At 34.7% G+C, this 72,089-nt stretch overlaps 3 protein-coding genes across 3 annotated transcripts; 2 read left to right on the plus strand and 1 right to left on the minus strand.

The window, feature by feature from the left end:
• The first annotated feature begins 25,815 nt into the window (after positions 1–25,815).
• On the plus strand, positions 25,816–27,255 carry LOC114185807. Its single transcript, XM_028073729.1, has 2 exons — positions 25,816–26,085; positions 26,643–27,255. The coding sequence occupies exon 2, from the start codon at positions 26,647–26,649 to the stop codon at positions 27,103–27,105; it is 459 nt and encodes a 152-aa protein (XP_027929530.1). The 5' UTR covers positions 25,816–26,085; positions 26,643–26,646; the 3' UTR covers positions 27,106–27,255.
• Positions 27,256–51,664: 24,409 nt separating this feature from the next.
• Positions 51,665–56,695, plus strand: LOC114183720 (putative SOS response-associated peptidase YoqW). The gene is made up of 8 exons (XM_028070836.1): positions 51,665–51,874; positions 52,629–52,785; positions 54,291–54,376; positions 54,482–54,594; positions 54,689–54,754; positions 55,377–55,483; positions 55,624–55,689; positions 56,047–56,695. Exons 1-8 carry the CDS (start codon positions 51,780–51,782, stop codon positions 56,416–56,418), a joined length of 1,062 nt encoding a protein of 353 aa, XP_027926637.1. The 5' UTR covers positions 51,665–51,779; the 3' UTR covers positions 56,419–56,695.
• A 620-nt stretch (positions 56,696–57,315) lies between these two features.
• Positions 57,316–57,828, minus strand: LOC114186123. Its single transcript, XM_028074151.1, has one exon. The coding sequence runs from the start codon at positions 57,797–57,799 to the stop codon at positions 57,488–57,490; it is 312 nt and encodes a 103-aa protein (XP_027929952.1). The 5' UTR covers positions 57,800–57,828; the 3' UTR covers positions 57,316–57,487.
• Between the last annotated feature and the right edge of the window lie 14,261 nt (positions 57,829–72,089).

Below are 72,089 nucleotides of genomic sequence, written 5' to 3' on the forward strand. Positions count from 1 at the left end.
AAAAATAAATAAATAAAAAATTAAATAAGAAAATTAAAAACAAAAAGGTTTGGACTAAGATTTTAACAAGACAAGCATGAATGTATATTACCAAATACCATGGACCAAATAAAAGAAAACAAAAATAACAATTAAAATAAAGTGTAAAAGGAAAATATCATTAAATAATTTCATACTTTTAAATGATTAAACCATTTCTTTGTGTATTGTCTTGTCGTCTATTATCACATCAAGATCATCGTCATACAAGTACATAAGGCTCACGACACATACCTCTGTAAGTTCCCTTATGTTGCTACTCATTCACTTCTTTTTTTCCTTTCATTTTCCTTCTCTTGTATCTCTCCTTAATGTACATTTGGCGATCTCAATTTTTGTATCTATCCAAAATGTTGAGAACTTGTGCGATGAAATTGTTTGTTTCTCTTTTATTTTTTATAAGAGTTATAATGAATGTGAATGAAGATGGTGCACAATGGAGGATGGAAGGGCATCAAGGTTGTTATACGTGGGTGAGGGGGATAATGAAGTTGGTTCACGGTGGTGTTGATGGGTTAATGTTATATGGTGTTGAGATTATGAGGATGAAGGTGAATGAATGGTGAGCGTTGCTAGGAGGATGTTCTGTCTGGGTTCCCGTCTTGATTGAAGGGAACAAAGAAAAATAATTTCTTGAGGAGTTGGAAGATGAGGTCCTCTAGTTTTCGTTTTCTTTTTTCTATATTGTCCGCCACCCTGTGCAAAAACAAATTTTTGGTTATTAAATTAGCAGTGGCGTGTATGGAGTATGATGCCTCCCAAAAAATTGTTGTGGAGCCGAAGAAGAAAAAGAGAATTGGTTAGGTATGCATGCTTCATACTGTGTTGGTGCATGAGACAAAAACAACTTTTTTTGGATAGGCATTCCTTTAAATTTTGTTACACAAAAAAGGGTGGTTGCGTGGGATGTGGATAGTGATGTGAAGGAAAATATGGTAACCATGCAAGCATCAGTTATTCAGGGATTCAAAGATTGTGTAGACAGGGTTTGAAAAAGAAATATATGGGCTGTGAAAGTTAAAACTAAAACTGGGCCAAACATAAGAGAAAAATAAAAAATAAAAAATAAATAAGAAAATGTTAAAATAAAAGTTTCTACTAAGATTTTAAACAAGACAACAATGAACGTATATTACCAAATACCATGGACAAAATAAAAGAAAATAAAAATAAAGTGTAAAAGGAAAATGTGATTAAATAATTTCATACTTTCATATGATTAAACCTTTTCTTTCCGTTTTCTCTTATCGTGTATTATCAGATAAAAATCATCCTCATGCAAGTACTTACAACTCACGACACTTACCTCTTGGAGTTCCCTTTTGTTGCTACTCATTCACTTTTTTTTTCTTTTTTTTTCCTTGTCTTGTATCTCTCCTTGATGTATATTTGACGATCTCTAATTTTGTATCTATCTAGAGTGTTAAGAACTTGTGCGAGGAAGTTATGTGTTTCTCTTTTTTTTCTGTAAGAGTGGCAATGAATGTGAATGAAATTGTGCATAATGGAGGATGGAAGGGGATCGAGAGTGTTATGCGTGGTTGAGGGTGATAGTGAAGTTGGTTCACGGTGATGTTGATGGGTTAGTGTTATGTGGTGTTGAGATTGTGAGGATGCAGGTCAGTGAAGGGTGAGTGTTGCCAAGAGGTTGTTCTTTCTGGGTTCCCGTCTGGAGTGAAGGGTAGGAAGGATGTAGGTGTAGTAATGGCTATTAAACTTTAAAATTGAATTAATTTCGTTTTTATCATTTTTTTATTTATTTTGGGCTGAATTGGTGAGGGAAGAGAGTGAGTGAGAAAGCAAAGAGTTATAGAGTGTGGTAGCAAGGAGAATCATAGAGGGGACTGGAAAACGTGGCATAGAGGGAGAGAGTGAGGGTTGAAAGGGAGTTGGAGAGGATACAAAGAGTGAAGTCTTTGGAGAACAAGCGCGAATCATTATAATTTCATCTGGAGCAAGGAAATCAGGTAAGGGGAGCTCACTTTATCTTTATAATTATTTGTGGTACAGTTTGGCTGCTTGTTTAATTTTATTTTTGATGAAGTTTTCAAAACCAAATTGGCCATTATGGTGCAGCCATAGTTTTGAACAAATTGCATTGTTTTTCTTTAGAAGACAATGTTTATTTGTTTTACTGGTAAAGTGTTTTGTAGAACATGTATAATTTTGTGGATTGAATGCATACTGGGTGATTTTATCTTGTCTTAGATATTCTATGCGATTTGTTAGATGTGAATAGTACTTTACAAACCAAAATGTCGAGCAATTAACAGAAAGAAAAGATATTATCACAGTTTGGTATTACTAGATGCAAAGTGTTTGTTCTTTATTTAAACAATGATAGGTTGATTTATAAAGTGATGTAGAATTTTGGTAAAAAGAAATATGTGGTGTGATATTTTTTTTAGAATACTAATAATTGATTTATACGTGAAAGTTTTGAATATATTTTCTGGCGTAGATATTAGTATTATAATAATATATATCTGGCGGAAATGTATATATGCGTGTAGAGTATGAATTTAAATTGTTGGAAACAATTCTAATTAGATGGTAAGTGAATTTGGAGATATAGGTAGGACTAGTTTTCCAACAGTTTTGGTAATATATATATATATATATATATATATATATATATATATATATATATATAGTGTATATAAATATTATTAATTGGAGATATTTAAACTAATGAATCGGGGTAGATAAAAGAAAAGAAAATGTATATGATTTTTTTTATATAGAAACAAAATATGTTATTAAATTGATTACGTGGGAGTGTTTATATTCCATCTATCATGTATAATAATTTGGAAAGGTGCAGATTTGTTTTATAAATGAAACGTAATCATTGATTTTTTTTGGTAACTGTAAAAATTACATCTATTATAGTATTAATGTTATGTTATGACTGTGGTTGTTTTTTTTTTTTTATGCTAAAAGAATGATTGATAATTATTATTGGGGTGCTAAAATGATTTTTATAACTAGGGGTGCTAAAATGATTTTTATAACTTTTTGGCATGAAAAGGAAGTTTTGTGGTTTAAGGGTTGGCAACGTTAAAGAGTGACACTTTTACTAATTTTATTTATTTAAAATTATGTATAATTGTAAGCAGATGATTTCTGAGTTTTCAAGTTTTCTAGTTATGAAATTTTTAGGTTGTAATTAATTTTTAAAGGGGCCTTGCTGCAGGATAATTCTATTAGGTGTAGCATATTAGTTATACAAAAATATAATGTTTATATATATATATATATATATATATATATATATATATATATATATATATATATATATTGTACTATAAATCTAGTAAGTACGATATTGATTTATATTAAATTAATTATGTATATAAAAGGAGAGGTGTTATATAATTATCAGTTATTGCTTGTGGAAAGTATAAAATACTTCTATTTTATATGTTACGTATTATATAGCTTAAATTGTCTGAGTAACATTATAAATAGGGTGAAAATGATTATCATATTTGAAAAAAACAACACATATGGTATAGAGGTAATTATGTGTGATGCAATTTGGGAAATTCGTATATAATTAATTTATTATACATAACGTAGATTATAATATTTTATTAAATGGTTAGGATATTATATCTAATAGGGATTTGATAATTTATACCATGGGTGTTTGTAAGAATAATATATATTATATATTAATACGTACTTAAGATGTATAAAATTAAATTAAAGTTTTTGAATTATTTAATGAAGGTGTGATAAAAGATCAATATGTTTAGAAGATGTATATAATAATAATATACTTTTTATTAATTGGGATAGCAAAAATGGGTTCTATGATGATTTACTCAGTAAACTTACGTTAGTGGTGTGGCGCCTGGTGGTACGGATTGGGATGCCAGGCGATGGTTACTAATAGGGGGATTCTAAAGCATGTGGCGCCCGACGATGTATGAGAATCGTCAGACAGTCTGCGTTGTAACTTCGCCTAACGGCGTAGGGGCTGCACCAAGCAATAGTGCTATGATAGTTTGCTTTGTTGTGTGTTTTGCATGGCTCTTTATGAGGGTTTGGTCAGGGATATGTTAGACTAGTTACGAGCGGGTAGGTTCGTAACGGAGGTTGGAAATGCGTGATTGATGCGGGCGGGGAGGTCTGTATCTGTTGTACTCTTGTGTGGGGATACGAGCGGGGAGGTTCATATGTTTCGTGCTCACACTTGAGGCTGCTATGAGCGGGGAGGTTCATAGTAGGTGTTCACGCATGTTGGACTACGGGCGGGTAGGTTCGTAGAGTTGGACTACGGGCGGGGAGGTCCGTAGAGTTGGACCACGAGCGGGCAGGTTCGTGGAAGCATTGGAATCCCTAAGACCAGCTTGAGTATGTACCTCTTATATTGCAGTGTGCTTTTCTTAATTTTCGTCTTGATGTTGTGATGTGACCCTTGGACCAGGAGATGCTGATTGTGTCATGAACGGGTAGGTTCATGGCTAGTGGTGAACACGTGATGATATGAGCGGGGAGGTTCATATCCTGATGCTCTCGTGTGGGGATACGAGCGGGGAGGTTAGTATGTTCCGTGCTCACACTTGAGAGTTGCTGCGAGCGGGGAGGTTCGTAGTTGATGGATCACGTGTGTTGGACTATGGGCGGGGAGGTCCGTAGAGTTGGACTACGAGGGGGGAGGTTCGTAGAGGCAGGACCACGAGCGGGCAGGTTCGTGGAAGCATCATATATCCTGAGTCCATGATCAATTATTTGTGTGACTTGTAGGTTTAAAAACCTTGGGATAATAAGGTCTTGGTCAAGAATTAACTAGAATAAAATAGTTGGGTATATCTTGATTTTATTAATTGATATGTTAATTGTTTATAAGCTCACCCTTTCTGTGTGTGTGGCGATAATCGTGTGACTTGTCACACGGGAGCAGATGACATTCCAGGTGATGCTGGTGAGGCATAGAGCCGGAGAGCGGCTAACATGGGAAAGCTTTTTATAGGAGTTTACTATCATTTTAATTTCAGATTTTTTTGTAAATCGCATTTTTACTGGAATATGAACTAGTATGGATTATTGGAACACTGTGGTTTAATTGGATGAGTTTAATAAATGTTTTTAATTTCCTATGTTTTGGGAAAGACATTTAAATAAATGTGACTTTATTATTTATTTTATTTTATATTATTTAAAATTAGTAATATCCGACTGGGATCTTACATTATGCAAGGTGGAAAGGGGGTAGTGAAGTTGGTTCACGGTAGTGTTGATGGGTTAGTGTTATGTGTTATTGAGATTGTGAGGATGGGGGTGAGTGAAGGGTGAGTGTTATCAAGAGGATGTTCTGTCTGGGTTACCGTCTGGAGTGAAGGGAATAAAGAAAAATAATTTCTTGAGGAGTTGGAAGATGAGCTCCTCTAGTTGGAAGGGTGAGTTTTATAAAGTGTACCTTTGTAAAAATGAATTTTTTGTTATGAAATTTGGGATGGTGTGTATGGAGAATGATGCCTGCCAAAAAGTTGGCGTGGAACTGAAGAAGAAAAAGAGAATTGGTTAGGTATGCATGTTGCATATTGTGTTAGTGGATGAGACAAAAACAACTTTTTATGGATAAACTTTCCTTTAAATTTTGTTACACAAAAAAGGGTGGTTGCGTGTGAGGTGGATGGTGATGTGAAGGAAAATATGATAACCATGCAAGCGTCATTCATTCAGGGATTCAAATATGGTGTAGATAGGGTTTCAAAAATAAATATATGGGGTGTAAAGGTTAAAACTAAAATTGGGCCAAACATAAGAGAAAAAGATAAAACAAAATATAAATAAGAAACTATTAAAAAAAGTTTGGACTAAGATTTTAAACAAGACTACAATGAATGTATATTAACATATACCATGGACCAAATAAAAGAAAATAAAAATAAATTTTAAAAGGAAAATATGATTAAAAAATTGCATACTTTAAATTGATTAAACATTTTCTTTGTGTTTTGTCTTGTGGTGTATTATCACATCAATATCATACTGATGCAAGTACTTAATGCACATGACACTTACCTCTTGGAGTTCCCTTATGTTGCTACTCATTCACTTGTTTTTTCTTTGATTTTCCTTGTCTTGTATCTCTCCTTGATGTATATTTGGCAATCTGCAATTTTGTATCTATACAGAATGTTGAGAACGTGTGCGAGGAAGTTATGTGTTTCTCTTTTTTTTCTTTCTATAAGAGTGGCAGTGAATGTGAATGAAGATTGTGCATAATGGAGGATGGAAGTGGATCGAGAGTGTTATGCGTGGTTGAGGGTGATAGTGAAGTTGGTTCACGATGGTGTTGATGGGTTAGTGTTATATGGTGTTGAGATTGTGAGGATGAAGGTCAGTGAAGGGTGAATGCTGCCAAGAGGATGTTCTGTTTGGTTTCCCATCTAGATGAGCTCCTTTGGTTTTCGTTTTCTGTGAAGTGCCCCTGATAGAGGTCGTACCCCACCAAATTAAAACACACTAAATGCAGTATGTGATAGTTGAACCAAGTCGTCTCCCAACGACCAATATTTTCGTCCAAAGCTTAATTTCCAGAATGAAACACAACACTATAACATAAGGTGGGGGGTTTGGCAGATTCAGTTTCACAAAATTTAATTCACAAAATTGCAGAGAAATTTAACAGTTATATGAAAATACAATGATTCCTTGATTCAATTGAAAGTCCGCCAATCACAGATTACCAAATAAATTGTTCTTTTCAAATTTGCTCTCATGAACCCGAAGTAATCAACTAAGCGAAAATTACCATAGATTCATTATGTCATTAAGCACAACAAGTTTAGGCAGTTAACACCCACAGATTGAAGCAAGCTGTGACGGAACAATAAACATTAAGCATGAATACGAGCCATTAATGTGCACACACGAGTTTGAGATTAAGCATGCATCAAAAACGTGTTTATCATCAAAACACAACGTGAAACAAATGCAATTTCGAATACAACCCAAGAACGACCAAAAAATCTCATGATTTCATTTCAATTTCGTCAAGTAATCAATGCAAAAAAAACTTAGCTAGACATGGAAATGGAGCACACAAGCCCTTCAAAATGGAATTCACAAAAATAGGACATCAAACCTTAACCTACAAATTGTTAAAACACAAATCAAGAGCAAAAGAGATTTTAAAGCTTCAATGGAATGAAAAACGCTGCTATGATATATAAATCCAAAAACCCCATCAATGGGTGTTGTTCCAAGTCAATAAAATCCACAAAATGAGATGCCCAAGCTACCAAATGCATTGAAAACGTAAATCCCACATTGGGTGCTATCAAATGTGCATAAAAATGGCAAAATCTAGTTCAAAAACATAAAAAACGAGAAGAACACCTCCATGGACACCCACCAAAGCTTGAGAGCTTGAAAATGGAGGTTAGAGAAGATGATATGCAGCTGCTGCATGCCAAGAGACCTAATTCTCGTGGTCAAATCAACTCTACCTCTACTATTTACAAAAATGTCACTACTAGGTGCAAAATTTCAAAAATGCCACTACCAGGCCTCAAATTTGGCCCATTCACTTAGATGACGAGGAAATGATGTGGCAACTCTCTTCAACTGAATATTAATGTCCAAGCTCCAAAATTGCTTCACCAAAATACCTAAAAATAATTAAAAACGAAAATTAGGTCAAATACTGTGAAATTAACCCAAATTCGGAATAGTGACCCAATAAAGCCAACAGATGAAAACACGCTAAGATAAATAATTAAACACTGAACAACTATCAAATGGGTACACAAAGACTAGTGGAATGGAGGAAAATAATGACTCATTAGCCCCCCACCTTGGTAAAAACAAATTTTTGGTTATGAAATTGGTGGTGGCATGTATGGAGAATGATGCCTCCCAAAAATGATTAAAGCTTTTCTTTGTGTTTTGTCTTGTCATGTATTATCAGTGTTGACATGTGAAGCCTGATCTATAGCTGCAGTTAAATATATGCATGTTTCAAAATTACAAGCCTTATTACATTACACATGACATACTCTAATCATATTCTCCCCAATTCTGTCTAAAATACTTCACTTCAAAATATATATTTTCTTGACAATCTCGAATGGATTTTTTTTTTGTATCCAATTCAATTTGAATATGTAATATCATAATGATGATAGAAATGAAATGCATTTTTTTATATGATTAAATAATTGCATACTTTTAAATGATTAAACCTTTTCTTTGTGTTTTCTCTTATCATGTATTTTTATTTACAATGATCACATGGTTGGTGTGAGCAAATGTGGTAGTTGTAGCTAGACCCATCAAGGAAGAAGAAGATCCAACTGTATAGCTAGTGTTTGGAACTCTTATTTACATATGTCTTTTGTAAAACTCTAGTTCTCTAGCTTTGTCATGTGTAATATGGTAGTTATATGTTAGTACTCTATGCTTAATGATGACAAGTATGAGATGTTTTGTTTAAAAGTTATGCTATTAAATGGGATCTTATGGTTGAAATATAAACCACTTTGATCAAAGCCACAATTATCAATTACTTATGTAATCAAATAATACTTGTTGAAAACAATTTTTTTATAATAATAATAATAATAATGATAATGATAATGATAATGATAGACAAAAGAATCAATGTGTTGTCTTTCTTATTAAAAGTATATTCTTTACAATATATATATATATATATATATATATATATATATATATATATATATATATATGTTCCTACAGAGAACAAATAAGATGAGTTAGGCACAAGCGTCACCTTACCATGTAGTCTGCTATCTCCTCAGTTGGCCTCTTCCCAATCGATACATGTCGGATTGGACCCAGAAGGGGTTACCTGCAGAAGGGACTCCGAAGCTCAAGTGAGTCAAAAACTCTCAAAAAGGTCAAATATGTGATTAATGAATGTGTACCTTTAATTACTGGGGTCCACGCGTATTTATAGAGCATAAATGATGTCTGGTTATCTCGTGGGCCGGGCCTTGACTTGGGCCCTAGCTTGGGCTGTGAGTGGGCCTAGGCCCTAATCCAGGCCCTTAAGGCCTACTGAACGCGGGGGTTTCCATTTTACTAAGTCTTCAAGAGCGGTCTGATCCGTTTACTTCTTGACTTGTCGGATGTCGTCCCTGGCCGCACACTGTCCTAGGTTGGCCACTTTGTTGTTACTTTAGCCTTTATTCAGTTATGAGTTTGAATCCATGCCGGCCCAAGTCGTGTACTTGGGTTGTTTCCGGCATATATGTGAGGGTTGTCATTTATATGGTTAAGTTGACCAGGTCCGGTACACTAGTCCCCCAGCCTTTGTCGATACGATGTGTCGGTGAAGGATGATATGTATTAATATGCTAGTCGAGATTGGCTAGGTGTGATACACTAGTCCCCCTGCCTTTAAGTGTGATGAACAATGTTAAGGCTAGAAGACGTTTGTGGCAGGTGAAAAGGTTTGTGGCAGTTGAAAAGACGTCAGAAAGCTGACTTAGGGAAGTTTGGCACTGCCATTTTGGTACTTTGCGATGATTGACAAGAGTTATGTTTTTGGCGGGAAAGGGTTATGACGCTTGAAATTCGTGTGTATAAATGAAGATGCTGTTGCATTTCATTCATTCTGTTTCATTTGCAAAAATTTCATTCGCGTGCGTATAGAGCTGTCCGATATCTTCTCTTCCTCCTCCGTCATCTTTTCTAGAGAAATCAGGTATGTCTAGTAGTAGCGATAGGTTTTCGTTGTCAGACTCGGGTAGTGACCGGTCTAGGGATAGCGGGAGTAGTCGAGGTGATAATAGTGATAGGGAAGAAGTGGGTAGTGTAGGGAGAATTCCAGTGGAGAGGGTGGTTGAAATTAGGGAAGATCCGCCTGAGGAGCTGACTGAGAGAAATTGGCTGGCGAATACCGGATATCAATGGGTAGCGACAAATGTGCGGACTCAGCGGTCGTTGTTCCGATGGTCGCGCTTGCTAAAATCTTGGTTGAATTGTACGCCTATTTTCGAAAAGGGTGTGCGAAGGGACATAATTGCTCAAGAGCGGGTTACCGCCGTTGAATGCGCATGCCATGGCCGAGAAGGAGCAGCCGAAGAATTCTTTTATATGTACATGTGCCACTTCTTACAGCTGCATATCCGTCTACCTTTTGACAAATTCACTATGGGAGTACTGTGATTGTTGAATGTTGCCCCTACTCAGCTTCATCCGAACAGCTGGGCGTATTTGCAAGCTTTCAGATTACTATGCATGGCGCTGTATTTGGAACCATCTTCCCGAGCGTTCCTATACTTCTTTGTCACAAGGCCGAAGAGTCCGATAACATGGTTATCGTTAATCAGCCGGCCTGGTCTCAACAAATTGGAGGCCTTCACCCAATCGTTCAAGCATTTCAAAGATAGGTTCTTCAGAGTTGTAGTAAAGTCGGCTGGTCGGTCACATTTCTATACCGCTGATGGTAATACTAAGTTTCCATTCTTCTGGACCGGCAACCCTTGGAGATATAAGGTGATTTCGAGGGAAGATTTGTCGGTGGGTGAGAAGGAGGTGGTGGATACTTTGATGCAATTTAGCGATAAGATGCCCACTAAGGGCTTAGTTAGGGTGTATAATTCAGTTCACCCTATTATAGATATTGAAGGTATTTTTTTTGTAACTTTGAGCATTGTTATTGATTGGAGTATTTTGACGATTTGTGCGTTGTGTATTTCAGGGCATATGGCGCAACTTGGCAAGAAGAACTTGACACTTTTTCAAGCCCTTCGTAAAGAGAAGGCGGTGAAGGCTAAAGTTGCCGGGAACACTGTGGTTCCTAACTTGCAGGATTCGCTGGTAGACGTCCATGTGCATGGAGGTACAAAAAGGAAAGCGGAGTTGCCTGTAAGGGTGGGCAAGGGCAAGGATGTGAAGAAAGTGCGAGCTGCCGTGATGGGGGCAGGCTCGGCCAGTGGGGTGGAGGGGCCGGAAGTTGGGTTGATTGAGCTTCCGGAAACTACTGTGAGGAAAGACATTGAAATTAATGTGTCTTAATCGCTGATAAACTCAATTGACAATATGGAGCCGAGAGTTTTGGTGAAGACCATGGTTGAATTTAGCAGCAAGACCTTGCTGCTTAGTCGGTGTGTGGGTTCTTTGTATGAGCGAGAGGTGAAAGAAGGGAACCGAACTAAGGTGGAGGAGTTGTAGGAGAAAGTTGATAAGCATGACGAAGAGAAGGAAGCTTGGAGAAAGAAGGAGGAGGAGTGGGAACTGGAAAGGAAAAGGCTCGCTACGTGGAGGGTACGATGCCTTGATTCTGAGGAAAAGTTAAACGGTCGAATTGTCAGAGCTTGAGGCCAATTATGGAGGAGAAACATGATGGGCTGGAGGGTGAACTGGAAGACTTGAAGAGCTGCATAATACAAGAACATATAATTGGCTTTCAGAAGGGTGTTCGACAAGCGTCATTTTTTTATGAGAGTGTTGATGCTAATGATGTTAGGTTTGATGTGAATAAGGATGTTGTCGATGGTGTGCTTATAGATGAGGAGGAATCTGGTTCAGAAGGAAATGAGGAAAAGGAGGCGGTTGACGCTAATGTTGGTGGTGACGAGGTGGTGGTAGAAGACGTGGAGCAGAAGGCGGCTTAGGATTTAATTTGATACTTCCAATTTAGTTTAATGATTCTAAGTCTGTAATAAATCGTACATTGCTCTATTTTGCTGTTTGATATGAATGCCGGTTACTTGCGATTTAATTGCTCTTTATATGTATGTATGGAATGTTTGTGTATGCTATTGTATGTTAAGGGTGTTCGATCCAGGTCGTTTACTTGTGGTAAGGGTGGGGAACTTAAAACGAATAAACATCAAGTTACGGGTGTTCGACCCAGGCCGCTTACTTGTGGTAAGGGTGGGAAACTTAAACGAATTAACATCAAGTTAAGGGTGTTCGACCCAGGCCACTTACTTGTGGTAAGGGTGGGGAACTTAAACGAATTAACATCAAGTTAACGGTGTTCGACCCAGGCCGCTTACTTGTGGTAAGGGTGGGGAACTTAAACGAATTAGAGTGAAAACATAGGAAAGTTGTATAGTTGAGAACCCTTCGTTTTATTTATTGAATATGCGGTGCCTCGTTAAAACCTCGCTGGCCAAAACCCTCCTTAGGGAAAAAGACCAAGTGAGGAAAAAGAGTACACCCAGGGTTACAAGTATTGGTCCAACCACAGTATACATTCAGCTAAAGTAGAATTTGAGGTGCGATACGTTCCAAGTGTTGGGAATCTCCTCCCCGGATAAGTGCTCCAAGCGATAAGCTCCTCCTCTTGCGTCTTCGCGTATACGATATGGGTCGTCCCAATTGGTGGAGAACTTGCCATCCTTCTTTCTAGCACTACTGGTCATTCTCCATACTAAGTCCCCGATGGCGAATGATCGTGGACATAGGTTTGCATTATACTTTTTGGCAGCCCTTCGTTTGGCAGCTAAGTTTCGTGTTTGGGCTTTCTCTCTGAGTTCTGGTAGGAGGTCGAGGTGAGTAGCCATGTTCTGATGGTTGTGGGTTGGGTCGTATAGTTCTCGACGCAGGGATGGTTCGCCAATTTCAACTGGTATCATGGCGTCTGCGTTGTAAACTAGGCTGAAAGGAGATTCGTTTGTTGCTGATTGAAGGGTGCACCTGTAAGCCCATAACACTTCTACTAACTCTTCGGGCCATCGGCCTTTGGCGCTGTCTAACCGTTTGCGTAGTTCCATTAGGATAACCTTGTTAGCCGCCTCTGCTTGTCCATTAGTTTGTGGGTGTTCCACAGAACTTGTGATGTGTTTTATGTCCAGGCCAGTGTAGAATTTGGCTAACTCCTTATCTATAAATTGCCTATCATTGTAGGTAATGATGGTGTGTGGGACGCCATATCTGCATATGATGTCCTTCCAAACGAACTGTTGAACTTGCTAGGCTGTGATAGTGGTTAATGGTTTGGCTTCTATCCATTTGGTGAAGTAGTCGACAACGACAATCAGAAACTTCACTTGCCCCTTGCCAGGTGAGAAGGGACGAAGGATATGCATTCCCCATTTTGCGAAGGGCTATGGGGATATTATGTGGTGGAGTTGTTCCTGCTTTTGGTGTATGAGGTTGCCATGTTTTTGGCATGGTTTGCACTTTCTGACATAGCCCTGGCAGTCTGCTTCTATGGTCGGCCAGAAGTACCCGGCTCTAAGTACCCTAGTGGCCATTGTACGTGCGCCGGAATGCTAGCCGCAAACGCCTTCGTGTAGTTCTTTAATGATATACTGTGCTTGCTCCGCCGTGACACATTTGAGTAGGGGTTGGCTGTACCCGCATTTGTAAAGGTCATTGCCTATCATGGTATATCTGGCGGCCTTAGCCAGCCAAGTTTTGTCCGCATCTTGTGGGGGGTTGCCGGTTTTTAGGTATTGGATATAGGGGGTGGTCCAGTTATGGTTTTGGGGAAGGGCGGTGTTGTCCGTTAGGTTGTGGGTTAGGTTTTGACAAGTATGTGTTATGGAAGGTGTAGATAGTGTTTGTTGCAATAGGGATCGGTGGCGGCCTTTTAGTTTGGTGCTGGCTAATTTAGAGAGGATGTCGGCTCTGATGTTGTCGGTTCTTGGGATGTGTTCGATGCGGACTCGTTCAAAAGCGGATTTAATGAATGTTCGGACCAGATGGTAATATTGTAAGAGGATGGGGTCTTTGATCTGGAATTCGTCATTCAAGTGCCCTACAGTGAGTTTGGAGTCGGTTTTGCATGTTAGCGTCTTGACACCTACTTCGCGGGCAAGGGAAAGGCCGGTAAGGATAGCTTCTGAAGGCAAAGTGAATGGATTTTTCGATGAGGATGTCGTTGAGTCCTTCTAACACAATGCCAGCACCGACACCTTTTGGGTTTGAGGAACCATCTACATGAAGTGTCCATTGGTCCTCTGTGGGGATGTGCTAGAGGTCGTTGATAAAATCTAAAAGACATTGAGCTTTGATGGGGCCATGGGGTTCGTAGCGAATATTGAATTCTGACAGCTCGACGGCCCAGGATGACATCCGTCCGGCTAGATCTGGTTTTTGCAAAATTTTTTGGATTGGGTAGTCGGTTTTGACGGTGATGCTATGGTTTTGGAAGTATGGGCGTAAGCGACGAGCTGTGTGGACTAAAGATAAAGCCAATTTCTCTACCGTTTGGTATCTGGTTTCGGGATCCTGTAGTGTCCTGCTAACGAAGTAGACAGGATGTTGCGTGCCCTCTATCTCTTGGACGAGCGCGGTGCTGACGATGTAGTCAGTGGCCATGATGTATACTAGTAGGGGTTGGTGAGTGTCCAGCTTGTGGAGGATAGGTGGTGAGGTGAGGGTGGTTTTCAGTTTTTGAAAGATTTGTTCACAATCATCAGTTCACGTGAACTTGGTGGATTTCTATAAGAGTTGGACTATGGGTTGGGTTTGTTCGACCAGTTTGGGTAGGAAACGGGAAATGACTGTGAGGTGGCCTATGAGCCGTTGGACCTCCTTGATGGTAGCGGGGCTGCGCATCTCGATGATGGCCTTGCATTTTTCGGGATTGGCTTCTATGCTGCGCTGGGTTAGCATAAAACTAAGGAATTTACCCTGGTCGACGCCGAATACACACTTGTCTGGGTTGAGGCGAATGTTGTATTGGCGTAGCGCAGAGAAGACTACTGATAGGTCCTCAGCATGTTGGTGGTGACTTGGTGACTTGACAACCATGTCGTCAACATACACTTCGACACATTGTCTCATCAGGTGACTGAAAACCTTGTCCATCAGTCATTGATAGGTTGCTCCAGCATTTTTGAGGCCAAAAGGCATTACCCTATAGAAGTAGTTGGCATCGTCCGTAATGAAGGCAGTTTTGTGCATGTCAGATCCTCAACTGGTTCAAGACAAACATCCCGGCCTACTCTAGGTCTAGATCCTCGCCTGACAGGGCGATGCCGGAGCTAGGAGGTCGCTCAATGTGGTTGGTTTGTTGAATTGGGAGCTGTGGTCGTAAGCTGGCCATGTAGCATTCGCGTGCCAAGCGTTGGTCGTAGTGGATGGTGAGGATATCACCGAAAGGGGAAGGGAACTTCATGGCTAAGTGGGGGTGGAGACGACGACGCCAAGGGTGTTCAGGCAAGGGCGGCCTAGGAGGATGTTGTAGGATGTTGGCACGTCGATGATGAGGAAGCGGATTGCGATGGTTTTGGTTTGGGTCCCTTCACAAAAGACGGTGTGGAGGTCGTTGTAGCCACGGGTGGATACTTGTTCGCCAGAGAAGCCATAGATCGGCTCGTCATACGGGATCATGGCGGTGTCCGGAAGTTGAAGTTTTTGGTAGGTGGCCCAGTACAGGATGTCGACGGAGCTGCCCTGATCAATAAGGACCTTCTTAACGGCGTAGTTTTCGATTTCCACAATGATGACCATAGGGTCATCCTGTTGATGGTCTAGGCCATGGAAGTCGTCATCTGTGAAGATGATAGGAGGCATGCGGCGTCTGTGGTAGGAGTGGGTGATATGATTGATGGATTGGATATGGCGGAGGTGTCTTTTTCTGGCAGAAGAGGTGGATCCTCCACTAGCGAAGCCACCAGAGATGGTGTTAATGGTGCCATGTAGGGGAGGGTCAACGCGGGTGATGTCGGTGCAGGCCAGTTCGGGTTCTTGGTTGGTGGGTTGGGCGGGACGTCTATCGTGACGGGAATCATGTGGAGGGCGTCTGTGGTCACATCGAGGGTGTGGCGGGATCGAGAGGAAGAGGAATGGCCATCTCTACGGATGAAATGGCGGAAGTGGCCAGCACAGAGTAATTCTTCTATTTTATCCTAGAGTGTTTTGCATTCTTCTGTAGTGTGGCCATGGTTGTGGTGGTAGCGGCAATATTTGGTCATGTTCGCGTTAGGAGGGGTGGTTGTCTTGCGTAGTAGAGGGATTAGGTCAGCTTGTAGGGCCTCATCGACGATGCTGGAGCGAGCTACGATAAGGGGGCATATCTGGTGAAGCGAGGTTGGCAGGGCTCGCGTGGACGGGCATCAGAGCGGGGAGGTTGCGGGGTAGGGTTAGCGGTGGTGGCTACATAGTCATTACAGAATTTGGTGTGAAGGGTTTGCATTTCCTCCATGCAGACGTAATCGGCTGCACGTAGTTTGAGTTTGTGCATAGAGGCAGGTGGGTGGAGGTAGACGTTGTTGGCGAAGGGGTCGGGTTGCAGGGTAAGTGCCATGCACTGGAGTATCATCTCCTGGTTGAGGTGTGGGATGCGAAGAGCTGCTTTACTGAAGCGATCTATGAACGCTCTGAGTGGTTCGCCTTGCTCCTGTCTAATGCCTAGGAGGGAGATTGTGGTAGTTTGGTGTGGACGGCTGCCAGCGAAATGGGTGGAGAACATGTGGGAAAGAACATCGAAACTGTCGATGGAGTAGGGCGGAAGGGTTGTGAACAGTTCTAGGGCAGGACCCTTGAGGGTGGTGGGGAAGGCTTTGCAGAAGACTACGTCTTGGGACGTGTACAGGGCGACATGGGTGATGTAGACTTTGAGGTATTTGTCAGGGTCGATTTCGCAGTATAGCGGTCTAGGGTGAAAGGTTCCCATTGGGCAGGAAGAGGGGTGTTGGCAATAAAGTCGGTGAAGGGGTGACGGCGTCTGGGTTGGTGGGGAGGGAGCAGGTAGGGTGGGATGGGTTGAGTGATCATAGCGGGGAAGGTGGAGGTAAGGTTCTGAGGGGGAATGTGGCTTGTTGGGAGGTATTGCGGGTTGTACGGTGGAACCTGTGTGGTGTGTAGGGTGGTGGGTATGTTGTAGGGGATTTGGGTGGTAGGGAGGGTAGCGGCAGGGGTTGGGGCGGTGGTATGCCCTTGTTGATTGGATGGGAGGTGAATGGGGTGGGTAGAAGGGATGGGTGTTTATTGGGTGGTGGTGAAGGTGTGAGGGGTGGGGTTGTATTCGCTTTCCTCCTCTGTAGGCTGGAAGGCCGGGGACGTTGCGGCTTCAGAGGCTTCCTTGGCCTTTCCCTTCAGGGTGGGATCAGCCTCGATCTTTTGCCTAAGGCGAGAGTTCTCTTATCGCAGCACCTTCATCTCATCCGCGCTGCGTTTCTTCAGATCTGCCAACTCTTGTTGCATCTTCGCTTGGCCGTCCAGGATGGCGACGAGGTCAGGGGTGATGCCAGCAGGTCCAGAGGGACCAGCATCCGCCTGCTTGTTCGCTCCAGTTTTGTTGATGGTGGAAACCATCTTTGGAGAAAAACGGGTACTAAAGGTGTTCGTCTCGTGCCCTACGGTGGGCGCCAATTGTTTCTGCAGAGAACAAATAAGATGAGTTAGGCACAAGCGTCACCTTACCATGTAGTCCGCTATCTCCTCAATTGGCCTCTTCCCAGTCGATACATGTCGGATTGGACCCAGAAGGGGTTACCTGCATAAGGGACTCCGAAGCTCAAGTGAGTCAAAAACTCTCAAAAAGGTCAAATCTGTGATTAAAGAATGCGTACCTTTAATTACTGGGGTCCACGCGTATTTATAGAACATTAATGATGTCTGGTTATCTCGTGGGCTGGGCCTTGACTTGGGCCCTAGCTTGGGCTGTGAGTGGGCCTGGGCCCTAATCTAGGCCCTTAAGGCCTATTGAATGCGGGGGTTTCCATTTTACTAAGTCTTCTAGAGCGGTCTGATCCGTTTACTTCTTGACTTGTCGGATGTCATCCCTGGCCGCACACTGTCCTAGGTTGGCCGCTTTGTTGTTACTTTAGCCTTTATTCAGTTATGAGTTTGAATCCATGCCGGCCCAAGTTGTGTACTTGGGTTGTTTCCGGCATATATGTGAGGGTTGTCATTTATATGGTTAAGTTGACCAAGTCCAGTAATATATATATATATATATATATATATATATATATATATATTATACACTATATAATAAAAAATATTTTCATAAAATTTAATAGATATGTTATCATTTTATATAAAAACAATATTTACTTAAGATTTAAAAATTTGCATTCTCGAAGACTCCTCTCCCCACTTAATCTATAATTATTTGACCTTTATTTAATTATTATTTTATATTTATGTAATTATATTTGAAGAAAAGAAGAAGAGTGTATGCATATCCATGAGTAGACAAATATCAGATAAAGATTTTATAATCATGATGATTTTTTCTTTCCAAAATATAAATAAAGTACTCAAATTCGCACTCGTTATCTTCAATGATCTCACATAACAACTACGTCCCATAGAGAGAATATGAATACGGACACGTTTAATGTTATATCATAGTTCAAGATAAAATTTCCAATTATTAACTCTGTGAGACTGATTTCAACACATAGACATGCAAATTTCTCTATATTCATGTTTACCATGTTTAGATCTTTGAATGACAAACACTTTTGTTGACCTTCTTTTGAAAACATAGGAGAAATAAAAGAATTTTAAGATGAAAAGCTATCAGAACTTATGATAGTTTGATTAAAAACTTGAATTCCTAAAGAGGAATCTTAAAATGTTCTTAAAATACGAATCTTAAATATTGTTTTGAAAACGGTTAAAACTATTAATGATTTAGTGAACCATATTACTTTATTCCAAATCGAAATTATAGATAAAATCACTTCGTGTTAAAAAAAAAAAAATTAAAATAAAGGCTCAAAAATTTGTTGATTCTATTTTTGTAATGTTTGTTCAATTTTTTTTTTCACATTTAATTATGTCTAATTTTTGTCAATTTTTTCAATTTAATTATTTTTCTAACCGTATTTAAATAGTTAAATTAGAACAGTGTATGTCACGTGTTTGTTTCTGTTTTTTTTTAATTTATAATTTTTTTTAATTTTAAAAAAATTATCCATTTATCATCGGTAATTTGTAATACAATTAAGAATAAAAATCGAATAAAAAGAATTTGATAAAAGTTTAATATGGTAAACGATGTCAAATATTTGAGTATGAAACAAATAATGATGACAAAAAATATTTATATTAATTATGTCTTAGTTCTTCCTATTTTGATTCCCGTTTCTAACCAATCTAACCCTGTTGTGAAGCATCTATTTCGTTCAATTGTCTGGCCATAAAAGTAATTTTCACTTTCCCGCCTGTTTGAGTGTTGGATGGAGAGAGTACTGCATGATTTGATTGATGTTCATGCATTAATTACTAAGGTCAGTTTCTTTAGAATAAAACTTGAATCTATATTTTAAACATGGTTTCAATGCACAAAATCAATTATCATTCTTCGTGCACAAAACCCTTCACCTTCCATATCTTTTTCTCCCCTAAACCAGTCTTTCTCATTCTCTTCTCCAATCACACCTTCATCTTCTTCACTTTACAACTAACACTAGAGAAAACCTCCTCTCGATCTTTTCATCCATCGTTTCACTCAAATGCCAGTGGGAGTCCGACGAGCCTCCACGGTCAACCTAGACGACGACTTTACCACGCGACCACCATGTTCACTCATCCTCTACCACGGTCGACTCTATCCCTAAATCATCCACTACTAGATCTTTGTCGAACTAGGACTCCTTCAGTTTCACCTCCACTGTCCTTTAGTGTTAACATCAGATCTTTCTCCACCCATTACACAGGTTAGAAGGTGAAATATAGGATTGCCTAAATGAGTTCATGATATTTTTGTTTTGGTCTTATTTATCTGGATGATCTTTGATGTTATTCTCAAGCGATTGATGTGTTTCTTCATCATGCGAGAAGTGGTTTCTTGGACCGGTGCAGAAGATTTCCGTATATTTGGAGGGAAAAAATTCAAAAAAAAAATGTGTAGAAAATATTCCATTCCTTTTTACATTTTTATCTACAAATTAATATTTATAATAAAATTTGTACAAAATTAACAAGTTCTAATACTTGTTGCTGTGAAATTTTATGTGCAAAACAAATTAGATAACTGATATATATTTTATCTCTTTTTGGTGTTTGAATCTTCAGATTCACTTTTCTCTGTTTCAGGTAGGTAGCGCATGTATTTCAATGCATGATGTTTTGCTTTCAAATTTTCAACGTGCGGAAGCGCGCGTAACATATATAGTTAGATTATTTCCAGTGTGAGCAAATGGGGGCACAAGAAGGACCCACCATGAAGCCGATGGGTCAGTGGTCATTGACGTATATTCTGCATGCATTTAATGATTCAAGATAGCTTTTATTTCTTGAGAACTATTAATAGATAGCTTGATACTACCATTAATTTGCTTAAATGTCATCATATAAGTTTGAAGGTAACAATTTAAGGTTTGTAGTTTATTTTCTTATAAAAGTTTGATCCTGCTTATTTCAAATTTAAATCATCACTTCTATATTTTATAACAGGTAGACAAGAAGACAGATGGAATCAATATCAACCACTGATTTTTGTAAGTTTCAGTCTTAGGAATTTATTTTATCGAACATTTAAATGTGAATGTTGGTTGTGGTGTATTCTTCGTTCTTCCCAATTTGGATTTGTATTTGGATTTGCAACTTTCATTCGAGTGCTAATGTGATAGCATCCTTATTATACAATTTTTTTTTCTAAAACTTCTACCAAAGGTTTATTTTGATAATATCTCAATAATATATTTACATTATTGTTTTTACTATGACTTTTCTTTTTTGTAGTATTTATACCAACCTTCTTCTGTAACTTTGAGTTTTAAGAAGACCGAAGCAAAAGGTAGGAGCTAAAAAACTAACTATCTTTGAATGTAAATTATGTTTCTTGCATCCTTTTTGAATTATATAGTTACAAAATATTTTAATATAGTTTTTTTTAACAATGTCTTTGTAACGTATTTACATTTTTTCCTTTACCTGGACTTTATAGTTTTATATTCATATAGGAGCTAATGTGCTAACTTCTTAATAATACAATTTGTACTTATGAAGCTTCTACAATAAATTATTTTGTTTTACTAGGATTTTTATGGTGGTATGACATTGTTAGTTTAGTTGAAACGATGAATGTTTTAGGTCACAATTTGTTTGGAGCAAACATCTTTTGGAAGAGCTTATTGAGTGTAAGGTTAGTTTCTTTGGAAGTTCTTCATGTTTGACAAAGTAAAAGTACTTTAAGTTTTAGTAAAAGGAAATACTTTGTTTATGAAGAAATAGGAATTGAAGTTTTAATGAACCTCCTTCTTTACTTTTATCTGATAAACTTTTTCTACCTTTCATGAATAACACAGTTCATGTGGTAACGTGTTGTGTTTGTTTCAAGTGGTTGGCGACAACTATGCAATGACAAAATTGGAGGTGAGGGCTATTCTGATGGGGATTTTGGTTGAAAGTTTGTTACAATTTGTGTTTTTTAATTTTAGTTATTGTCATGAAAACCAATGCTTTTATCATTTTTCTGTGTTTTCCCCATTTGAATAAATTTTTTGTTCTACAGGCACCTTTCAAAGAATTTTATCAATTGAATCCTTCAAATTAATTGGCAACATTTCCTTTAATATAATTTTTCTATATAAATTATGTTGAATGCTTTATATATTATAACTTTATGTCGTGGCTTCTAAAGATATTGATTCTAACATTTTTCCTTTAACTGTTAAACTTTCTGGTGGTAACTGGTATGCATTTAATTGTAGAGAATTTAATATTTGATTATGTATCTTTATTTTATTCTATTATTTTACTAATAGTAATTTAAGAATGTATAATACTATAAGGCTCATTTTGATAAACTGTTTAAGATGATTGGCAGCTTGGACAAAAGTTTTGAAGGTGAATTAATGTTATATATATGCAGTTATTTGTTAAAAACAAGTACTTTTTTTGTTCTAACAATGTACACTCTTTTGATATCATGTTCTCCTTTCATCTAACTGTTATATTCATGCTTGAAGGTATTCCAAGAATTGCTAGAGTTGAAAGATCTGCTGAATATGTAATAGCTACAAATGGTTATGTTGCCCCTTAATATGTAATGACTGGTATAACCTTTGTTTTTCAAATATGTTCAAATTGTAAAAAGAATGGAAACTACGACTTTCAACAAAACATGAATGTGAATAAAACATTTTTGTAGTCATATTTTGTAACACACATTAGCTAGGGTGAAAATTGTTGGATGGACCAAGAAAGATGATTTATGAAATAGCTTCTTTGGAATCAAGTTATTGCTATCACATTGGGGTTAATCCCAATTGTTTTTAGTCCTTTGATTTTGCAACATGGCTACAAAATTTCTTAAAATGATTTATAACTTTCTCTTAAATATAATTTTGATATCATTTTCTCATTAACTACTTGATTTTCTCTTAAATATAGAACGACTAAAAATATTTTCTATGGGTCAATAAAAGCTTTATTTACTTGATTTAATTCTGATATTTTGTTTCAATTTCATAATTGCATGCATGAAGCTTGAGGAGTATCATACTGCCAAGGTTGCTCTGGAGATTGCTTCATTGTCTCTAGCCAACTCAAGATTTGTTAATTTAATCAAAGAGTGTGACAAGCTCATTGCAGGTGATTTTTTGTTCTTTTTAATGGTAAAATCCTCTTTATTCAATTAAACTTACCATGTTAACAATGCTATTAAGTTGTATTTAGTCAAACATAATAAAGAAAAATAAAGTAGTTCTATCTGTGTTGTCATAATTTTTTTCAAGTCCACAATTTTTATTATCATGTGCCTTCCATATAGTTTGGTACTTATTTATTTGTTAAATGAAAAAAGTCTGTCAGGCCAATATGGCTTGGTTGGACTCGAAAAACTTGATAAAAAGTGTTTTCCTATGTTATGCTCCTTACTGTTAATAATCATGGCTTTCAAGTTCAAATATATGCTATCATAAGCTTGATATTTCATTGTATGGTTTGTCATATGTCATAGGTGGCACTTCTCACTGCATGCGTAACCAGAGGTTTAAAGGTTCTCTTTAACGCTAGGATTGGTGCCAGAGCTGATCCAAAAGTGCACTAATATGGACCTGTTTTTATTTTACTTTCTTATTAGACAACAATTTTTTTCAAATGATATTATTGATTGATCAACATATAAAGCTAAATAAGGTAACTAGAGGGTATATGTTCTGTTTACTAGAAGGTAACTGGAGTTGTTTAATGCAAATGCATATTAAGATAGTTTAACATGACACTTTATTTTACTTTAGCATAATATTGATGTGGATTTCAGATTTTTTGTTTTTGTTTTAGGGTTTTTTTGTTATGAGTAACTTAACAATGATTTAAAGCTGTAATTTTTTTTTTGGATAAATAACGTACATTTTAGGATCATATCACATTCCCTTTTTTTATGGGAGATTTTAGCAAGCATCCTCTTAATGTTTTCTGAATTTAAATAATAATATGTTTATGTTATTGGATTTCCTTACAACCCCTGATTTAGCATTGCTCATGCACTTTGCTTAGGTCTTGCATCCTTGCTTGGAGCTAAGGTTCCCATTCTTGTGGATTCTGATATGATTAAGCACAAAGATGATGCAACCACATCAATTGAATCTTAGTTACTCACATGTCTAACTGAAACTGTAAAAGTATAACTTAGATTTATGGAAAAATTATGACAAAAATTATGGGCCAAGAGTAGATATCTGGAGTGTTGGAGTAATTCTATACATCTTACATTGCATTGTAAATTACAAAAGGTTCTTGTGCATTGCATTGCATTCTAAGAGCCCATCTTTTAAATATACTTTTGCTGGATGGAATTACTTCGGGAATGTATTTGTTTGGATTGTGTTTAGAAGATTAACTTTATGGTGACTTAAATTGTTGCCAGTATAGTTATAATGATGATACTTTTGGTATTTGTACTCACGATGTAGTTATTTTGTTTTAAAAGGGCACTAGACAAGACTTTATAAAAAACACATTTTTAAAAGGGGCACTGTTGGTTATGCTGATATCTTGGATACAAAAACTTTTGTATAAAAAAGGATTAACATTGTATGGTATAAATTAGGAATTTAAATAATTTATGCGTTATATTAGGTTTTAAGCTGAAAAATAAAATCTTAATAGGACTCTAAGGAATACTAACAGTTGGTTGAGTGTTATATTATGGTTTATGAGTCAACACTATTCTCTAAATCAAAAGTTAACAATGCAACATAATTGTATTTTTTATTGGTCATTTTTTCTTCTTATTATTAGTATTGTTATTATAATTATTATCAGTATTAATAGTCTTATTAACAAATTTAGTATTTTTATTTTATATGGGACCAAAGTTCATAATAGTAAATTTTAATTGTATAATACTATTATTTTTTTTATTAATTATTATATAATTTTATAATATGACACAAACAAATTCATATGTGAATATATAATTAAGAAAACATATAGACTCGTGCGTAGGCTCCTAAAGATAAAGACTCCCAAAGATAATACTTATCCAGAAACAATTTACTTTTTACATTTTCCATGTTTATTTGGTTCTTAATTTTTTGTTTATTTTTATTGATTTATATTTAGAGAATGAAACCCTGCACAACTTTTAATGAAAATCTAAATTTATCACTGCATTGAAAATCTAAATTTATCATTACTCAAGAAACTATGCACAAATTCCAATGAAAAGATTTTTAAATGTATTTGCATAATGTCTAAATAATGAATACGAAATCTAAATAAACATTTGTATAATTTTTTGTAATTATTATTTTCACTGCTTCTGATAATCATTATTGCACCACTGGTCTAGATAATTGAACCGCTCCATTAATTTGAACTGCTTGAAATAAACGTTTTGATGATTTAATTGATTGGGATTCAAATATTGATATAATCCATGTATGGACAATACTTTTGGCACGGGACAAAAGTTCACAATATGCACGTGATAAAGTTCACAAGACACCTAATTACTATACCTTACCTTCAAAATGACATTCTTCAAATTTATTCTCAAATGTAATCATTTCAATATTTCAATATAAATTAAGTATAACTATAAACTATGTATTGTGTAAACTATGAATTATATCAATATATAATGAACCAAATCAATGGTCTTGAATAATTATATAGTGAAACATATTGTCGCAATTAACTAAAATCTAAATGATATATTTACAAATTCACATAAATTATACCAATAATAACAATACTTTTATTTAATTTTTTACTAATATAATATATAATATTTAAACAAAATACTCACACTAACAAGAACACAAAAACAAAAAGGGACGTACGCACTGATTTCATACTAGTATATATATATATATATATATATATATATATATATATATATATATATATATATATATATAACATAATTTTTCTTGTGACATTCGTTTATACTAAAATTTTAATCACTATATTGATATGAATTATAAATTATTCATTATCTAAAAATAACTAGAAATGATAATATTATCATGGTGGAAATATAAACCACATTGATCAAAGCCACAATTATCAATTACTTATGTGATCAAATAATGTTTGTTAAGAAAATAAGTTTTTTAATATATAATAATAGACATAATCAACATACACGTCGTGTCTTTCATTATTAAAATTTGTTCTCTACTATAAATAAATTAATTAATTAATTAATTCTCAATTCATATAAAAGTAATAATATTTATTTAAGAATTAATAATGTAATCATAGATTTTAATTAAATATATGTGAGTAAAATTAAAGGTTAAACCATCTTTCATCTTCTTATCTATCTCTTTTATACATAGAGAGAGAACGGTAAAAAACAAATTTGAGACGCGATACGCCATATCTTTATCTAATTATTTTATGTTTATGAAAGTTAGACTTTATAAATAAGTGTGCAGTATCATGGAGAAAAAAACCCAAAATTTGTTTCGTGAAGTCCAAGTGTCGAGTTTATACATTCTGTGAAAGTACGTGTAATCCTCTCCACAGCTTTCAAAGATTCCTTCTGCTCATCTACATCTTTTCTTTTTTCAACCCCCAACACCCTTCACTCACTAAACCTTTTTCTGTTTCTTCTGCACAAAACTATATCCTTCAATCTGAAATTGCTGCACACGACTTCGATTCTGTTCAACTTTTTTCATTCCGACGTCCAAATCAAGTGCTGTCATTAACAATTTTCACTCCAAGAACGACCCCTCTAAGGTATGTTGCACTTCTTGAATCCCTCTTTGTAACTTCTTCCAATTCATGCGTGTTGCTTTTCTTTTCTGTTTGTTGAAAAATAGAGTCCTTGAAAGTTGATATTTTCTTTTTACTTCTGTGACTATACCAAATTTTCATACTTGCTTCGACTGTGTTGACTGATCAAAACCGAAAATTTAGTTTCAACCCTCAAATGTTCACCTTTAATTATTTTCTTGATTTTTTTGTGAAGGGTTCTTAAATGTTAAGTGGTGGGGTTGGTCGATTAAATTCAAAATCACATTGATAAAATCTGGGGTTTGGCAAATTTTCACAAGAACTGCATAATCTGGGTTGTTTTCTGCAGAAGCAGTGCTGGTTCCTAAAATGTGTTTCTTTTTACATCATCTATTGAGAATCTCATTTGTTCTCATTTGGGTATCATCTTCCGAAGTGAATAATTTCCAATCTCATAACAATCTATGATCACACATTATGATAAATTTGTTCGATAATGTAACAATTTATGATCATGTTATTGAGAAATCTGCCACTTACTCTGTAATGACCATAACCAGGAAAATGAAGAACATGGCAAGAGCAAGAGTAGAAGAGTTGGTGCTGTTCAGAAAGAGGACGAATGAGAAGGAGAATGTGACAGAAAGCAAACAAGAAAACATGTCAAAGAAAAAGTCCAATATTTGTGGTCACAATAAGAAGAATGAAGGAGGAAAGGAGTTGCTGAAGGTGATAAGGGAAGAGACAGAGAAGTTGAGCATAAAAGAAAACAAAGAGAAATCAGGAACACATTCTAAGGTGTGTTATTGTGCACCAACCACTCATGAAGGTTCATTCAGGTGCCGTCTCCACCGCAAGAAACCAGCGACAGATGCTAAGAGCAATCCGAGGATGAATTCTCAGTGCACAACAAAAGTGATGGTGGAGTTTCAGCCTCATTTTTCAATGCTTGGTAGGGTTCCCTCTGTTCAAGTTGGAACACATGGTAGCCTACTCAAACTATCGAGGATGGATTCTGTTTAAGGATTTTGGCTTAGTTTCTTGTTCAACTTATAGGCTAGAGAGGAGTGTTTGTTTCGTGTCATTCTTTCTCCATTCTCATGAATGTGATGTTGAAAATAAATGTTCATACTTTTGTTAAGTAGTTATGAAGATATTCTTGGTGTTGATAAATGATTTTGACAGAAGTCATAGTATTAGTTTGAAAATGTCTTGCTTGAAAATACTTTATTTACGTTATTCTAACCAATATCACATTGAGCTAAATTACTATTTAACTTGGCAGAATAGTATTTAATTTATGCCGATAATGAAGTGGATAAATTATAACACTTTTACTACTAAGATTGTGAAATAAATAATTATTCTTCTTGATGGATGATTATACGAAGGTAATGTTGTGAACAGTGGCGGATCTTGATCAAGTCAAGAATGTTAGAGGGGCCAAAGTAAAGGCCAAAGTAATATGATTATTTGATTTTGATTAAATCATTAGTATAATGTTTTTAAAAAATAACTTATGTAACTGAACAATTTAATCATTAGTATAATCTGTCAGAACATGTGAAGAAGTAGAATCTATGTTGTCTTTCATCTTCACGTAGTTTTTCTTGTATCACTTTTAAAAAAAACATTTATTATTTTATTCTTCATCAATATACTTTTTTTAAATATATTAAAAAATAATTTCTTATAATCTAATAAAAAATTAAGAGACATAATTATTAAAAGAGAAATATATGGTAGTCAAGTCACATAATACATTATTTTTTACTTTTATAATAATAAAAAATGAATATACAAAATACTTATGAGATAAAAAAATAATTTTAATAACAATTAAATTAATATTTCATTATAAATACGACAAGAGAGTTACATCTTGTTATTCGAGAAAGAAACAAATAAGAAATAAAAGTAAAAATAATGAATATATATATATATATATATATATATATAACTTTATTTTTTTCTTCAAAAACAAAAAAATACAAGAGTGAAAAACTAAAAAGACAATGAGATAGAAAATAAAAAATATCTTATTAAATATTTTGTTTAATTATTACTATTTCCAAAAATATCAAGATCTTCTCTTACTTTAGTCTCAATTTAATCTCAATTGTTTAGTCACAATTTGATATTTTTAGATAAAAATATAGATAAAAAAATAATTAAACATAAATATTTGTATTCTTTGTTATATTTAATTTTATGTTTTATTATTTATTAGTATTAAATATTTTATATTATAAAAGAAATAAAAAAATATAATTTAATTTTCTTTATTTTTTAAAATACACTATCTATAATTTTAAAAATTTTCAAAATTCTTAAAAATTTCAAAAACATATATTTAATTTAAAAATTTTCAAAAATATCTGGGAGGTCAAGGCCCCTCCCAGCTTCATAGAAGCTCCGCCCCTGATTGGGAATAGTGGATTGTTTTGGGTATTACAAAAGCTAAAGAGGTTCTACATGGTTTAAATTACACATTCTTAAAGATTTAAAGATTTATATATAATGGCTCTTCATATACTTTTTTAAAGTGGATAAAAAAATACTTCTAAAGTGGTTTTTAATAAAGGAGGTGGGTTTTATGTGTACGAAAGGTTTTATATGCATGGTTCACTTTAAATCATGTTAATTTTCTCCTGAGTGTGCAATAGGAAGATTTAGGTTCTTTTTACTATTGGTTTAAATTTTTATTTTTATTCTTTTGTCTTTCGTTAAATATAAACGGAAGTTTATATGGATTTCTCTACTTCTTAGCCTTGTGGATCCTTGGTCTCCACCTTACTTCAACATTGTCTTCCTTTTTCATGACATTCCTCCTTTATTTTGTAGGTTAAAACTTCACTCTATAAATAGAAGTATTTTTTTTTCCTAAATAACATTTTAATTTGTTTTATTCTCTTTTATTTTAAGTTATTTTTCTCTTGAGTGTTTCTTAGTTCTTTGACTTCAGTGTCACTTAATAAATTTTTATTGTACCTTGGGAAGCTTGAACAATACAAAATGAATAAGTTACTGAATTATTAAGGTTAGTTCTTATCTATTTAAAAGGAAACTATTTTTTTTCATATTAAGTCATATTTTACTACATTCTTAAGGACTATAAATAGAAGTATTTTTTTTCCTAAATAACATTTTAATTCGTTCTATTCTCTTTTATTTTAGGTTATTTCTCTCTTGAGTGTTTGTTAGTTCTTTGACTTCAGTATCACTTAATAAATTTTTATTGTACCTTGGAAAGCTTGAACAATACAAAATGAATAAGTTACTAAATTATTAAGGTTGGTTCTTATCTATTTAAAAAGAAACTATTTTTTTTTCATATTAAGTCATATTTTACTACATTTTTAAGGACTTAAGGACATTAACAACTTTACACTAGACAAGCCAAACACTGTTGTTGTAACACTACCATCTTTGCAAAACTTTTCTTAAACATTTCAAAGGTTGAAGTTTTGATTGGTTAAAACTTCTAACACTAGTAGAAATGTGAGTCTACTCTATTATACATGTATAGAGTTATTTTTGCTCTTATAACTTTCAAACCTAACTTTAGTACATAAACACATCAAAGATTGGAATCATGTGAAAAAGATATGTTGTCACATTTTGCTTAGCATATTATTTAATCAATTTTGAATGTGTATTGCTTTGACTAGAAAGCTAAAGGAATTTTGGATTCTTTATTTTCAAAAGCATTGTTGAAGATGTGGTTAAACAAAAGTTTGTTATTGAAAAACTTCTACAATTTTTTACTAACTATAAGTAACAACCGAATAGCAGAAGATGTGGTTAGACAAATGTTTGTTATCAAAATAAAATATTGTAGTGTACTAAGTTAAAATATTATATTAATCCTTATGACGTAACAAGACTTTCTCATGACAATATATTGATGCTCATGTTATAAAAGTATATTATGCATAATAAAGTTGGCAAATGGTCATTAGATTTAATTGATTATTTTCTTTTTTTTCACCTTTAAAACCAATAAAGAGATAACTTATTGCAATTATTTTAGTTGATCATAGTTTTCAAAAATAAGAGGATGTAACTCCATCGTAACAAGTCCATGAACGCTATATTTTGGTGGTTCAAATAATTCTCACATTGTGTTTGGATGAGAGATTTCAACAATTTCAAGAAATTGAAATACTTAGTAATTGAATTACTTACAATTGAATTCTCTTCATCTATTAAACAATTAGTTTGGATGAAGTAATTGAAATAGTTTACATTTCAATTTTCTTGTTTGGATAAAACAATTTGATTTATATTGTACGACGAACTCAACTCTACCCCTAAGTCTAACTTAACTTAGCTCAACCTTCAATTCGGTACGACTAGTCTTAACTTTTGGTTCAAGTCAACCTTCAGCCCAACCCAACTCAACCTTTGGCCTGTCTCGGGCTGGTCCAGTTCGACCTTCGAACCAACTCAACCTTTGGCCCAACCCATGCTGGCCCGACTCAACTTTTGACTTGACCCACTTTGGCTTGATCTTTGGCCCGACTCGACCTAGCTCGACCTTCAACTTGCGTCGACCCCACTAGACTTTCAATTTGGATCAGCCCAGCTTGACCTTCGGCCCAGCTCGATTTTGCTCGACCTTTAGTTCAGGTTAGGTCGACCAGCTCAACCTTCGGCCTAACCTGGGTTGGCCCGGCTTGTCCTTTGGCTCGGCTTTGCTCAACCTTCGAGCCAACTCGTTTCGACTTTCTGTCTAACCCGACTCAAATTTTTGGACTTGTGAACTTTTTTTTTCCTAACTAATGAGCAATTCCATAACTTGAGAAATTTCAATTTCCTTCTTTTTTGAGTGAATTTCAAATTCTACTATTTTAAATATTTGAAATACCTTCTTAAAAATTCTCAATTTTAATTTTTTTTAATTTCTTCATCCAAACATGTCATTTTCCTTGAAAGGATTTCAAATTCTTCAAATAAATGAATCACTCTCTTAAATTGCCCATCTAAACACAATTTATTTACAATTTATTTAGAAACTTTCCTACTAAGTTATAAGACTAGATTGTCCTTAATTGGATCGACAAGAACATTTAAATTAGATAGATCAAATCAATTGAGTCTGACAATTTTCTTTCTACTGTAACAAATAATATTAGTTTTATGTTCTAATGAAGCATGTTTATCATGATTTACCTAGTCACTCATAATTTAATTTTATCTACGTGTTGGTATCATAACTTAAGAAAGCTTAAACGGTATAGCTATTTGACAATTTTTGTTTCAATTTTAAATTTTTTTATGGTTGAATATTTTATTCTAGTCAATATCAAAATTATATTACTTGTTCTTACCAAAAAGAGCTTGAACCTTCTAAGGTAACGTGAAAGGATAGAACTGTCATTCACGAACAGGTAAAGGGGAGATCCATTCATAGAAGATTCTCCAACGCTTAAGTCAATTAGAACATATGTGTGTTTATAATATATGAATAGACGAGGGAATAGTCTAATATTTCCTGTGAGAATGTTCTTCTTTTATAAACATTGGTGGATCTTGAAATTTAAATAGAGATTGATATTCTAATAATGTTGATTGGCATAGTCATCATATTTTTTTATTTCCAAATACTCATGTTAATCGTCATAATTGTGGCATTTGTGCCATGATATGCTGACAGTTATATTCGTGGGAATATAATATATAATATCATGCAATCACAATTATGGTTGTATTTATTATGAGAATAATAATAACAATATATTGTAGAAATATTCTTTTAGGATATTTGTCATGTTATGCTTGATTAGGGGGTACATAAGCCACGCGAACTCAGAGCTCCATATAAGTGAATGAGATTAAAGAGCAAGTGTGTGTTAGATAACCTAGTTGGAGTAGTATTTGTCCATTGTCAAAATGGAACTCAGGTTTTGAGTTGATAATTAGTCTTCATTTGTACATGTTTTTAATAAATAAAATTATCTTTTAAGTATTGTTTAGTTTCTATTTTCTATAATTAGATAAATTTATGGTTTTTGGTATAAAAATAAGTGTTTTGTGAAAACTGTTAAAATTTTGTTTTAAAATAATAATTTTGTTTAGATATAAAATTATGCTTTTCTTTAGGAAACTGAAAAATAACATAAAAATAAGAAGTGGACTATAATTTTATTTTGTTTAAATAGTTTTTTTCTTTATGAAATTTGTACTTTAACCCTTACTTTATTTTCTGGTAATTAGAGATGTATCCCTTAAACAACGGTTTACTTTTTCTAAACTCAAGCATTTGACCTAGTCAAATGGTCCCAAGTTTCTGACCTAGGCTGAAACGAGTGAGCGAGAGCTGAAGTAAGAGACTTGAACTAGGATACACGAACTAGGAACTTAAAGTTGAACCAATATTGTGCAAGGGTGAATGTTTGTTTTAGTTCTTGCTCTTCCTTCGGTGTGTCCATGAACTAGGTTGTGTCTGGCCTGAAGAAATGTTTTAGACACTGCATCGTGCACGCATCCGTTGTGTGTTTGTAGTGTGTCCGAAGTGAGGAAGCAAGTGCCAAATTCGTGTCGAAGTTTCATAGGATAAAGAAAAATAAAAAAAGCATGATTTGTGGTTAAAGTATGTACATATCAAAGCAACAAGATGTAAATAACTTATTATATATAAGACCAAAAGTTGCAAGATGTACATATCTCTGGCCATTTTGGATTGCACGTAAAAGTTACAAAAAGATCTAGGAATCCTACATGACCACATATTGCCATCCCATCAAAATATAATTGATCCATAAATCTCCTACCACCAACAAAGCTAGATGGAAGCACAAAACGTTTTCTTTTTTGTGAAGCTTCTGTGTAGCTATCATTGCTTGGTTGACAGAGATTACTGTATTTGTCAACCCCCTGAGCTTGGACTGATTGTTTTTGATGAATGATAGCCTTTCAGACTCAATCATTGTATATCCATCTACAACAAATTGTTGGAATAATCTTCTTGATTTAAGAATGGTCATTGGCTCACATTGTCGGGTTTGAATTCTGAAACAAAACCATTCCCTAATTGTTAAGCGGTTACGTTTCAGTGCCAAAGAATCACAATGACTAATATCATGCCTATATCCATCTTCACCATAGGGAAACAGCAGAGGATACTGATATCCCAAGTAGCTTGTGTGCAACTCGTTTATTCTTTGTAATTTTCCTGTTCTGCTTTCCATAATAATATCCCTAGGAGATGCAGTGTCAACATCTCCTACGTTTCCCAACCTCAATTGCTTGCATTACTCAATATACATTAAAACATACAATACATCAAAACGGGTATTAATAAAAGCAACCAATTTAATAAGTACTCACTATGGACTTGTCCTTATGAAGCTCTAATTCATCAGAACAATTTTCCTTAGCTTCAACAATCTCCATTACCTGCAAAATTTGATTTGTTTAGTTCCATCTCAAAATACATGACATAATCAATACACAACAATTAAAATTACAACCTGAATTTGTCCAAGAATACTACTAATGTAACCTATAATTTCACGATCAGTTGAAACTCTCATTACTGAAGCAGGTCGGTTATTTCCTTGTGGCTTGACCTTGAAAGCCAAAGTACAACCCAAAAGAACGTCTAGATCCTCCGGAAAACACTTAGGATCCTCCTCACCATCCTAATATATTTTGAAAAACAAAGATGAAATGAAATGAGTATTATTATGCCACTATTATATTACTAATGGAAAAGTAAAGATGTACAACCTTGATCATTTTCTTTCGCAAATCACCAGCAGAAAGACCAATTAAATTGATGTAGTCTTGGTCCCAAAGCATGAAGTTAGCAACCTTTTTTCCATCGGTCACTTGAATTTCAAGTTTGTACCTGAAAACATATATTGAATCATAAATAAGATTATAACATACGTAATCTACTAAGCATTAATTAGTAATTAGCAAAATAATTTTACTACACAGCTATTACTAACCTCATTTTGGATACTCATTATAACCATCACAATTCAAACACTTAAAAGAACCAACTTCATATGTTCTTTTTGCGCATAAGTTACAAACCAAGTAACTCCATCCATCATTTCCTAAGTTAAATTTAAGTGTATGTGCAACAGTAACACATGAAATCTCCTAGAACAATAAAAGAAAGATTAATAATAACAAAAATCAATTATAAAAGTATACAAAATCAAAAGTACCTCTATCATAGTCAGGATCTCTGAAACACTCTTAACAATAGTTTTATACATAAACCTATCAACATGACTAATCTGGGAAGATCCACTATATTGGCTTCCCTCCTCGAAAATTTCATAAGCAGTAGTTCTACACAATAAACATTAGTTAGTACTTATCAAATACAAAGAGTTATAGAATAACATAGTCGTAATACAAAACTATTACTTTGAAAATTCCTTCCTAAATTCAGTCAGTTCAGATATATCATCTCCCAAAATCAACTTCGATCCATTCCAACAATTAGACAATGACACCGGCCATGGACCTATATACAAAATAATTGAAATAAATTTCCAATAATGTAGACTAATAAATGTAACAAACATTTCGAAATACAATGAAACCTGAGGTAGCCTTTATCTTTGCCTGAGTAAGAATAATAGCCGGATAAGGTGTTTCACGACTTTCCCTCCAATAACTAACCAACCGCATACAATATGAATCCCAAAGAGTGCAACAAATTGACGCACCACTACAATATAGAAAAAAAAAACAAATTCAAAACAACATTAAAATGAAATAATAAACTTAATCTATGACAAATAATAACATTACAATCAATTGTACCTCAAGTCCTTTAGGTCAAAGACAACATTTTTGGAACTTGGTTTCTCCTCCACATTATCCACCACACCAATGACATCTAAAATGGAAAAACAAAACAGTAAGTAAACACAACAAAAAAATAGCAAACAGATATGAATCAAGGACAAAAAACTTACCAACCAATCTGCAGAATAGTTTCCATCAATGATATCCTTTATACTCTTGAACTTCCAAACTTTTGCAGGAATACTGGCAATTGGTTGTCGTCATACAGACGTTTCTCCAATAAACAATAGCTTAAAAGGGTGGTCACAAACTCTATATTGAGCTCTGTTGTTATGAATTTTGAAGTTATGCATTATATAACTTTTTCCCTCCTTTAGCTTGTCTTCCCACGTAGCAATGTCTTCCTTCTTAATCATAGCAGGGATAACATCACCCTGACCAGCATAATCATGCATAAACATCAAATATATACACATAGACAATACAATGATACAATGACAATACAATCATACATTACCTTTTGATCTGTCAGAATCATCTCCATATTTCGTTTGGAATCCCATGACTCAACAAACCACAGATCCACAATTCGGACAGCAAGTTTCAAAGTCTCCCTTTTTCCATCAATATCCTTGATCATATCAAATTTCCTTGCCATCTAATACATAAAAATAAAATAGGTCAACTGCTTTACAGGAAAAAAAACTATACAACTTCAAAATAACAAAACACATGAACAAATTATATTCAACAATTTCTAAATAAAAATTAGGTATAATTAGTCGCAACGTACCCAGTTTCGTCCCAATGTGTCTAAATGATACCCGCTTTTAACTTTGCATCTACTTAGTACCCAAATTAGTTAATTTGCATCAATGTGGTCCATCCCGTTAAGTTTTCAGAAACGCCGTTAACACACTAGTGCAGGAAAGAGTTTCTGCCGCGATTATTTTAGTCTTTTGGCCCCAGTTTAAGACCCGAGGTATATATTGTCGAGGTAAAAAATGTTACCTTTCTGCCTCGATTTACACCTGAGGCATATTCAATCATTACTGCCTCGGTTCTAGAATAACCGAGGCCTAATATAGACATTAAAAAAAAATTAAAACAACCCAGCCTTTCTGCCTGAGTTCCATTATCAGATTCAATGTCTATTACACATAAACACTCACGCACCCAAAGCACAAAAACAGTGGCCATTTTAGAACCCTTTTTTCATCATTATCTCATCTTCATCTTCCCGACCACCATTGTCGGGAAGATCCCCATACGGCTGAAACTGGTTCGGCAACCCAATCGGCTCCGCGGTCACGCCACCCAAGTTCGCCGTGAACAACAGCCACTCTCCGTCCCCATTGAAGCACACGTGATTCAACCTCTCCCTCTTACCCTCCACCCCTTTAGCCACTTCCACCCTCTGCAACCCACTCCCATCTGGTCTCACCAAATAAATCCCAAACACCTCACTGTTCTGCGCCTCATGCCTGTTCGACAAAAACGCTATCCTTCGAACGAAGGATGATGGCGTCGGAACTTTGAACGAAGACGACAATGAAGGCGAACCAAAGGCGACGAGCAGCACCAGCGAACCAGAGTCCCTCACTACGTGTGGTGGCATGCGTTTGTCGTCTGTGGTGCAGCGACGAGCAGCACCGGCGAACCAAAGTCCCTCTGCTTCTGCCATGTCTCCACGACGTCAGTGTGCGCAATGGTGGTGGCGCGTCAGATGGCCAGCGACGCTACCGCAACGTCCCTCATTGAAAGATCTTACCTTTGAGATTGGATGTTGAATTTGAGATGTTGGAGAGAAAGAAAGTTTGAAACTTTGGAAATGATTGGGTTTGATTTTGGAGATGGAGAGAAAGAAAGTTTGAAGTGTTAGAGAAAATGAGGAAGAATGCGGTGCAGAGAGGAAGACGAGGATTGTGGTTGATTTTGGTTTATTTAACCTAAACTTTCCACCTTCCTGCAGTGCAAATAAAATCAAAGCAGTGTGAAGTTTATGCCTCGGGTCTTAAACAACCGAGACAAAACCCTTTTCGTTTAATTGAAAAATTAAAAATGACGGGAGAATTAAAAATATTGACAGACATTAGGCCTCGAGTTTGAGTGAACCGAGGCATAATGTAAGTTTTTGCCTCGGGTATTGAAATAACTGAGGCATTAAAGGTTGAAAAATTTCAAAATTGCCACCGCGTGTTTATACGCCTCGTTTGCTGTACAACCGAGGCATAAAGAGCGAGTTAAAAAGTCAAAACTGTAGTAGTGACAGATCAGTGATGTGGCATTGCAGAACGGATACGTGTCAATGAAAATAATTGTATAGTGGCAATTTGTGGATAATATGTCATGCCCTATTTGAATTGATTGTCCCCATTCAAAAACCCTAATTTCCCATTCCTATCTTCATCTTCTTCTTCATTTTTTCGTCGGAAAGCTGATTTGTTGCAGGGGTAAGGTGGCGAGTGAAGTGGGAAATGTCGCATGATTTTAGTCATTCGTGGTCGTCTTGTTCGTGTGGGTCACATAACCACAACGTTTCTTCTCTGGTTCTATATCTGGGTCGTGGGTGGAATACCACATCTCCTTCACATTGGCATAACTCATCTCCTTCAGAATACCCAAAACACCATTAAATTAAACCACGCACAACATTCAACCACTAACCTTAAACCCCACCATCCCAACAACAAATAATGCAATCAACGACAAAATCAAATGGTTTGTGCACCTGCAATCCCAAATAGCTGCCAATTTGATGTCAATTACACCTTCAATTTTGTCCACAATGCATGAAATGGCCCAAATTTCGTAAACCCTAACTCCAGAAAACCCCTATTCTATTTTGTTCCCAATTCGTGCCTTTTTTTTCTTTTCAATTTCCTCTTACGCTGCACTGTTCCACATCACACACTACTCTCGTGCCACGTCATAACATTTTTTCTCACTTAACAGGTCAAACGTTATCTTATTTAATGGAGTTAACGAAAAGGGACCATATTGATGCAAATTAACTAATTTGAGTACTAAGTAGATGCAAAGTAAAAAGCGGGTACCATTTAGACACATTGGGACGAAACTGGGTACATTGCGACTAATTATACCTAAAAATTATCAACCTTTTCTACCACAACATAAACACAACAAAAATTATATCTTCGAGCTTTATAAGAAAATAAAAGTTGTGCACCGAGTAAGAAGAAGAACAAAAAAAAAGAAGAGCAACAACAACAACAAAAAATTATAAAAAAATGATAAAAAAATAACTATAACGAAAACGGCTTCTGCAAACCTTCAAAAACAAAAATCACAAAAAAATAAAAAACACGAACAAAAATTTTTTAAACTTAAACAAATGTTGGTACGAAGAAGAAGAAAGATAAAGAAGAACAAAGAACATGCAATGAACTCAAAGAAGAAGAAAAAAGAAAGCAAATATCTGTTCGAACAAAGCTAACGTAAGAACAAAAAAATAAAAAAAAAAGGAAGAAGGAGGCTTATGTTGGTATGAAGAAGTAAACAGCTTCTGCAAACCTTCAACAACAAAAAATAAAAAAAAATAAAAAATAAACAACAGAAGAAGAAGAAAGCAGAAGAAAGCATAAGAAGAAGAAGAAGAAGAAACAACCATCAACCAACAAAAATAAACAGCCAAAATAAAAATTAAAACTTACATTGGTATGAAGAAGAAAACAGCTTCTGCAAACCTTCAACAACAATAATCACAAAAAAATAAAAAATAAACAGTATAAGAAGAAGAAAGAAGAAGAAAAAGAAGAAGAAGAAGAAACAACCATCAACCAACAAAAATAAACAACCAAAAAAAAATTAAACTTACGTTGCTATGAAGAAGAAGAAAGAAGATGCAATGAAGTGTCGAAGAAGAAGAAAAAAGAAACGCAATATGTTTTTGAACAAAGCTAACGGAAGAAGAAAAATTGAAATGCCTCTGCCAAATGCAATGCCTTGAAGAAGAAGCTTCCGTCTGTCAGCAACCATCAATCAACAATTAATGCTTTCAACGGGAAAAAAAACCCAGAAGACGAAAATACCCTCTATCTGAGACACGTGTCAGTAAGTTAAGATGTCCAATTCAGTAATTTACCTATATTAAGAATTTCTTAGATATATAGTAGATTGGTAGAAAGAAGTGCTGCAACGTAAAAATGACAAGAAAGAAACCAAGGTGTGAGAAAATCAATGTATGTGGTCTTCATTCAAACATACAAGGTGAGAGAAAATACATGTGGGCCTCCACCAATCAAACAAAGTAACCATGTGATAAGAGAGAATTAAGAAACCAATCTACTTCTAAGAGAACCTACTGCACCTATTTTTCCGTAAAAGAGAAAAGCAAAGGAAACAAATGCATATCCCATGCATTACGTGAAAATAATAAACTATACACTTAGTGTGGCAGCAAAGTGAGATAGAATAGAAAGGGAGAAGAAAGAGAACAACAAAGTTGAACCAAATACAACATGAAAAGAGAGTTGCTAAAGAACCCGTACGATCTGCACCAAAACATGAAGAAAATTAGATAGGCTTTGTGACCCAAGATTATCTAACCTTCAAATAAAAAAACTTGCACTGCACCAATCCCTACTTCACGGTTTTACTAACCATAACACACATGTTACCAAACTAAAAGGAATAAAGAGAAAACATAGTAACCTGCACCAGAGGTATGACGCTATGGCAACAAATGAGAATGGAAAAATGCAAGCCCCAACATACACCAAAAGACGAAAACAGAACCCTAAAAGCTGCGCCCCTTTTTCAACCACCATGCTATGAAAAACAAGGGTTTACTACATAACCCATACTCATGTGACGCTACCACCCCATGGAACGCTGCACTCAACTGAAGGAAAACTTGAAATGAGATAACAGAGAAAGGTACGTGCACAACACTAACCATATCACTACACCACTCCTTACACTCTCTAAAGCTTTCGTTTTACCCATGCACTTACACCCCATTCATTCAAGGCATAATATAAAAGAAAAATATTCAACAACATGATAGATTCACGGTTTCAGAACACCACACAAGGCAATATCCATCACCATTCCATCAACTAGCAAGCACATGAAAACAAACGAGAACAACACGAGACTCTTCATCATTCTATGCACTTAGATATGCCTTCAATCCACATCTATCAATCCTCACAAAATACCCGTTTTTCCAACTCTCTAAAGAACCCTAACATTTAACCTAAAATCCTTATTTTATTCTCAAATGGTTGGTTAAGATTTTATAAAATTAAAACCTCACTCTTTTATTATCTTCATCTAACATCAACAAATTTTTGAAAATAAAAACAGAATGTTGCATGGAGTTTTGTGGGCCCCAAAGCATTAAGGAGTGGGAAAAATAAACATAGTATTACATATTATGGGCCAGCAGGGTTCGAACTCACGTACAATGCCACACTACAGATATACATCAACCACTATATCAGATGCTTACTCATTATATAATATGCACGAATAAATTATAAACGTATATTGTACATCCGCCATAATTGAAAAATAAAATAATTAAAACCTCTAAATGAACACAGCCAAGATCGAACCCAAGTACCACACCCATACATTCTCCAATCAAGAAGCCAATTACTTTTCCATTTTATAATGCGCAAACTTAATTATATACATATATTCTCAACATTACATATAATATTAAAATTTAAAATATTACATCACTTAAATAATTATTATTTCATAATTTAATAACCTAATTAAATTAAATAAATCAACAATATTAATCAAATCATTAATTTTTTTTCATCTGTCTCCCTTTACTCTAATTTTTCCCAGGTCTTACAATATCTACAAAAAAAAATATATTTCATCATTTTTGAAAACTTAAGATAAATTTAAAAATATCAACTAAAAAGTATATAAAGTTTTCATATAAACTCACCTTGCTCAAATTCATCAAGCTCTTTAGGATCCTCATAAAAAAGTATAGAGAAAGGTGTTCCTCTTAACCAATCTTGTGTGCAAACAAGTACTTCCACTATTTTAGGCGTTAAGCAACTACGATAAGGACTAACCACCCTTCCTCCTATACTGAATGCACACTTTGATGCTACGGTAGAGATAGGAATGGCTAACACTTCTCAAGCCATGTTTGCAAGAATAGGAAATCTAGTTGAGTTAACCTTCCACCAATGTAAAACATCAAGCTCAACTGACTTTGTATAAGGTTCAGGATCCTCTCTCAAATATTTATCAAGCTCTGATATATAATCAAATCTACGTCTTGTAGCTCTTAGGTAGAAACTCATGCCATGAGGATCATCATCTTCATCATCTAGTTGGGATTCTTGTTGGCTACTTTGAGAACCCTCCTCAACCCCTTGATATTGATCATAAAGTGTTTTTAAAGATGACAATAATTTTGATTTCAATCCACTGGCCATGCTAGATTCAAATATATAGTCAATGAAGTAATTAACAAAATCCAACTTACTCTTAGGGTCAAGCACAATAGTAATCAATAATAAGATATTAATTCCATTGGGATTTCCCCAATATTTGTCATACTTAGCCTTCATCCTCATTGCCATCGATCTTATGCTCACATCACTACTCTCAGAATATTGTCGAATCTTTTTACCAATTCCAAACACCTCCTTCATATACATATGACTAGTGACATAAGAAGAACCAGAAATGCGCATGGTAAAGTCATAAAACATCTTTAAGAATGGTAGAACAAACCTTGCATATTCCCAATCCTCTTCTAATGGAACACCACTACTTTTGGCCATTTCAGCACAAAATTTCTTATCTTGCATATCTAGCAAGACAAAGGCATCTTTGTACTTCAAGCTTGCCTCTAACATTAGATAAGTTGAATTCCATCTGGTTTCAACATCAAGGCAAACAAGACCTTTATAAGAAATTCCCTCTTGTTCAACACAAGCCTTGAATCTAGCAAATCTAGCTGGAGAAGATTTCACATATTTAACTACACTTCAAATTTTTGAAATTGAACCTTTTATCTCTTTTAACCCATCCTTCACAATCAAACTTAATATATGTGCGCAACAACGCATATGAACATATTCTCCCTTTAAGATAAGACAATTCCATGATAACATCCTTCTTTTGAGGTATTAGACCCCAACATCATTTGCTGTAGCATTATCCACAATGATACTAAGGAATTGCTTTAACTCTAGTTATTCAAACAAGCCTCAACATGTTTAGCAATGAGCTCCCCTGAATGACGTGTTATTTGAGAAAAATTCAAATTTTTTTATGAAGCTTCCAATCATCATCAATAAAGTGAGTTGTTAAACTCATGTAGTTTAGGTTTTGGATTGAAGTCCATATGTGTAGTTAAGCAAACCCTCCCACACTACTTTGATAAAAAAAAATCAACTTTGCTTTTTCCTCTTCATAGAGTTCCCACATTTCACGCCTCAATGTAGTGCGGGATGAGACCTCAAACCGTGGCTGCAAGGACCGTACAAAGTCACGAAAATCTTCATCTTCCATAAATCGAAAAGGAAGCTCGGACTTCACAAACACCTTCACCAACTTCATTCGAGATGCATTTTGCTCAAACTTAGAAATAGTTGGTGAAGGGCCAACACTAGCCTCTTTTTTAGTTGATGATGATAGTTTTTGCCTTTTGAATGCTTCTCTATTAGGATTTTCCTTGCATCTTATGAAATGATTCCCCATCCCATTTGTTCCAGCCAAATATTTAATCAAATCAGCACAATAATTGCATTTAGCCTTCTTCTCAGAATAAGGTTTTTGTTTGGTAAAATGCCCCCACACATTTGACCGACCTTTACTATGCTCAGTTGATGATGTAGCCATACAAGGAGGTAAAGGATCAATCCCAAAAGTAGCTGGTGTGAGAGTTTCGACGGTTTCTAGCAATGTAAAATCCATCTGATTCGTGTGATAATTACTGAGGGTTTGGGAACCACTAAAGCTAGAAGATGATAGTCTTACCTTGCTACAAATAAAAAAACAATGCTTTCTTGTTTTTGAGAAGTTATGTCTTATACAAATAAACTTTTGGGTGCCTTACAACGAGATATGTGAGCTTCTGTAAAGCTATGATTAATACCTGAAAGCCTATAGTGAATTGAATTAGTTCAATGCATCATGTACTCTGATTAAAAGAATTAACTTAAAGACTTTGATTCTAGTAGAAGTTGTATGTTGTAAATTCTGGGGTTTAAAAGCTTGGGGAAGACGGATGTATCGCCTGCAATGGAGAAAGTATGGAATCCTTCTTTACAAAATAATAAAACAGAGAACAAGGGAGAGAGAATCAACGGAACAAGCTACATGATCCAACATGTCCACTAGGGAAAAAAACACAATCATAAAGCAAGGAATCTGGTTCACCTGAATTCTCCATTTTCACTTTTTTCTCTATAGTTTTTGTTGCCTCCAATACTACACTTAAGACAATAGCAGTTCCATCATCATGTTGAGTTCTTATATTCTCAATCAATGCCTACAATATGCATAGAATATTTAATTGTAAGCTTATGACAACAATATGCAGACAAAATATTAAAAAAATCATCTTAATCAATTCAACACAATAGCTTATAAATATGATATCCATGAAAGCTTTTCAATTGTCTCTTTAAGTTCACATATTCAAGTAGTTAGATTCTACATACAAGAGCAAAAGTAAAAAGTTTTACGGTTTTGGATGATTTTTAGATGTGGTGTTAGAAATTTAATGAGTTAAAAGTTTTATATTGAATAAAAATGAATATGATTAATATGTAAGTGAAAATAATTGTTTTAAGGTTTTGGATAGAGATTGTTTTAAATTTTAAGGTTTTACTAAAAAGTGATCTTATGATTTATTATAAGAACTTGTTTATTGTTAGAATTTCTCATATCCGAATGAAGGACTAATATATAACTAGAAAAATTATAAACCTATTATAAACTGAATGAAAGAATTTCTCATATGTATATGTATTCTATATCTCACACGTACACTTCGTTTGCTAAGTAATGCAATGATTGCTTCCACTATCTTTCAACTCTTTAACCACCTTCAGTTTCACCTCCCTAAATCTTTTACATGGTTATTTAGATAAACATAAAATGGGTCAAATTTTTATAAGTTAAAATGAATTTATGTAAAAAATGTTTTTACAAATTAATTTTAGATGTGATGGGTACTTAGATTTTTCCAGAATAACATCATGTTATCATAGCATTTTAGATTGCACCAGTTTTACTGAATCTATTTTTACAAACATTATGTGTGCACAAGTTTTTATGTTAATTTAAAATCATTCCTCTAAAACCACAAGAAAGAAAAACCATGATACTATTGAGGGAAAGTATGCAAGTCAAAAATTTTGGACTTGGGTACAAGACTACTCAATGGAATGTCCACTAAGCTAAAAACATAATTTATTTTTCAAAAATGAAATTGAATTTGATAAGCAACATCATCAAACAACAAAGGTTCAGAAATGAAATTGAATTAACAATAGGTAAAACTCACATTAATTTTCCCAATAAAAAGTTCCTTCTCCTCAACAAAAAGTTATAGGCTAGAACTTCATGGCATCATAAATTCCCATCCCTGCATGAAACGATAAACAACATAATGTTTTTAGTTTTTACACTTGACCAACAATAATATTTCTTTTTCTCCAAATAAGTATGTTACTTGTCCTTTCTCTACCTTAAGAAAAAGTCTCAGATTCTATTTTATGAAATGCCACAAAATTTTGTAATCTAAGAAAGGATGTTCAAGAATAAATTATGCCCCGAAGAGGAATCAAAATAATAATGAACAAACCTATACTTGTAGCTGAAGCTATTTAAGGTATTCAATAGCTTCATCAAGCACCGAAGTCTTATTAGTCTGCCACACAACAATCCTTCATAGTTAAAGAACAATGAATCGTGCAGCTCACTAATCAAGCATTGTAGAAGAAACCAGAGTACCTTGTTGGAATTTGGAATTAGATTTTGCAAACCTTCAATTTCTGATTGATCCTACTCGTCCTCCTCTGCTCTCAACAAACCCCGCACCAAACATAAAAGCCAAAAATGAAAATTACTCAACCATGAACAAAAGCCCAAACCCAAACACAAAAAAATAGCCATCATACAGTAGCAGAACCAAATTTTTTTTTTAGAGCTGCAATTGCATTTATCCGAATCTAGCAAATTCATGACAAAATAAATACACATATGTTAAAAAACTAAATACTACCCATTCCCTCTTAAACAATTCCCATGACAAAATAAATACACATATATGAAATGGAGAAGAGAATGATCAAATGTTAAGGTTAGGGTTTGAAAAATACCAATTGGCGCTCAACAATAGTGAAATTAAAGATGATAAGGTTAGGAAGAAAACCTAATAGAAGCATGTCTCGACGACGACAACAAGGAAGGCGATGAAAAGCTTTGTCTCAACGGTGGTGGTGAAAGAAGCGCAAAAATGGAGTGTATCGTTACCTAGCTCGAAACAGAAAACAAATGAAGAAAAATTGCAAAATTATAGATGGACTTTAGTTCATTTTAGTGTCTAATTAACCAATGACAGTGCAATTTTTTAAAATTGAACTGATTTACGATTCAGGTTAGTTACCATTATAAGTAGTTAAGTTATTTCCAATTTTTTATAGTACAGTTAAATGTAGTTTAGTACAGTTACACTAACTTTGCCCAACCCTACTTTAGACTATATAAAGCTTTCTTGAGCCTTATACCTTGTGTTCTTGTCCTTTGATCTCAAAACCTTGTGGTTGCAACACATAAACTTCCTCCTCAAGAGAGCCATTCAAAAAGATAGATTTGACATCTAATTAGTGGATAGACCAATTATCACATGTTGCAATAGAGACCATTATATGCATTTTCTCAATTCGAGCCACTAAAGCATACACCTCTCCGTAATATTCTTGCTTTCTATGGAAACCAACTAACTACAAGTCTAGCTTTATGCCTTACTACCTCTCCTTTTGGATTCACCTTAACTTTGTAAACCCATTTTAATGTTATATGCTTCTTATCTTTAGGTGGTTCAACCAATTCCAAGGTTTATTCTTTTCTATGGAGGTAATCTCATCTTTCATTGCATTCCATCATTTCTTTCTTGTGGTTGCGTCTTCAAACTCAAGTGGTTCAGATTCAACAATTAAGTCATACTGAATCAGATTGCCTTCCACTTTTCCTATTATGGTTAACGAGGTATTCTTTCTTTAAAAATGTGTGTGATACTCCTCTTTGTTACTCTTGTTTTTGCTAAGTTTCTATATTGTATCTAGAGTAAGGTTCATGAAGAGGCATGCGCAACTACGTTATGTGTTAATCAAGTGATTCTTTGTTGTGTTATAAAGATTCTTGATAATCCAAGATTGTGTGTATTTGTATCAAGATTGGATGAATCCTAGAATTGATTAATCAATAAAGAAAAGGTGTGAAGGATATGAAAATGGGAGCATAATCCAGGGAGCATTGCTTGCTTTTGACGGGAAGTTGTTTGATGATTGGAAATCAAGATGTTGGCTATCTTTGGTTTCCAAGGTGTATCAAAAATTAACTTAAGTGGTCTTGAAGTCCTAGGGCAAAATGTTAAGATAATCTTTAATTGGTTTTTTATTTGCAATATAGAGTAGTTAGTTTTACTTTAGTTGCAATTTTGTTTTAATAAACTAAGTCAGATTTGGTTTGTTGTTTGCTGAAATATCACAAATATTGCTGCTGAAATAACGCAAGTAATATACGCGCTGAAAGTAGTTAATTTGTTGCAGTGCATACGGATATTTAAATGCCTATTCTCATTCAATATAATACAACAGTGAAGCACAGTGTTTTCATTCTTCCTATTCCAAAATGTGCGTCCCATCCCCTCGATATTTTATTCAACAATCACGTTTTATGTGTAGTGTGTGTCTCGTAGCATTCTTTGTGTGTGTGCGTGAGTGTATTTCCCAACAAAGTGGCATCAGAGCTTTATGCTATGAGTACCGAGTGCGAAAGAGAGAGAGGGAGAGAGAGAGAGAGAGAGAGAGAGAGAGAGAAAGGAAGAAAAGAGTGTGCCTGAGTGAGAGATGGCTAAAGTTGTGAATGGTATGACGGTACCGCAATTGACGAAGAAAACCAATTATGATAATTGGTGTCTACAGATGAAGACCTTTCTAGAATCCCAAAACATTTAGGATATAGTGGAGAGTGGATACGAAGAACCTGTAGAGGATGCAAATAAGACGGTGGCCCAGATTTCCGCGTTGAAGTAGACGTGAGTGAAAGACAAGTTGGCTTTGTATTTTTTGTACATTGTTGTGGACGAGTCAGGCTTTGAGAAGATTGCAAACGTTACATCTTCAAAGGAAGCATGAGATATTCTGGAGGTTGCATACAGAGGGAACGACCAGGTCAGACAAGTCTGGCTTCAAGCTCTTAGAGGAGAGTTTGAAGGGCTGAAGATGGAAGATAAAGAGCAAGTAATCGAGTACATAACTCGAGTAGAGAAGGTGGCCAACCAACTCGGTAGGAATGGAGAGCCAATGCCAGCAAGCCGGGTTGTGGAGAAAATCTTAAGATCATTGATAGATGATTTTGAGAGCATTGTATATGCCATCGTGGAGTTGAAGGACCTGTCAGTTTCTCAGTGGAAGAACTTGCCAAGTCATTGGAGGCCCATGAACAAAGGAGAGAGAAGAAGCACAAACCGCGTGATCAAGCACTACAGGCGTAACTTGATTTGAATGAAACTCGAAATACCCAGAGCCGAGGTCCTGGAGGTAGAGGATGAAGTGGCAAAGGACGAGGTGGCCAAGGTCGAGGTGGACATGAAATAGGTGATGTTGAAGAAAGCACAGATTAGACCAGGCAGCAGAATTGGCATGGTCGTGGTCAAGAAAGGGGCCAAAGCGATTGGTCCAAGTCAGAAGTGGAATGCTTCAAGTGTGGCAAGTACGACCATTACGCAAGAGAATGCAGATCGGCAAGTTGCTACAACTATGGCAAGGTCGGTCATATAGAAAAATATTATAAATCTGAAAAAAAAGGAGAAAAATCTTCTCAGAGAGGAAGACGACGAGGAAGAGATATGGATTTTAATGATGATGCAAAACTCAGATGCCGAACTCAAGAGCGACGAATCAGAAGCTGACTGGCATTCAGACCGTGTGAAGGAAAGGAGATCAGGTGACGAGCTTAGTCCAGGTTGTTTAAACTCGGTTTGGTATCTGGACACTGGAGCGAGCAATCACATGTGTGGAGATAAGAGTTTCTTCAACGAACTCACCAAGGTGGAGGCCGGATTAGTGTCATGTGGAGATGATTCAAAGATGGTGATAAAAAGGCGTGGAACAATCCGGCACATGCAGAAGGATGGACGGGTTGGAGAAATCAAGGATGTCTACTATGTTCTTGAGCTGAAGAGTAATATTTTGAGCATAGGTCAGATAGTGGAGAAAGGAAACTCGATTCTGATAAAGAACCAGGTACTGTACTTGAAGGACAATCACGGTCGGCTAGTAGCCCGGGTAGAAAAGGAGAAAAATTGGATGTACAAATTGGAGTTGAGCATCTTGCAAAAAAGGTGTTTGAAACGTGTGGACAGTGAAGGCGATGCGAGATCTGTTCAGAATGGTGTGGTGGAGAAAGAGTCTGGTAAGCATATAAAGCAATGCGATATGAAAATGAAAGAGAAGAGACAACCAATCTTGCCGAAGAAGTTAAAAAAGAAGTAGTGTTGTTGATGATGAGATGTAGCTCGAGGGATGAGCACAAATAAGTGGAGAAGTCAATAAGAAGGTTGAATGTCATAAATCAGTCCAGTAGCATGGAGAAGTGGTCAAGACGTGTGGATAGCTCGGAAAGCTTAGCAAAGAGTGTGAAGATCTCAGATAGCTCGATGGAGCATGTGGAGAGCTTGATGGAGCATGAGGCCAACTTAGTTAGCTCGGTGGGAAGTCCAGATAGCTTGATTAAGTTGGTGGCGCAAGTAGAGTGCCCATATCATTTGGGGGAGCAAGTGAACATCTCAGAAAGCTTAACAAGGAACCTAGGTAGCTTGGATAGCTCAACGTTGAGTATGGATAGCCCAGATCTTGAACAAGAAGAGCAGTTGCATGCTTAGAAGGATCTGAGATTTGTACTAGAGGTGCAAAATGAGAAGTGGCTACTTGGAATGGATGATAAGTTTGGTGTGAAGGCGTGGAAATTTTTCGATCTCTTAAAGAGAGCTCGGCCCATTCAGAGGAACCCGGTTAATGGCAAGTCAGTCACAAAGATAATAAAGAACCCAGTAAAGGGTAAGTCAGCAAGGTTAAGATGAAGTCAGTCAAAGAGAAGATGAAGTCGGTCAAAGAGAAGATCAAGTTGTACAAAGAGAAGATCAAGTCGGTTAAAGAGAAAAGCAAGTCGGCTATGGAGATAAAAGATTGCTCTGGATGAGAGAAAAAAAATTTAAAGCTCATGGGGGAGTTTTGTTAAGATAATCTTTAAGTGGTTTTTTATTTGCAATATAGAGTAGTTAGTTTTATTTTAGCTGCACTTTTGTTAAAATAAACTAAGTCAGATTTAGTTTATTGTTTGCTAAAATATCGCAAATATTGCTGCTAAAATAACGCAAGTCATATACGCGCTGAAAGTAGTTAATTTGTTGCAGTGGATACGGCTATTTAAAAGCCTATTCTCATGCAATATAATACAACAGTGAAACACAATGTTTTCATTCTTCCTATTCCAAAGTGTGTGTCCCATCCCCTCGATATTTTATTCAACAATGACGTTTTATGGGCAGTGCGTGTCTCATAGCATTCTATTGTGTGTGCGTGAGTATATTTCCCAACACAAAAGGCTACTAATGAAGATAAGATGAATTTCAAGAATCAATAGAAGCTTGAGAACAAAGGTTGGTTTCTCCTCTACAATATGTTAGTTCTAATATCTTTAACAAGATCTCAAAGGCTCCAACTCTTAATGAAGGGTGGGACACACCGATAAAGACCTACAATGATGGTGACAAGAATAAGAAGGTGAAACTGCAGACTTTGATACAACAATTTGAGTTTCTTAGCATAGAAGAGAATGAGACAATCTTTGAGTACTTTGACAGAGTTCGGGAGCTTGCAAATGCCATGAGAGCCTGCAAGGATAGTATTACAACCAACATGTTGTGGATATGTAGCCAAGAATTAGCATTTCAATCTAGAACAAATTATAAAAGGAGGAATAAAGTGCAGGAGAAGGACAAGAAAACTGTTGTAAAAAAGATGAAATTTCATGATCATAAAAAGAGTAATTAGGAGGGAAATTCAAATTTTAATGGAGATAAAGAAGGGAAGTTTGATAAAAAGAAGGTCACATGTTATAATTGTCAAAAGTTGAGACATTATGCCTAAGACCGGTAGGCAGGAGATGGTGCCAAGAACAAGAAGTCTCAAGCTCATCTTGCATAGGATGACATATCTGATTTTGAGGTTGTGATGCTTATGGCACATACAAGTTCAGAGTGTGCTGATGATGCAACATAGTATCTTGATTCGGGTTGTTCGACTTAGATGACAACAAGGAAGGATTGGTTTGTGAAAATTCAAGTTTTGCATGGGAATATTAGATTTGTGTATGATAGCAGTATGACTACAAACGGATCTGGTAGAATTGTATTGAGAGCCCATGATGGTAGAGAAGTCATCGTTGATGATGTGTTATATGTGCCTGGTTTGAAAACAAATTTGTTAAGTGTAGGACAATTGTTGCAAAAAGGCTTTACTATGACAATGGAGAATAATTTTCTCAATGATTTTTATCAAAACAATAAGGTTGTGAATCATGCTAATCTATCATATAATAGTACATTTCATGTTGAGATGGATACCTTGAAACAATAATGTTTTGCTACATTAGAGAATACAATGGAATGGTTGTGGCATCATAAATTGTCACCTTAATTCCAAAGATTTGAATTATTGGTCCTGATGGCATGGTGGCTGGATTACTCAATATTAACATACTCGAAGAAGTGTGTTCAATGTAAGCATACTAAAGGCAATTTCAGCAGGACTTTACCTCTAAAAGTTGTGGAGAAACTAGGGGTAAGTCACTCAGATATATGTGAACTTTACAAGTTGAACTTTTACAAGTTAAGACACTAGGAAGTAACAAATATTTTTGCACCTTTATTGATGATGTAACTAGGAAAACATGGATTTATGTTTTGAAAAGGAAGCATGAGGTTTTGAATGCTTTCAAGAAGTTCAAGAATTTAGTTGAAAAACAAAGTGATATGCAACCATCTATAGAATTTAGCAAATTCTGTGAGGATGAGAGTTTGATTCGTGAAATTACTCCTCCCTACACACCCCCAACGTAATGGTAAGACGAATGTTGAGAGTAAGTATCTACCAATTTATTTGTGAGGATAAGTTGTCATCACAACTTCATATAAGCTGAATAGATCTCCAACCAAGAGATTGGATGGTATAACACCTGAAGAAGCATGGACAAGTATCAAATCAAACGTTTCACATCTAAAATTCTTTGGATCCCTTCATTACAAACATAAGTCCCTGATCACATGAGATAAAAGCTTGATGGCAAAAGAATTCCTCATATATTTTGATTGTTCGTGAACACATCCATTTTTCATTTTTATCCTTTAATAACTATTTTGTAAATTAAAATAATTATTTTACAAATTTCACTCTTTAAACTGTTTAAAATTAATATTTTTATTTAATATTTTTTTAAATTTAATTTGTCGTTCTAATCAAAATCTTTAACGATAACACTTTAAAACATTAATTTGATTGGGTCTATTTTGCGGTTCGGTCCGGCTTAGGACACACACCATTTTGTAGCAGTTTCTCACAAGCGATGTGTTTCATTCTATTCCCGCCTTGAAGAACTGAAACCCCAACAGTGAGAAAGAGATGTGTGGGAGAACACGTTGTACTCTTAGGTCTGATGATGTTCCAAGGGCTTGTCACCGCAGTGATGCTCCGACTCGTACTCTCCATATGGACCGGTAAAAGCTATAACTTCAACTTCTTAACAATCACAACCACGCAAAACTAGCTCTTTCGAGTTTCCCAAAATTCTTTTTCATTTTATTTTTCATGTTTCGGTAGAACAGAACCGGGAAGCTTTTTGCGAGTTTTCAGTTTTTTATTGATTCCTTGTTCTGTCGTGTTGGGTTCACTGCAACTGATTCTGAAAATGGCATGACTGTTATAACTATATAAAAGGAAAATGAATCTTTTCTCGTTAGTTGGGGATAACTTCAAGTGGTCTGAAATGGTTGTTTTTGGGAACCAATGGCGAAATGGAAGAAAAAAAAGGAACCTTTTTGCTTTCTTTTTTCTTTTATGTTTGTTGTGTTGTGGGTTTCTTCAAGTCGGTCCAAATTGACAGTCGCATTCACACTGAAAATGGAAAAGACGATGAAGCATGACTCTGCAGTTAGATATTTTACACATTCACACCGCCAAATTAGAATCGCGGGATGAATATGAGATGGCTCATTTTATCTCGGTACAGCGGACCCAAAACACGCATTTTTTTATCTTCATTAGCTATTTTTCTTCGCTGATTGTGTGAATGTGTAAAAAATTCCACTCCTGGGAATTTGGTTCCTGAATATGAATGAGCTGATATATTGCTTTATTATTAATATAATTTTTTTTTTCATTTGTCCAACAATTGTGGGACTTTTATGTTTTGAATGAAATAGGTTGGTGAGGATTTGTATTTCACATTTGAATTTGACTACGTGCTTTTAGGTATAGGCCGGCCTATAATGTGTCACCGGGTTCCAACATGCCAGTAGTTCGGAGAGAAGATGCATCTGACAGTGGTGGCTATGTTCTTCATTGCATGAAATGGGGTTTAATCCCCAGTTTTACAAAGAAAACAGAGAAACCTGATCACTACAAGATGGTATAGTTTATGGATTCAATACTTTTTCTTCTTATTTATTGGGTGTGTGGGAGCTTGAAAATCAGTAACGGAACTTAACTGAAGTTTTGTATGCATGAATGGTTAGAGTAACTTTAATAGAGTGCGAATAACTAATTAGTTGTAATACTAGTTGATAGTATAAACTATATACTAATAAGAAGCTAACATAAAAATACCTTAGCTTCTTACATTTATAAGCAAACCAAGGTTCAATAGTTATAGGATCTTATGTTTGACTCTAACTTTGGTTTCATTTGATTTATATGGGGGTTATTATAGTAGTGGTAAGGAAACATAATATCTTAATCTATGTATATATTTAATTTCTATTGTTTATCTTGTCATTTCCTGGGAATGAATTGCTTTAATTTAGATAAAATAATTAAGATATTTGGTACATATCGTCAGACTTGATTGCATGATATTGAAGGGAAGGGGGTGCTGTGGACAGATTCTTCCCTGTATTGTTGAGTTATTTTTATTCTGAGAATATGTTATATAATAATAACTTCTGATGAATCACATGAATAATTTTGATTTGACTATATTAGCAACAGTTAAATTTAGCGGGGGATTTAGAGAGAGAGAGAGAGAGAGAATAGTGTCTTTTTGAGATGATTGAAGGAAATGAAGAGCTATTTTATAATTGTAGAATGTGTTTCCTATGTTCTGCATACCATCCATGTGTATAGACTCTTGATAGGCTTACTGGTGGTGGAGATTAGTTCCTCTCGATGTAACAAGTAATGCAACATCACAGGCAATAATGAACATTTAATACATTTTAACATGTGGATTTGATACAGGAACTACACAATCTTTTAACAGAAAATCAAGTTTTAATTTAAGGTTTTAGCTCGAGCACTTTGCTCACATTGTAGAAATTTATGATTAAACAATGCTAGAAATTATAGCGGGTGTATGATGCACCTATGCACACGGTTAGGTTTCAACCTCTTTTATATTCATTTTTATAGCATGCCAATATTCTGGAAGCCACTGGTAAATCAGGGTAGCTGGAAGTTCCTTTTGTTTTTTCCATTTCGTAAGTTTTATTATTATGATGGATAGTATGGTTCTTAACTGTCTATTTTGTCCTGTGCAAGGAAGAATGATTTATGGAAATTAGTGATATTCTTCTGTCTTTATTATGAATAAGGGTACAATTAGAATTGCTCAATTTGTTATTAAAATGTTATATTTAAATAACCTTGATTATGATACCAGGTTCCTTATTAAATTCTTGAATAATTTTCAACCTCTCTTAAATATCATCATATCATTATGAGCCTGACAATTTTTCTTGTTGCTTTACTACTATGAAAGCTAGAAATGTCATTTTAGCTAATGTTCATTGTGAAATTTCTTGGTGTGTTTACTGTTTTCATGATCATTATTGGAGTATGTCAACTACAATACTACTTTAGATCATAATCTGTCAAACAAAGTTCTCAACCTGATGTGGGATGTGTTCTATACTGTAGTTTAATGCTCGATCTGAATCTATTGATGAAAAGGCATCATTTCGTCGTTTGCTTCCTAAGAGCAGGTGCCTTGTAGCAGTAGAAGGGTATGTGTCGCGTTTCTTGTTTAATTATATTTTCACCCATCTCTTCGTATATTTGGCTTCAACATGACTTGGGAGTGCTTCCTCTTTTTTAATTACATGTTTAAGATTTTATGAGTGGAAAAAGGATGGTTCAAAGAAACAGCCTTACTATATTCACTTCAAAGATGGACGACCACTTGTCTTCGCCGCTCTTTATGACTCATGGCAAAATTCTGAAGGTAAACATTTCTGCCAAAAGATGTAAGGAACTGAATTTGTCTAAAATGAAAGACAAGACTGCATGTAATTTTGATGTGATATTGTTAACTGCAGGTGAAACACTACACACATTCACCATTGTTACAACCTCTTCATCTTCAGCACTTCAGTGGCTTCACGGTGAGTCATGCACTCTAAATTTTTGCATACCAACGGAAATGACCTTTTATGTGGATATTTTCATTGTTCAATATTACCAACCTTTTACAGTTCTTGTCCTACTTCTATTGAAATTTATAACTAGGTATGCCTCCTTTTCCTTTAGTAAATTAATAAAGAACTCTTCATAGAGCATAAGTTTCCTACCGAGTGTCAAGATGTGGAAATTGGCTAAACCTTGAACAACCCCAGATTCTCAGAATATATTAGGTTATACTTCCCCTTTGGCCTTTTAGCAGTTGAGAATGACTGCTGTAATATTCATATATTTGAGGGGCCTAATATTGTTAAACTCTGGGAAAAAGAGCAACAATAAGCTGAAACCGTGTGAGCGCATAGGTGCTTTGTTCATATTGAGAAAAAAGAATCAATGCAATAAATAGAGGAGATTTGATATCCTCTAATAATAGAGGTATGATACGGAAATAAAAAAAAAAGAGTGCTTCTAACAATACATCAGCTCCTTATTTATATAATTCTAACAATATTCCGAATTATATAAGATTAACTCGGGAGTTTTATAATTATAACAATTATATTGGCGAAATACTTATTATATATTTACTTTACTGTATCTCCTTAGATAGGATGCCTGTTATTTTGGGCAGCAAGGAATCAACTGATACCTGGCTAAGCAGTTCTGGTTCCAGTTTTAAGAGTGTGATGAAGCCATATGAAGAATCTGATTTGGTATGTGTTTTTGTTGAACATTGAGGCTGTAATTTCTGTTTTCTTCATTAATACCATACCAGTCATGTCGTTAAGATTTTGTGGCTTAGTATCGTTGCATTTAGCATTGTTAGTTTTCCCATTTGTTTTTTCATCTCTAGGTATGGTACCCAGTGACACCTGCTATGGGGAAGTCATCGTTTGATGGACCTGAGTGCATAAAGGAGGTAGGACTATTGAACATTCATTAATGTTTCTTTCATTTGGTCTTTTTCTAGTTTGAATATGTCTTGGTGTATTAAGTTGAACAAGTTATTCAATGGACAAAGCACACGTTGCTTTTATCTGAACCTGCAATTATACTTACCTTGATCCTTATACCCACTTCTTCTTTGATGTATAAATTCAAAGAAGAAAAAATTGTCACTTAACTTTGTTATTGTGGCCATGTTTGTTGGGGGGATTTGTTTCGTAAGTTCACTATTGGTTATGTATTTACATGTTTAGGGTGTACACCAATCTGTGTACATGATTTTAGTATTGAAATTTTAAAACCATGGTTAGCATTATCCTATGTTTGGCAGATTCAAGTAAAGGCAGAAGGGAACACGTCAATCTCTATGTTCTTTTCAAAAAAGGGAGCTGAAAGAAAAGACACAAAGCCAGAGCAGAAGTTATCATGTCATGAATCTGTCAAGACTGAACCTACTGAAGACTTGATTGAAGGAGCCAAAGCCGAGGAGGTAGACAAGGAGGTGAAATTCGGTGGTTCTTCCCATTCTCAAAATGCTTCTCTGCTCCCAATTAAGCGTGAGTACGAGACTTTTTCAGCTGATTCAAAGCCAGCATTGGAAAATCATGATCAGATAAGTTCGACACCTGCAAAGAAAAAGGAAAAAACAAAAAAGGCTGATGATAAACAACCAACCTTGTTTTCATTCTTCGGAAAAAAGTAACTACTAAACTAACGGGTTTTGGTTTGCATGAACATGAAGATTGGTTTGTTTGTATAATATAGTTCATGTTCAAGGGGATTTTTATAAAGTAGTGCTTTTCTATTACTATATTATGATTTTGATGGTAACCAAATGTGGTTTCAGCTTTTGCCTGATAGAATGGCAAAATACTTCCATTTTGGTTCATTATCTGTTACAGTGCATAGTTGAATATTGTGGTACCAAATATCTTTGAACATTCTTGCAACAAAATGCAAATTTGACAATGAATCACTTATTGGCTCCTTGTTTACTTTTTATTGCTATTTGAACTCAATTTATTAAAGTGCAACTAAATATAAGTCTTAATATAAGATATAAATCTGAATTAATGGTCAATCATATGATCCTAGAGAAAAGTTTAACTTGGTGTAATATAAACAAGTTCCGAAATGGGTAAAATAAATGAACATTTTAGTTAAAATAGTATTTTTAAACCTATTAAAATTTGCGCTTGGTTGAAATTGTATTTATTCCTACATTTAGATTTAAGTGGTTTTCGTTTCTTTTTCTGTTATCTTCCTGGTTTCTGTAGTTCATACTCAGTTTTAATCGCAGACTCTGAATAGTCTCTGAAATTCCTCAAGCTTTGTACTAAAATTTGTCAAAAGTGACAAGACAACAAAGTTGTCCACGAAAACCTTTTCTTGATTAATTTAAAGAGACTTAATTAATATAAACAAGCTATTTTGTATCAAACCAAGTGGTCTTAATAACACAATCCTTTTCTTATCAGGAAAACCAATTGCTCTTTGGTGTTTTGAATCTTAACTTATTGATGAAGACAGTGCAAAATCCAAACATTTAAACCAAGGACTTTGTACAAACACTCTTTAAGTGCTTATTAAACATATCTGATTACACTGAACAGAACTTTAGCCTTTTGACATTTTACACGAAGCTTCACAAAGGAGAATGTATATTAGATTCTTCCTCCAAGTTGAGTACACGCTTTGAGTTTTACACTTTCACTTTTCACATTTTGAAGAAAAGAAAAGATAGGAGATGAAATCCATTACTTGTTTTTTGGTTAACAAAGAGGAAACAGTTGTGGACGTAGAAGAGGTAAAGACCAACAATAAGCCTCTATCCAATGACCCTTTGGTGTTATTTCCATGATGATCTTCTTCAACATCCTAAGAGGAGCCATGACACCCCATTGTACCACAGGACGTGATCCAAGGCAGAACCCTCTTCTCTTGTTCCCTAGCCGAATGCTGCTGCCGCGCCGTCGCCGGAGCCGTCGCCGAGGTCGGCACAACCCAACCAACATGGTAGAACTTGGCAACATTGAAATGCTCACACCACCACTACCACAACCACCACCTCTCTTAAACATCATAGTAAGTTTGTATTCTTCCCAAATGTTTTTGTTGTGTGACATTACATGACACTAAACTCTTTTATAGTATGTTTAAAAGGTACGTCATTCATGATCATCATAATGGTCATAATGGCAGCAATTATAACATGGCTAATGCTATAGGAATAATTGTAGTGTGCAAATAAAATAATGGTTTAGATGAATCCCTTTATTCTTCTTTAGTAGTTTAGGGTTGTGGTTGCCATCATTAGGAGGAGTATGCTTATAAGTTAAGATCGAATAAAATGAGCTTAGGGTAGCCGTAAGAACTCTTTTCCTATGAGCTATTATTGGGACTTGTCTCATGCTTTCTATAAGAGAAGGAAGAAGAAAAAGTTATCACATTGTTGTATTTTTTTTTTTCTAATTCATTTTTGAATAATGACGCTCCACCATGCCCTTAAAACCACTTTAATTGATTATTTTCATTGTATAATAGTTGATTAATCCTATGGGTATACTTTATCAACGTACTAGTATTTGTTTATAGCTTAGTTTACGTACTTTGTCCATAAATTGAGATTTGTTGTACAAAATCAATTCTATAATTAGACACAGATTGATTAAAAAGTGTTACTTTAATGACTATATACATTAGCTGCGTAAAATGCTTTTACATTATTAACTAATTCAAAGTCATCAGTTATATTTTCTCTTAACAAATAATTAATTACATAATATAAAATTATTTTATGCAGTGAATAGTCTATTTCTCATTAAGCTTTGTTTAGTAAAAAAAAAAAACTCTAGTTGTAAGATATTTCTAAATCAAATATATATTTTTTCCATATAGAACTTAATTTAGCATTGGCTAAAGATATTCGGGCCATAAGTTTAAAATATGGATTTTATAAGATTTTATATCTTAACTAGGAGCATCTCTAATGCATGTGTTATAGTTAAGATAAAATATTTAAGGCTCTGACTTTTATAAAACATTTTTATCGGACTATGTTGGCATTATAATAAATTCAAGACTTAAAAATTTATGTGTGAGAGAAATATTCCAGAACCATAAATAAAAAAGAATCATTCATAATAACTAATAATAAAAATAAAAAGAATATTTTTAGTTTGAAGTGTAAATAATATATTATAAAATTAAGTCTTATGAAACTTTTAAATTGAGGAAAAATATAAGATCTTAAAAATAAAGTGACAAAAAATATTAAGTTAAAATATTGTATTATGACTTTTAGTTTATATCATAAGAATAAAAATCTATTTGTTTCGAAAACATATATTTTTAAAATAATAAACATTGATTTAAGTGTGACTCTTCAAAACTTCATTAAAATAAAAATTACAAAAACAAAGTCTTAAATATAACAGTCACATAATAAAATTTACAAAAATTAAATTAAAATATGATAAAATGACTATTGATCTTATCTCTTAATAACTCTTGAAAAAACAAAATAAAATACACATTATAAAATTAAATGAACTTTTCATATAATAAAACTACATAGTAAGCTAATTTATAAAATTTTCTCATTCTTTTTTAAATATGATATTTAACTCATACTCATTTAACTTAAGAAAAATTATTATACTTTCTTCCTCTTCTAAAGATACTTATAAAATAGTTATTATACCTTCTTCTTCTTCTAAAGATACTTATAAAATAGGTTATCCAAACTTATACACATTTTTTTATATCTATTTTAATTACACATATCGTTTACTTATTATATTTATCTCTTCTATTCCTATTCCATATACACAGTGACAGTTCAACTATGTAATGATCTCAGCTACTACAATTTCCCACGATTCACATAACAGTCACGCCATATAATAATACTTTGAGGAACTAAAATGAAAAATGTAATATGTATAATTTTAAGAGTGAGAAGGACTTTCCCTGAAAAGAAAATTACAAATACACTGGAAAATTTAAAATAGGATTTGAACAAACATTTTCCTAGAATAAAACAAATAGAAATAAATTAATTTTTCTATATTATAAAATTGACTTATAAATAAATTAAGTGTTAAATATATTTTTATTTCAATCTATTTTAATAAAGTGTCTTTTTCTTAAATTAAATTATAGATTATTTTGTTTTTATACTCCGTTTAAAATCATGTAAAATATCTTCTAAACACGTTATATGTAAAAGTTATATTATAATTTATCATAAAATTTTATTTTCACATTGAAAACCTTTCTTCTTGTTTATTAAAAAGATATTTTACCTGACTTTGAAGAATAAAATAATATATAATTTAATTTAGTGGTAAAAATACAATATTTATAATAGTTTAGAAATGAAAAACAATTTTAAACCAGAAATTAGTTTGTTAAAATTATATTATATAATATCTCTGAATCTTATTTTTAATTTATACATTAAACTAATTATAACTTTTGATTTTTTTTTTATTTTTCTATTAAAAAATACTTATGAGGGACACTAAAACAAAGAACCTTGAATCTGAATGTTCCCATCTTGTGTAGGCTACCCTTTATTTAATTTGGAGAATTGCAAAAGGTTGAAATAAAAAAAAACAGAAATTGGAAAAGTCATTTGCAATAAATTTGGGTAAAATGTTCTGAATTTGAAAATAGAAATATTTTATTTTATTTTTTTCCTATGGTCACTTGGACTCTGTGCTTATGTCAGTAGCATATTTTAAATCCTTAAGTATTTGCTAATTGATCATATTAAACTATGCTTCTGTTCCAACTCCCAACTTTTGCTTACAACAACTTTTCCATTGTTAAATAATTTCTGCATCAAAGTAATCATGAGAGAACTAATTAGTGGGATCATCAACTAATTACCATTTAAAGAATAATACAATTGGCAAGTCATTAAACTTTGAAGGTATATTTTATGTATTAATATTTAGAAATACATGTAAAATCCTATCATTATCTCTGATTAGTTCACAATAACTGTAGAATCTATACTTCTAAATTTTTCTTTTTGTCTATAATAATTATTTTTTCAATTTTTTGTCTCTAATAAATTTTTATTCTTAACCCTCAAAACACTATTTAAAGCCTTTTATTTAATTGTTTAAAGTACTATCTACACTACTTTTGGGACACTTTTTTTATTAATTAGGAATAAGAGAAAAACCTAATAACTTAATCCTACACCAAAACATATTTAAATCTCTTATTTATTAAATTAGGAATAAGAGAAAAACCTAATAACTTAATCCTACACCAAAACATATTTAAATCTCTTATTTATTATCATTAAGCTCCAAGAGAGACAGTCTAGATGTTGCTATACTTTGGTTCTATCCCTAAGCATTAGATTATGGTGTTTCATTGTGGTCACTAAAAAAAAGTTCACAATAAATAGTTATAATACTCTTTGAAAGTATTATATATATAAACTACAATTGTATATCATTAATGATGTTAAAGCGCAAAAAAAAATTGTATATTAATTTTTGTCGTCTTACAATAAGTTTTATATTATAATTTATTGTGATATATATAGATATATAATACTGTGCTGTTAGTAATTTGGGTCATGCATATATATAATAAATAATTAAATAAATAATTAAATATGTTAGGACCGTTATATTTTAATAGCCAATTTAGAAAAGTAAGCGTCAGAGGTTACATAAAGGGGTTATGGTCCCCATCTGAGAGCACGTCAAAAAATATTATTTTGTGCTTTTCTCTTTCTCCTTGTTAGAAGAAAGAATCAAGAGAAAACTAAAGGTGCTCTACAGTTGGAAGACCAGGTATCATCTTTCTCTATCTATTGTTCCCAATCCAATCATAAGGTACGCTTCCCTTCCGCACTCAATTCTTTAAAGTATTGGGAACTGCTTAATTTATTATGTGTAGAGTTTATTGCTCTTTAATATTTTCATAAACCTACAAGTGGTATCAGAGCAATGTTTGTTTTCGTAAAGGAGAAGAGGAAAATCAGAAAACCTAATCGAATTGAATTTTGGGTTCAAATATAATAATTAAATTAAGATATATGAACATAAGGATTTATATTTTGAAATATAAATATAAATATTTTGGTTTTGGAATAAATAAATATTCAAATTTTGGTTTTGTTTAACATTTGCTTTATGAGCAAATTGAATCAAAATGTTGACAAAGTGACATCTCTTGAGGAGATAGTTTGTAAAGAATGTTAAATGTTCATGTTTATGTATATTCATACGAGTATTGGTCGGCCTAAAGGAAGATTAATATTTGGTCGGATTGCATACACACATGTGATGATAAACATGTGATAATTATAAGGTTTGACTTTGTCGACGATAAATCAATCCAAAGATGGGTTTGTTGTTGGACATGCTTTATTATCATTGTTTGATCATTACAATAAGATACCCCTAGTAATTAATATTATTGTCCAAAGACTTGATATTAATAGTGCATTAGGTGTCTTGAGATGGGCTAGACCATCTCAAGACACCTTCACGAATAAGAAACAGGTAACAAGTTCCCATTTGTTTTCGTTCTTCTACCATCTTCTCAGATCTACTTTTTTTTTCTATCATTTTTGTGTTTGATTGTTATTTTTCTCTTAGATCTACTTATTTTTGTTTTATTATTTTTTTTGATGAATCTTTTGCTTATATATATACTTTTCTTTGTTGCCGACATTGGTTGGATCGAGCTTTTTTTCTCAGATCTGTTGTTCGATGGATATTTTTTACTCATATATACTTTTCTTTTGGGTTATTTTTTATTCTGACTTCTTCATGACATTCACGAATAAAAGAAGGTAACAAATTCTTATTTCTTCTTACATTCTTCTACCATCTTCTCAAATCATCTTTTCTCATTTGTTTTCGTTCTTCTACCATCTTCTCATATCTACTTTTTTTTTTCTGTCATTTTTGTGTTTGATGACTATTTTTCTGTTAGATCTACTTATTTTTGTTCTATTATTTTCTTTGATGAATATTTAACTTTCAGATATACTTTTTTTTGTTGTCGATATTGGTTTGATCGAGTTTTTTTTTCTCAAATCTGCTGTTTGATGGATATTTTATTCTCATATCTTGTTTTCTTTTGATTTATTTTTTGCTATGAGATTCTTGATGACCTTCATGAAGATCATTTGTAAAAGGTTTGATTTTTACTGGACTAAAATCATTCTCCTCTTTTTTAAAAGTTTTTTTTTCATTTATGTGTTGTTTTTTTTATGTGGGGTTTCTTTTCTCACATCTTAACTTGGTTTTTGTTTTCGAGATGAATGAAATCTTCAAGAAGGAGAAAACTGAAGATCTCTTCAAAGCCAAAGGCAAGTCTATCAAGCACGAATAACGTTCTTAAAAGGTTTGTTTTTCTTCATTTTTATTTTTTAGATCTCAGTTTCAAAACTTAATGTTTCTTCTACCACTTTTTTTTTTTCACGTGTAAGATTTTATCAAGATGTGTCTTCAGTTTACCTCTTCTTCTTTTCACATCCATGTCTTCTCACATCCATATCTTCTATTCTTTCCAGTTTGATTTTCGATTTTCAGTTTGTTTTTTTATTCATTTTTGTTTAATCCATTTAAGTTTCGGCTTGGATCATACTCAACTCACTGTTTTTGTGTTCTTCTTCTTTGATTTGTCAAAGTTGAAGTTTTTCATTATTAAGATTTTTTATTTGCATTAAAATCAACTTACTATTTTTTTATGATTTTCTCCAATCTTTTTATTTTTTTTTCAACTACGATTTGTTTAAGTTAAGTTTTTGTTTTTTTTCCATCTTCGAATATGTTTTCTGTTTTTTACTTTTTGTTTAACCTATTAAAGTTTTGTTTTTTATTATTAGGGGTTTTCTTTGCTTCAATGTTTTTTCGTGTTTTTTGCTTTTTTTATTTATTTGTTTTTCTTTTTGTTTTGGGTAATGCTTTATGTGTACATCTTCTATGATTTCTATTTTTTTTGTCTTTTGTTCTTCCAAATTTTCTTCTTCACAAGCCATACTTGCAATAGTTTTTGGATGGATTAATATGGTGGGTGTTTGAGAAGAATGAGGGAGCCCAAAGGTGTTTGTTGAAGATGCAAACATTTATACAATTGATAAGAACATAAGAGCACATAGACCTATGAGGGAAAATTTAATCTTGGTAAAACATTTATGTTTGACAAAGGTCATAAAAGCACACAAACCAATGCAGGAAATTTAATCTTTGAGCAGAACAATTATGGTGACAAAGGTCAAAAATGATGTGTTGGAGAAGACATGTATTGGAAGATACAACATTCATTTATTGTAGTAAGAGAGTGTCATGTCCCAAAAAAACATAATTGGTGGCCTTTACAAAGTTTCTTGGAGAAAGTAACTATTGTTTTTAAAATAAAGTAAACTAAAAATGGTAATACAATTAATTAATTAGGATTTGGTGTGGAATTTATAAAATATTACACGATATTTACTGAAATGTTTCGCAGTCTTGAGAGTGAATACTTTCAAATATAATTTTCATGTTATTTGATACTGTTAGATATTGTTTGATATTATTAAGATATTGTTAGATATTGTTAATCACAATATTAAACAATATCTTTTATTTACTCTTTTTATTTTCAATTACTCTTTTTACTTGCACCTCTCTCTATTATAAATATATTACCCTATGTGTGGTTTATATACAAGGGAGATTAATCTCAATCCCTATTTTCTTTATTCTCAATGTCGCAACCGGAATCGCGACGGGGAGACGAACCGAAAAAAGAAAACAGGTTTAAAAAGAGATTGGAGTCGCCACCATAGTTATTTTTGGAAAACTATGGAAAACCATAAAAATAAAGCAAGTCTGCAAAAAACCAGATTTTTGGATCCGGGAGTCGGTTACACGTAGGGAAGGTGTTAGCACCCTACAGCGCCCGCCCAAAGGCGGTACCTTTAATTAAAAATGCAAAGTTGATGTGGTTTTCAAAATATTAATTTTTCTCAAAAAAAAGACAAATAATACTAAAAAGAAACAAAAATATTTTTTTTTTTATTTTTGGGCCCGACAAGGATTGACCATGGTCCTACGTATTTTCATTAAAAATGAGAAATCAGGGTTACGTAGTTCTTTAAAAAGATATTTAAAAAAAACTATTTGGAAACTGATTTTATTTTTTGGAGTTGAACCTGACAAGGACTAGCCTTGCTCCTAGGTATCTCACGGTGGAGAATCAAGGATCACGTAGTTCTTAAAAACGACATTTTTTTTTGTTTGAAAATATTGATATTTTTATATTTTGAAAATCTTTTACATTTTTTTTGGTGTTTTTTGAATTACTTGAAGATATGTGTCATACGACGCGAGCGGTCGGACAGACACTAAAAGAAAAAGAAAACTATTTTTGGTATTTTTGAAAATGAGTGTCACACGGTGCGGGCGACCGGACAGACACAATAAAAATATAAAAGAACCTTTTTTGATTTTTTTTATATTTTATAATTTTCAAATATTTTGTTTTTTAGAAAAGAAATTAAAAAGGAGAAATTTATTTAAAAAAGGGTAAAAGTGGAAAACAAGATATGAGGGTGCATAAGTAATTAGTGGAAGTGCATAAAGTAATGAGGTGTGTTTATTAAAGGGTGGGGTGCAACAAGTAAAGTATAAAACAAACCCAAAATAGGAGTAAAAAGTGTGTGCAGGGGTGCATGATCAGTAATTATGGAGGTGCGCGAGGAAGTGAAAATTGGGAGGTGTATGTGTAGTGAAACAAGGGCCGCAATAAATGAGCAAGTAACACCAATTGTGAAGCTGCAGAAATCAAAAACAGGGGTGCGCAGGAATAAAGAGAACGTGTGAAACTGCAGAAATTAAAAACAGGGGGTGCGTAGGGTTAAAGAGAATGTGTGAAACTGCAAAAATTAAAAATAGGGGGTGCGCAGGGATAAAGAGAATGGAGGAAACTGCAGAAATTAAAAACAGGGGGTGCGCAGGGATAAAGAGAATGGAGGTGCGGGAAGGAAACAAACATAAAATAAACACTAGCGTAACACAGGCGCGATAGCGCCTGTGTGTATATATTTTTTAAATATACGTGATATTATATTAGTAGGTGATAATATGATAATGTTATTAAGTTAATATATATATATATATATATATATATATATATATATTAGAATTATATTTATTAAAAATAAAGTGAAATATATCAGAACAGATAAAAGAATAACCATTAATAAATAAAGAAGAAGCAGAGACATCTGATTTTATAAAATTTTTGTAAAAGTAACGGTCAATTTTAAAAAATTTAAAAAATTGTTATATTTAAAGGGTAAAATCGGTATTTTAAAAAGTGGACACAAAAAGGGGAATCCCTTTATATATTGTTATAGATAACACAGAGATACGAAGGTGTATGGGACAAAAATGGGGGTGCACATTGTAAGGGTCAAATTCAATCCCATTAACAAAGAGAAAAAAAAACCCTAATATTTAGAACACACCTTACTGTTCAAAGAAACGAGAGGCAAGCCCCTCTCTCGCTTTCTCTCTCGACACCAAGACCCACGCCGGCGCCTATTCACCACCACCAATGACCTTCGCCGGAGTTTTCACCGGCGACACTGTCACCCTTGATTCTACCTCGCGCGAAACGTTCCTCCACCGGCGTCTCCTCCTTCGCTTCTCTAACGCGTTCCAAATAGGGGTTGCACTGATCCCCTTCATGGCTGCGAGGTCCCGCCTGCTGGAGACCGCCGTTAGCGATTCCAACCGTCGCCGGCGTCCACACTAGCGACCACTCGCCACCCATCCTCTTCCGCACGAAAGAAAGGTGCGCGCAGACCCTGCAGCTCGTCACTGTCGTGCCAGCCACCGTGACTGGGTCTGCAACCATCATGCGACCACACTCATCCGTTTAGAGCTCCGAATCGCTGGTGGACTCGCCGTCGGCGAGGGTTTCTACCCCCTTGTTCATCTATGCGCTATGGTTGGATGTGGCTGATTGGGAAAAATGAGACTTGAGTGTTTGGCACTGGAATGAGGTTCCGGTTCTCTATTCTTGTGGTTGGGAGTGAAAATGGCAATGGAGGAATTTGGTGTTTATTTGTATTTGTGCAGGGGGAACGCGCAGGCGAAGGTGATGATGCCCGTTGGTGATCGTATGGGATGGGCTGTTTTGGGTGAGTGGAATGGAGAAAAACCGAGAACGAAAATGACAGCTACGTGTGGGTTACAGATAAGTGAACGAAGAAGATGATGATGTTGAGCGAGTAAACGAAGATGAAGGTGTCACTGAAGACGTGTTCCATAAAACATAATTGTTTATGGTGTTCTATGTGTTTGGATCTTGGTTTGGCAACCAGTATCTTGCAGGTGAAAGGTGATGATGAGGGTCGAAGGGTTTAGTCAAGGGTGATAACGGAGGATTCAAACAATGATAATGTAGTAATGTATGTAGATTTAATAAGCCAAATAAATGACACGCAAAATTCAATATACACAACTACATTTTATTCATTCTCAAGCACAACACAACAGCATCACAACACAACAACATCAGTTTCATCTCAAACTTACCTCTTGCAGTCCCTATTGTCAAACGAAAGTTCCCTGATCAAAATGGCCCCCCTCTGTTGTTTTTACGCTCTATAAAGCCATCTATTCGAGCCCTATCAGTATATGAATCTCCCTTTTTTATTATGTAACTATCTCACCTTCCAATCTTGAAATTTGGAATAAGGTTGAGAGCAAATGTTGCTTCCTGCTCCTTCAGCCATCATGACCATGTTACAGGTCATTCCCAATACAAAACCATGATAGCATAGCATGCATGGGTCTGATAACAGAGAGACCTTACGTTACCTCTACCTTTCTTTCCCTTTTCTTTTTTTTGTTGTTTTTTTTTGTTGTTTTTTTTCTTTTTCTTCCTTTTTTATTAAACTAGAGACGTAAAACAGAAATTGAGATGTAATAATAGAAATAAAAAACATAAGCCCAAATAAATAAATAAAAATAAAATAAAATAAAATAATAATAATAATAAAATAAGCATAAATATTTATTTTTTTCTCAAACTAAAAAATATTTTTTCCTTTTCTTTTCTTTTATTAATTATTTATTTATTCTTCTCAATTGAACTTTAATTAATTAATTTTTTTTTGTTTATTATTTTTATCATTGTTACCCGGACGAAATTGGATGTTGACAGCTGCCCCTCTTTACTTAGATTTTACTTGATAGTATGAAATTTTAACTTTCATAGGTTATCAAAGTAAAAGATGAGTAAAGATAAAAACACTAATTTCGTTTGGGTTTCAAAGGAAAAGAGGAAAAAAACAAATCAAGCATATACAAAGACCAATTCAAAAAAAGGGTCGTGATCCAAAGAAGAAAACAGACTCAACCATTCTAAAGGAGAGGGTCCTGTTGTGACAAAGAAATCAACGACCATTCCATCGGAGAGGGCCTTGATGTAAAGAAAGAAAATCAATGACCATTCCATCGGAGAGGGCCTTGATGTAAACATAAGAAAATCAACGACCATTCCATCGGAGAGGGCCTTGATGTAAACATAAGAAAATCAATGACCATTCCATCAGAGAGGACCTTGATGTAAATATAAGAAAATCAACGACCATTCCATCGGAGAGGGCCTTTATGTAAACATAAGAAAATCAATGACCATTCCATCAGAGAGGGCCTTGATGTGAACATAAGAAAATCAATGACCATTCCATCAGAGAGGGCCTTGATGTGAAGAAGGAAAATCAATGACCATTCCATCGGAGAGGGCCTTGATGTAAAGAAAGAAAATCAATGACCATTCCATCGGAAAGGGCCTTGATGTAAACATAAGAAAATCAACGACCATTCCATCGGAGAGGGCCTATACCTGAAAGGATGAACCTGAAGATGATTTTGACATGTTGGCAAACATCATGTGAATGCTTAACATCGGTGAAACTTGTACACAATATTTGTACCGATTGAATTTTTTCAAATTCTCTTTTTGAACAATTTTTTTTGAATGACTTTCATCTATTTTTATGATGTATGATGGACGATGTGATATGATGAAAGTGCATGATAATGGCGAAACATGTCAAAGGGAATCTTTTGCACTTTTATTTTTTTGCATTCTTTTTCTGAACAACTGGCCTAGGACGCCAGACGATTTGGGCTTTGTGGGGTAGATTAATCTGGATCGGTGGGCCAGACAAAGTTGGGCTTAGGCCAGATAAAACTGTGCTTGGGTGCTAGTACGAAACTGGGCTTAAGGGTCAGTATTAAACTGAGCTTGTTGGGGCCAGATAAAGCTGGGCTTAAGCTAGATAAAACTGGGTTTAGGGGCTCAATGAGATGAGCTTAGGGGGGAACCAATACGAAATTGGGCTTGTTGGGCCAGATAAAACTGGGCTTGGGGGCCAATACAGAACTAGGCTCGTAGGGCCAAATAAAACTGGGCTTGAAGCTAGTCTAAACTGGCTGGACTTGATGGGCCGGTGCAAAACTGGGCTTGGTGGGCCAGTGCGAAACTGGGATTGTTTGGGCCAGTGCAAAACTGGGCTTGGTGGGCCAGTGCGAAACTGGGCTTGATGGGCCAGTGCGAAACTGGGCTTGATAGGCCAGACAAAACTAAGCTTAGGCTAGATAAAACACAGCTTGGAGGTCAGTCAAAGTTGGCTTTATGGCAAGTACGAAACTAAGTTTGGAGGATATATAGCTCTTTCATATGAATGAAGATGACCATCAATTTGAGAAATGTCAAGAAGATGATTTTTGTAAATTGATTCCTTTAGAAGAAACAATGCATGAAAAATTTCACTAGTGTCATGATGTCAAGATTCTATTGCTTTTTGAATCAAGTGTCAACACACGACACGATGATATGACATGCAAATGGTGATGCATGATAGAAAACACGTTTTCTTATTTTTAAGCACAAGGAATCAAAACATTATTGTAGAGATCAAGATCCTGAAATGTATGAATGCATGATGAAAAACTTGTTATGCTCTGCCTTTTTGAAGTTTTGTTTTTTCATACTATGTCCTCTTTTCGGTCATCAAACTTATTGTTATAGAGAACGTAGGATGAAATTCGAAGTATTTTGAAATGGAATTTTTGAAAAGAAAGTAATGATTGCAAGAGAGAAGTGACAATGTGTTCAGACATTCGTAAGCATGTTTTTTAAAGAGGATAAACAAGGCGCTGAAACCTTGGCAGGGTGTTTAAACCTTAACTTAAAGAGGAGAAAACAAAAAACCTTAGCAGAGTGTAGAAACCTCGACTTAAGCAAGAGAAACAAGGTGTCGAAACCTTGGTGCGGGGATCAAGGTGTTGTAACCTTGATATGTAAGAGAAAACAAGGTGTAGAAATCATGGTGCACGGATCAGGGTAGCGTAACCCTGATATGCCAGAGAAACAAGGTGTTGAAACCTTGGTACAAGGATCAGGGTGTCGTAACCCTGATACGCCAGAAAAATCTTTATTGATAAGGATTTTGTAATTTGAAGGAAGAAACATGAATGTATGTTGATCTTTTTGTGTGTTTGAAGGGGAAGGATTCAATAACTATTCAGATGAATGAAAAAGGCTTCTATCTGAAAGATTTTTTTTGGACTGAGGGCAACATATGTTATGGTTGTTTGTGCAAGATGCATGCCATTATGCCAACTCATGAATGATGAATGTATGTACAACCCTTTTTCATTTTCTTGTTACTCAATGTGTTAAAACCATAATGCCAGAACTAGGGTGTTGAAACCCTGATATGCATGAAAACCTAAATGTGTGATGGAAAAAGGTTGGTTGTGCCTTGTCTTTTGATTTTTCTATGCATGTCTGGGTCAATTGTTTTATTTGCAATCATCAAACTCATTGATTTTGAATGTTCCATGAAAGTGAGGGATGTCACACATCTCGAGGCCCAACATCTGAAATGATTACATTTTTTATTTTCTAATTTGCGATATTAGTGCAACACGCTTGAATTCACAAGTGAGTGAAAGGCCAGAAATTTTTAGAAAGAGTTTGAAGGAGACTGAGGTAGCTATGTGGGTATGTTGTTCCCCACGTACCCCCCCTCCCTCAAAGGAGAAGTAATTTCTGAGTGTTAAGGCAAAAAACACAAGAGTTCCCAAAAAGGTTGCTCCAATTTTGGTGTTTTAGAACAAGTGCTTGAGAATATGGATATGTGAATGTTAGGGCGAGAAACTCATGAGATACACAAAGTTGCCTCAATTTTGGCGTATCAAGAAGAATTTGAATGAAGTATGAGTTTTGTGTTAGAAAAGATAGTGGATAGGGAAGGGATTGGATTAAAAGAATTGCCTAGTTGGTTTATTTTCCTTCCCCTTGCATTTAGTAAGATAACATGGAGTTCCCATCTTCTTGAGACACTGTTTTTTTTTAAATCAATTCTTTGGTTTGATTAGTTTATTGAAAAACTCTATTTTTGTATCATTTCCTTTGAAGCATCGTCTAAACAACATGCATAAAATTGCCAATGGCTTAGAAGGGGTTGGACGAGATGACGAGGACCGACTAGGGAGTTGGCCCAGTTTGATTTGGTATCAGGGCACCATATGTTTGGGCTTACCCCATCTGTTGATGACATTAAGAAAATGATAAGGACTTCAAAAGTTTGTCCAGCGTGAGAGTATGGATTGGCATAAGGGCACAAAATATGTTTAACTTGCCCTAGTTTATTGAAGAAAGGATTAGAAAAAAGGAGGAGACTTCAAAGGTTTCTCTGATTTGAGGATCTGGATTGACACATTGCCCCGGTCGAGAAGGAACAAAGAGGTTGAAAAATGATGGGGACTTAGAAAGTTTCCCTTATTTGAGGATTTGGATTGACACACTACCCCATTTATGAAGAGGTTAAAAAAAAAAAGATGGGGACTTCCAAAGTTTTCCTTATTTGAGGACTTGGATTGACACACAAATTGTGTTTGGTCTACCCCAATTATGGTAAGGCATGAAGAGGTTGAAATGTGGTGGGGACTCTAGACGTTGCCCCTAGTGTAACCATGATTATTAAGGTGAAGTTGCCTTTTCTTTGGATAAATGAATGATCATACAAATGGTAAAATGATGCAACTGCCCCAGTTTGGATTTTGGAGAAAAAGGTTTGACAATTGTATGCAAAGGTTGGACAAGGTTTAGGTTGTGAGTAGAGGATATGATAGGAAATGAAGATGAAACCCATGAAGATGGTGAGAATGAAAAAAAACGAAGGAAGATGCCCCTTATCTAATTGATTAATCATGCTTATTCTAAGGAGCTTTTAGCACATGTGAATCAAAAAAATTGTCGTAGTCATTGAAAGCAAATCTCAAAACATATCTTTCAAAACTTTTTTTTTCTTTTTTT

The sequence above is a fragment of the Vigna unguiculata genome, chromosome 5 (assembly GCF_004118075.2).
Source record: "Vigna unguiculata cultivar IT97K-499-35 chromosome 5, ASM411807v1, whole genome shotgun sequence".
NCBI lineage: Eukaryota > Viridiplantae > Streptophyta > Magnoliopsida > Fabales > Fabaceae > Vigna > Vigna unguiculata.

What these genes read in the sequence shown, in the direction of transcription:
- LOC114185807 (XM_028073729.1), top strand. Translation starts at nt 26,647, where the DNA reads ATGAAGAACATGGCAAGAGCAAGAGTAGAAGAGTTGGTGCTGTTCAGA.
- LOC114183720 (XM_028070836.1), top strand. Translation starts at nt 51,780, where the DNA reads ATGTGTGGGAGAACACGTTGTACTCTTAGGTCTGATGATGTTCCAAGG. An exon ending in CGTACTCTCCATATGGACCG is followed by an intron (nt 51,875 to 52,628) that starts GTAAAAGCTATA and finishes ACGTGCTTTTAG; the next exon opens with GTATAGGCCGGCCTATAATG. An exon ending in GACCTGAGTGCATAAAGGAG is followed by an intron (nt 55,690 to 56,046) that starts GTAGGACTATTG and finishes TATGTTTGGCAG; the next exon opens with ATTCAAGTAAAGGCAGAAGG.
- LOC114186123 (XM_028074151.1), bottom strand. Translation starts at nt 57,799, where the DNA reads ATGATGTTTAAGAGAGGTGGTGGTTGTGGTAGTGGTGGTGTGAGCATT.